Here is a 71,823-nt window from a genome sequence, read left to right on the forward strand (position 1 = left end):
AGGGAGATTCATTAATTTCTCTTTTTGGCTTCTCCAACACATTGCTTTGGATTTAGTGGATCTGAAAGGTTAACAGTGATGTCAGAACAGAGCTGATTAGAGAGGTGGTTTGAGCAGAAGGGCAAAATGCTAGTGCTGGGTAAGATCCACAGGGAGATGGGGGCTGTTTGGGGTCACGATGTCAGAGGAAGGGTTGGTGAACTGGTTTCTGTGGAGGGCACCAGTGCTTGGAGCGTATTCCCAGCAGCCTGGTTTAGGGGGAGTCAGGGGAATAGGTACTGCTTTTGAGGAAATGGTAAGACTCTGAAGGTCCTGAGAGGAGTAACCTCCAACTGTGCCTGCCCCGCTCCTCTGTCAAAGCACTTTAAGGAGCCGACCTTGGCACTGGTTAAGTCCCTCATGCCCATGTGCCCATATGTCCAAGTCTAGGAGTGTGCCTGCTTATCTGAGAGCAAGGCCTGCAGCAGATCCTGATCTGGATACTTAGCAACCCCAGGCTGGCTGCTTCTACATCTCCTGGAGAAGTGATGTAGTCCATGTGACATCAGGGACACCTACAAACATGCAGTGGCCTACACCTCCTGGATGTTTGTCCAGGACTCCCTTCCACCTTGTCAGCTGGATAAGCTAATTGTCTTAGTTGTTGTCTTCTTCCAAACAAATTGAACCAAAATCGCACAGCTAGCTGACCTTTCCACAAGCTCCAGGTCCATCTCTTCTCTGCTGCTCTCGTCTGTCTTATTTCCTTCCTTTTCAGCTTGAACCTTCCTATTCAGACAGTCTTTCCCTATCTGTTTGATATGAATGCCTTGTTGTAGTTTCTTACCTCTACCATTTGGCTTTTGTATATGTTAAAAATAGCTGTGGGTTTTATCAGCAGAAGTTCCCTATAAGCAGTGTGTACCCACAGTGGAGACGTCTGTAGACTGTGAACAGCCAAATACCCACGTGCTCCTGTTCAACAGCCGCCACTGGGCTAGAGCTATTGCTGTCTTGGGAGGAACGAAAACTGCGTATCAAGGTTTCCTGACAAATAGCATCCCTTGGCTTAGCAGTTGGGTAACCCCGTGTTAACGTTTGTGATCCAGCACCCCTAGCACACATCCTCCTCTTATTTTGGCCTCCGTAGTTGTGCGTAAGGAAGGCTGCCTCAGGATGTGCTGCAGAGCAAGTCCCAGCCCGATGTACCTGTGGTGGGTGCTGAGGAATCCCTGATGCGATGTGATGTGATGGTAGAACAGAAAGAGTGATTGCTGGGTAGAGCCCCAGGGTGTGCGATTAGATTACAGCCTGTCTGGCAGGGAGGCAAAACAAGCTGCTATTAATTTCAGAGTGGGGAGTAACCTTTATTAACTATTTGGTAGAAGGCAGTCATGTCTGCAACCACAGGCAGCAGCAGGCATTTGAGAAGTGGTCAAAAAGCCAACTCAGCACCTTATTTCCTCCACTGTCTAGGAGCCACGCACACATACGTATGCAGGGATATAGGTGTACAGGAATTTAGGTGGGTCTTCTGTGAATGGAGATATTTAAAACTTTAATGACTTTCCCAGAAGGAAAAATGGAAATCAGGGAGAAAGATTCACCATGAAAATATACAATCCTTTGAAGGTGAGTCGGTCAGGAGACTGTATACTTGTTCCACTTTGCTGGTGACATTAGCTGGTTAGAGTAGATTGAGTGGCTGTCCCATATTTGAGAGCCATGTGCTTCCCATGCTGCTCTTATCTCAATAGGGCTACTATATTCTCATAGTATAACACTCCTACACTGGGAAACACACCTATCCGCTGGATGCAGCTTGCTCAGTTGGCTGCTAAAAATACAAAGCCCTGACAGACCTACCACAAACGGGAGGATATGCAAGGTGTAAGTGTCACCTTACCACGTATCAAGAGCCATCGCAAAAAATCCTACAGAGTTACTAAAAATGACAAGAAGTTTTCCCCTCTGTCATTACAAGGAAATCGCACCTTAATATTTTAAACCCTGGAACAGCTCTCAGAATATTTAGTTCTGCTCCTTGGTCTTCTGCAGGCTTGGCCCAGGCTCTCTACAGACAGCCCATCGAGGGGTCTGATTTAGGCTATAGGGCTGGTTTTCCATGGCACGGCTCTGGGGCGGTGCTCCTAGTGCCTCTCCTGAATTTAGAGCCTTCCTAATTGTACCAGATAAGCACTTCACCTGCAAAACGGTGATAAGACCCTGTCAATCTCCTTGCTGTTGATGGGGAGGTCTCTGGAGCATGATCTGTCTTTTAGCGTATGTTTGTGCAGCACTTGCACACCTGCACGATCCGGACGGAGCTGTAACCCACTGTAACAGCTTTTATTAAAAAACCCCCACAAACTACCAGTGCAAATACTTTGCAATATTATTTTTAGGCTTATTGGCAGAGATTTACTTTTTATTTTAGGCTGGCCTGTGAGGTGCTCATTTCCTAAAAGGAAAGATGAAACACAGGTAAAAACTTCAGTGAAAATTGTGGCCTGCTTTCTGGGCTGTTGGAAAAGAAACAACATGATTTGATTATTATTTTAAAATTTTTCCTTGGGCCTCCTACTTTAGTAGATCTAATAAATAGAAATAAAATCTGGGACTGTTATAGCCGAAAGGAATTTTTAAAAGTAATTAATTTCTCCTGGGTTTTGATGTTTAGTTTTGCATTTCATTCTGTTTGCAAAGAGACTGTCTCTCTCTTTTCCTCTACTTAGACACTAACCTCTTTCCTTGGAAATACTGTTTAACCACATTTTATCTCCAAGAAGTAAAAGTCAAGGTCTTTTTAATCCATTTATAACATACTCTAACATAGGTCCTCCCAAATTTTAGACCCAGAAAGACTAGACCTTTAAGAAAAAAGGTTTATTCAGTGAGAGTTTCCTGGAGACTTTCCTGATAAATAAAGGGAGGCTGATGCCCCAGGCAGCTGCATGCCCATCCTCTGCTTAATCCTCTGATGACCCTCAGCCTGGAGAGCCCAGCTCCCTCCTTGTGCTGATGCTCTCTCCCAGCGTTGGCTGTACAGCTCCTTGCCTGCTCCCGTGCCCCAGATGGACATGGCCAGGTTTCAGAGCTCTGTCACCAGTGTGCTGGGACATTTGGAAAAAAGATCAGAAACCTGGCCTGAAGTTTCCAAGCAGGGTCTTAGATTTCATTTCCTACTATTTTCTGCCCATAGACCAGGTGGAATTGGGACCAGATAGTTACAGAGGCAGTGCAGGTCATTAGATGAGACTTTTTTTTTTTTCTGTCTGTGTCTCCAAGGCCCTGTGTATGCAGTGACGGCTGAGCATATGCACTACACTCAAGTTCTTAAAAGTTTCAGATGTCGCTTCTAAAACCAGCAAAGGCTGATTCACAGGGAGAATTGTTTTTCCTTTAGAGATAGTCTACACTGTCTTCCCAGACTCCCACATCCTCCTGAAATAGGAGGTTTTGCCCCTGAGACCTCTTAGCTTCTTGCAGTTTGAATTTGGGTTTGTTTGTTTTGTTTAAGAAAAGTTAATTGACCATAATTGTGCCCACTATATCTGAGGCGGATCTTGCATCCTATGGTTTCAAATGAAAGTTCCTAGAAGTTTTCAATGAAAATTCAGACAGGTTGGATGGGGTAAGTTTAGGGCAAGTAAAGTAACTGTGGATAATATACAGAATTTACCACTTAGCCTGAGACCGTGTGGAAAGGGATGCAAATCTTTCTAGTTTGACATATTGCATGCACATAGAGAAAAATTTATTGTAACCCACAGCTTGCTTCACACCAGATCTTTTCAGTATCTGATTTTGACTTCAAGCCCACGTACGTTTCAGAGGAGAACTATATTCTGCATCCCTAAATCACATGAACTGCTGGAAGTTGGCACAGATTTGTCCCCAAACAGAAACCAGAGAGAAGGCTCAGTTCCAGAAAATCTGTTGCCAGATGGTCATTTTGAGCAGAAGGAAAAGAATAAAATGTTAAATACTGCTCTGCTTTGAAGAGTGGTTTCATAAATGCAGCTTAATGCACAGTAATGTTATTGGTGGTTCTTTCCAAAGTAGTGTCAAGAGATGGATGTATATCATTTATCAATGTGTCTGTTCCCTGAAATGAATGGAAAAGACATGTTTAAAGCCCCAGACTCTTAAATTTTTTCTATATTGCATCTCGTTGTATTCTTTTTCTCTGCATAAAACACATTGCCATGTTGTACCACTTGCTACTGACCAGTCTGTAGGTCCTGCTATTCATCTTGGGTTTTTTCAGGTACTTATTTCTCCCAGTATTTTTCCTGCATCACAGTTAGGCAGATAGGTCTATAACTGTCTGGTTCCTCCCGTCCCCTGCTTTTGAAGAGAGATACTACCTTTGCCCTTTGCCCGTCTGCTGGTATCTCACCTGTCCCTCACAAGTTCACTAATGGCTGAGATAACTGGCTGCACAAGTTTCCAAGGATAAAATTCCTCGGGGACAGCCGATTAGGAAATATCACTCTTATCTACATACTTTCCAGCTTGTTCTGTCCCTGCTTAAAATTGAGCTCCCACTCTGTCCCTGCTATTAACTGTGACCACCGTTGATGCTTTTGGTGAAGAGAAGAGCCAAAACAGGCCGTGAGCACTGAGGCATCACCCAGGGATGTGCGTGCACCCCGCGCAGCTGCAGATCGTCTCTTCCCTGCACTTTACAAGACTGTGATCGGAGAGCGGTGAAATCACATTTAGAGGAGCTTAAATAAAAAGTCAGCAGTGTGCAAATGTTGATGAAACAAACCTTTTAAGAACAATTAAGCTGTTTCTCTGCGGCTGGAGCTCAGCCTCTTTCCACCTGCGAGGTGGGGTGTCTGTTGGGTGAAGCAGCTCCGGTGCTCTCCCAGGCCGGTGGATTTTGTGGACGTGTGCGGTGCAAGGTTGCCTTCAAGTGAGAACAGAAAGGTACTGCAGGGAGGGGAGGATGAGGACTAGGGATATCGGGAAAGACTGAAGCAGATTTGGGAGCTGCACGTCCAGCGGGAGCCGGGACAGGCAGAGTTCAGAGCACAAGAGACTCTGCGAATAAAAAGGACACAGGAACAAAAAACCCCTAAAACCCAACAATTTGAGAAAATGTACATAACTTTGGTAATCCTGACCATAATCTGTGGCCTGTACAACCCACTGAGTTTAGAAGCAGTTTATACTCCTTTCCCACTGCTGTGTACAAATCCAAGCCATGGCTTTGTGGGAAAAGTTGGTGTTGCCAAAAGCAGGGGAAGCTTCGCCTTCCAGAGTCAACTCACAACGTGGTGGCTGTTCTCAGCCCTCCTCTGGTTAAGATCTCAGTTTTTTTCTGCAATAGAATTAAGTTTTCATGTGCACTCACACTGACTGACACAAAGGGAAAAATGCACCCTGCAGTGTGCAGGAGGATGAGCTTCGCCCTGTTCGCCAGCTGCATGCCACTCCACTCTTCTTTTACCGCAGAATTAAAAAATCTGATGTCTTGGCAATAAGTAGTTTTGGTCCATTTGGATTATTTTTCTCATTAAAAAATGCAACTAGCTTCAGAAGTAATGTCACAAATGGTCTAAATGTAACTTTCCTGGAAATAGCCTTCTTAAATTTTCATTTATTTTACTAAAAAGGCTCTTGAAATAATCAGTTAAATCTTAGTTAAAGTTAATATCAAGTTTCCACTGTTTCAGAGCCCACTGGCCATTTTTTGGTGGTTCTAAATTAATATTTTTCCTATTTTAAGTACTTGCACCTCCTCTGCTGTTATTCTCAGAGTTATCTGAGAAATCTAGATGCTGACAGGAGAAAGCTGAGTTTGTCTCCAGAAGTGAGGAGACCTAACTAAGAGTGTTATCAAACAAATTGAAAATCTGAAGCAAACACCTCCACACGCTCTGTGTCCTCTCCCATTTTCGTCACGTCTGATATTGCCTAAGCAGTGGGAGGCAAAAGGGTGTAAAGGGTCTTTTTGCTGTTGCTGCTACGGTTTCAGTCACATCTTTTGCTCTCCCCAATGCTCTAAAACTGCGTGGGAGACAGTGTGGAAAATCTGGGACTGGGACACAATATTTTAGAGGTTATGGGGACATATTACACTTTTTAGATTCCTGCTGCCGCCTTTCTGTGGACAAGTCACACTTGTTGCCTTTCTGTCATGGATGTGGCTGTGCCGGTACAGGGGAGGTCGGTGGCTGCTGGAGGACTATGCTGGGAGCAATGCTCATGGGGAGGTTCAAGCAGAGAATTTAGCATATACCTTGGTTTAGGTGGGTGAAAAGCAGCCACCAGCAAGGGAGGTAGGCAGAAAAGGGGCTGTGAGGGCAGAAGAGTTTAACAATAAAATAGTGAATCCTGCAAACTATTCCAAACCCCACTGATGCTGGGGTTTGTCTGGGATGCTAGAGGCCATAACTTTCCATGCCTAATCAAAATCTTTCATCTATTGTCTGGTTTGCTGCTGGTTACAACTGCAGTCCAGACTGCTGGTGTCCTTCAGGTCCACCTCCATGTGCTGTTGTCTGTGAAGGTGCTTTCCTCCCTCTTGCTGCAAGATGGTGCTGCAGAATAGGGAAATGTGGCTCTGCAAGAGCTGCTGGGTCTCAGAGCCAGTGTGGCAGTAGGCATTGCTGCTGGAGGACAGGGTCTTCCCTGCAAAGTCTGTGCTTATGGCTGTGAGCGAGTGCAGGAGCTGCTGGCAGCATGGGGGGGACCTGGTAGGGCAGAGTGAAGGAGGCTGGGGAGCCCCAACAACGCTGGGCTGGGCTGTGGGTTGCATCTAACCTGCACTGATCCTTCCTGCCCAGGGAAAACAGACTGACTGGTAATCCCTCTACGTCCTGCCTGCTCCACAGATAGGGGGCTGTCAGGGCAATACGGGTGGAAATTCCTTATCTGCCTATGCTGTATTGTTGTGCCTTTTTCTGCTTCGTGCACAGGAGAAGGGCGGCTTTGGCTTGAGCATGGTGGGTTGGTATATATCTGAGTGATTAAGATCACTCACATTGTCATGCTTTAAATCAAGGTGTTCACGTCGTGAAGCCCAGTCCTGTCCCAGACAGATGTAGGCTGCAGAACCAGGATTGCAGAGATCCTGGTTCACACTGTTGGGACTGTTTGCAGTTAGACTTTCTGGCTAATCTGCTCTGGTGAATCTAGTGGCAGCAGTTTAAGACACTACTGCCCCCAGTTCCCCATCTTGTGTTCTCGGACAGGATGAACTGCCCTTCCAGTTCTCCAGCCCAATAGCTTGTTTTTTTGGGAGCAAACTGACCTTTGTTGATGGCTTAAACTGATGTAACAAACTCCTTTCTGGAATTCCTGAAATGGAGGTGTGTGTCCCATGATGCCAGTTTTGCTTCAGGAGTGGTGACCATCAACAAGCCACAGCAAAATCCTCTGGGCATCTTAAACTGGTCTGCTGTGGTTGACCAGAGGATGTAGGTCAGAGCCCTAAATACAGCCTTGCACTACATTTGTTCTGGTTTTTGCCATACCTGTACACATTTACTTACACAGTTATACAGCTTATCATACATTTATTCAGATTTTTGGGAGGAGACTTTATTATGTAGGAAAATGATGCATATAATATTTTTGGGGGGTTTTCTTTTTTTTTTTTCTTTTTTTTTGGCCAGACTTGGTTTTCTTTTGTGATTTATGTTAAAATTCATCAGGATTGAAATGGGAATTCAGAAAAGAAATCATGAAAAGGAATTATTATCTAAATGAAACTGTCTAATGTACCAAATACATATGAAAACCCAAATAAGTATATAGAGGCCTGGTCTGCATGTAGCTGATGTATTAAGGTTATTTTTAAGTAGTGAGTTAAATGAGGTATGTTTCTTGGTCAGGGTCTTCAAGGTTTTAGTACTAGCAGAATGCATTCTGAAATACTTTTTCATGACTAGAAGAGGAAAATAAATTTTCCTGCTTTTCAAGTCATTAATTAACATCTGAATGATGAAGTAGCTCAATCAAACTGATTGAATAAGTTGGAATGAACAATTTTGATTGTTTTTTCCATACTTGCAGTAAAAGTTATTTTCATCAAAAGCTTGTTGAGCTCTTTGACACATTCTGGTTGTGGTCTGTGGCTTCCACCATTTCAGCAGTCTGACTTTCCTTTAAAATACTGTCATCATGTATGATTTGTGCAATTTTTCTCTATAGTGCAAAGGATTTCAACAGATTATTGTCTAAGTTTGATTCTATTTCTAGTGTCATTTAAAATGTATGTAGGTGAAATGAAAAAATAAAATTTAATAAGTTAATGTTTATCTACACTGAGAGCACCCGCTGGCTGACTATATATAACCCAGCAGGTTGCTTTTAGACTGACACTGGTTTTGTTGATGGCATTGGGCTTGACTGGGTACAATGTCTTATTTTCTATTCTCATCCTCATGACATTTATTCCTCAAGCACACGGCCCTAAGAGTTGTGAGGGGTTCGGACCTTTTTCGTCAGAGCCCACATGACTTTGCTTCCAAATACCAGCTGGAGGTGTTTCCCCAGCGCAGAGAGTTGAATCCTTGTGTGGAGAGACAGCCTGGCCTGGGGCACCAGGCGCTGCTCTTAGAATAAGCCTGTAGTAAATTTGGCAAACTTAGTTGTCCTATTTGGCCTCCAACTGCTGCTCCAGGAGGTCCTGGGTCATACCTGCCAGCCCTGGGTGGATGTCTTGGATAATTAGCACATCTCTGCTGGCTCCTGACACCTATATTTTGCAACAACCCCCTTCCATCTTGCACTAGACACTGCTGTTGTTCTACTGCATGTTCTTGAGAAAGACTCCTCACTGCTCCTTTCATCCGTTGCTGTGGCTGTTTTGAGTGTCATCTCCTTGGTCCATGGACTCTCGTACCATGTATTTACCTGGATCCGAGGAGGAATAGCAAGAGTAGTAATTATGTGACCCAGACCCACCTGGCAACCTCAGCAGGTCTGACAGGTCCAGCTGGCTGAACATGGGCACAGCAGACTCCCGGTGTGCGCAGGGCATGGCTTGGGGACCATGCGGGGCCAGCTTGCCCAGAACTCATGTTTATTTGAAGCTGAGGCTGTCCAAACTCTGGAAATTGAGTAGGGCACTATAAGGGATGGGCAGGGGGGACCAGAAAATTGGTGTATGGGTGCAGGAATAGCAGGCGATGTGGTGGCAGTGGACACAAAGTTATCATTATTTTGGCTTGTCTCTTCCCTTCCCATCCCTTCCTCCTGGACAAGCACATCCCCTTGCTCTTGGGGCAGAGTTTTGAGGGTCCAGAGCAGCCTCCCTTCTGTTCTATGCTGTATGCACAGGCTAAGCCTCATTAGCAGCTCATTAGTAGTACTCTTCCCTTTTTTATTACATTTTTTTAAACTTCTTGAGCCTTCTACATGCAGCAGGCAGCCAGCAGAGTCAGCGGAGGGGTATTGTCTCCAGTAATTTCTTTAGTCTCTCTTGTCTTCCATGTCTGCCTGGTCTCTCCTTGCAGAAGATGTACCTCCTCAGGGAAGGGACGAGCTGAGTTTTTCTCTTGCCATCCACCCACAGTGAGCAATTTCTGCCATCAGCTCTACTTTCTTGAAACTCCTTTAAGAGGAAATTGTGGAGCAGCTAAGGGTTCCCATTTGCCTTTGCTTTGTTCCATATCTTCTCTGTTCCTTCCCTTTTTTTTTTGACTATTCTTACACTTTCCCTTCTGTTTGTTATTTCCCTCTGTTTCTTTCTTCTTAATTTTTCCTCTCTCCTTTTTCCCCTTTTCTCTTCCTTTCTTGCTGCTCTTTCCTCTCTTGCTGCTGGATATTATGAGCAGTGACAGCAGCCGCTGGGAGCTGGAATCCGGGGCGATAACAGCATTGCCATGAGAATCGGTCTGCTCAGCTACAATTAGCCCTGCTGATATCTTTCACCTGGACAGAGCTGCCTTATCATGCTACTTCTTGGAAAATGAAGGGTCACAGATACTGATCGCAGATAGCATGACTCTGGCATTTCCCTCTGGTTTTCATGTTGTTGGAATCCCTTTTTGGCTCCCTTCTCCGTACGATTAGTTTTGCATCCCTCTTGTTCAGCTGTGCTGCTGTCAGATGGAAAGCAGGCACTGAAGCTTTCCAACGGTTGTATGGCTGAAACAGAGACCCTGGGTAAATTCACCTGGTGTGAGCAACGGCTCACGTCCATGAATCCTGGATGTTTCTGAAGTTCAAAGCCAGAAATAAAATAACGCGTCAGTACCCCAGGGCCTCTTTATGGTAAATCGTTGCCCTGTCTTTGGAAACTATTGAGAAGGGTGCAAGGCAGAGCCAGCTGGGCTTGTTAATGTTGGGCTGATCCACCCACCTTCTCCTGGCTGATTGCGCAGTTCCTGACTAGTGATGTGAAGATGTTGGCAAATGCTCCCACAGCTTTTTTTTTCCCACCATGGATGGGCTTTAGCAACTGTTTCTTGAGTCTTGAGACAGCGGAGTTGTTCTTCCTGGCCTTTGTTTTGGTGGCAGTTCCGCGTATCTGATAAAAACAGACCAAAACAGTTAAAGGCAGCTAATCCAGTCCCCGCTTTGCATCCCCCCCTTTCTGATACCTTTCTTTCTCTTTCTTTCTTTCTTTCTTTCTTTCTTTCTTTCTTTCTTTCTTTCTTTCTTTCTTTCTTTCTTTCTTTCTTTCTTTCTTTCTTTCTTTCTTTCTTTCTTTCTTTCTTTCTTTCTTCTTTCTTTCTTTCTTTTCTTTCTTTCTTTCTTTCTTTCTTTCTTTCTTCTTTCTTTCTTTCTTTCTTTCTTTCTTTCTTTCTTCTTTTCTTTCTTTCTTTCTTTCTTTCTTTCCTTATAAATACAGTTCTGTAACAGGAATAACCCTAATTCCTTATTTTTCTGTAGCTTGAAAGCATCTGAATTGCAGGACAAGCTTAGCAGCAGGGCCACACATAGCACAGATGACCTTCTTACTTGCGTATCTTCTTACTCTCTTGCTTCTCAATACCTTAGAGACATAGTTGCCATTGTTAGGTATCTGTCAGGTTGCACTCAGATATTAGGTATAGAGATACTGAAATTAAACTAATGGCAATTGGTCATAATCAGAAGAAAAAACCTAGACTTGCAGGGAATTGGTGCCTCACTGACCATTTAATAAATCCAGCCTTCAGGGCAGGTGCAGGGATGACTAGTGATGTATTCTCTCTCCTTCTCTGCCTGGTTTTGCTCCAGATTTGCACCATTTGCAGGCAGGACTGAGTTGGAATCAGCATGGTCCTATGGATAACAACTGATGTTTCTATGTCTTTATTTTTCCTTCTCCACCTTTTTCCCTGATCTGGTTGGACTCTAAATCCTTTTTTGCCATTTTCATATGAACTTAGGACAAGGGTATTGTAGCCAGTAGCAGCATTTTAGCTAATTGCACTCTCTGTTACTGTAACCTGTGAGCTGATGCCACAGATATCACAGACCCCGCTGACTCTGTGCACTTGCATAGTAACATACATCCAGCTGAGATGAATCACATCTACATACTTTTATTTTGGTCAGTGGAGGCATACAGTTTGGAGACAGTGATTTTGGTGGGTTGTGAGATTGCAATCAGAATTATTTTTGATTTATCCAATACCAGATACCATATTGGGGTCACCAGCCCTTGTGTCACACGGCTGCAGAGTCACTAAGCCTGGCCCTGCTCTATTTAAGCCAGAGGAGTAAGCTGTGTTTGTGGGGGTGTGTGTTATCGAGCGTATTAGAGCCTGGGTTGCGTAAGCGTTACTACGAGTGTACCATGGTGCAGCTACACCTGTGGCACTGCAGTCGCAGCCAGGGGACAACCTTGGATCCCGCAGCAGCTGGAGAATATGTGGCTTCTGCCGGTCACAGCCCTAAGGACAGCGCGTGCTCACTGCAACAAACGTGCCACATGCGGTCTGCACGCGGGGGATGAGGGCTGGGGGGAGTCTGCTGAATTAAACTAGCGGGTGCCTTTTATGTAGCTGTCCATCCAGCAACACTGTGCCTCACTCTGTTATTGCTGCTTTCAGGCTGCTGGGCCCATGCCCTGCCTGTTGCAGATGAGCCACATATCAGCATATTCCCTCCCTTCCTCCTGATGTTGCTCCAAAGCAACCCCTCAGTGGTAGTACCTGCTTTATAACGGCTTGGCAGGTTTTATGGCTGCTGAAGGATAAGTTCACTCAACTACTCATCCTTGAGAGAATTGCAAAGATGGAAAAATACTCGCATTTTTCTTTCAAAGATAAGGATAGGTGTTGCTTTGGGGACTAGGGTTTCTTTTTCCTATGAATCTTAGGCTTTCCATTTGCAGCCTCTGCCCTCTCTGTCCTGCCTGTGCCTTGTAGAGAACACGATCCTCCTGTTAGCTGCCCACCATCCACTCAAACCCTTAATCCTGACAGAAGAAAACATAGGTGAATCGGCAGAGGAATGTGAATCCAATAAGTTGCAACATTTGTATGTTTATCTGACCTTCAGTGTTTACAAATTTGGCTGGCAGTCTCATGAGAGAGGGTTTGACCAACTTATTTGTCAGTTGGACCTTAATGCTCTTCTTGTTTCTAGTCAGTCTGGCAATACTGTAAGAACAGCTTGTTCCAAGCAAGGTCCTAAATGAGTTTATGTGCTTAAATGGCATCATCACACATTCTCAGTAGTATCTCCTGGTCCTTTTAACTCCACCCTTTCAAGTTTTTGACTTCTATGCTATTGCTCAGAATAATTGCTGTATTTTCCCAAAGAAATGGTATCATCCTGCTACCATCTTCATTGTGAGGGTATAGCTGGTCTTTTCTCCTTTAAAGAGGGGGCCTGACCACTTTTTCCAGGCTGTACTAAAGCTGACCAACAGAAGGAAAGGGAGAGGCCATTATGTGTAGGATGGCCAGAATTCAAGCAATATGATAGATAATGTCATAAAGCCTAGTAAAATTTATTTCAGGTTTTTAAAAGCAGCATTCAAGTCTTATCTTTGTCGTATTTAAAGTGTCGTACCATTCTGGATGCTGTTGAAAGACATTATGGGTTGCCTGCTCTTCCACAGTTTGCAAATGGTCTATGCTTAGGGAGTGCTGCAAAAAAACCCTGTGCCTCAGATCCAGCCATTTCTGAATGTGGGATGTTTGAGAACAGATTATTTTCAGCCTCATCTATTTTCTGATTTTGTTAAGACTATTCCTGATAAGCCTATGTAGTCAGGAAAGCTTCAGTGATTCCCAGCTCCAGCAGGAGCCTAATCCTAATGTCCTACTATTATCAATAAGATGTTTTACCAGAGGCTTTGGTGAACCCAAGATTGGGCCTTTAATTATTATGCAAGACTCATTCCCCGGTCCTGGATTGTCAGCTGTGGCCAGCTTTCACCAGTCCATGTAATGCAGATAGCCACAAAATACATCTCCTCTTCCAGGAATCTGCAGAGTCAGCCGGCTGCTGTCATGGGCTGCCCAGACCCTCAGGAGCCCTTCCTTGCTGCAGAGCAGTTTCAGCTTCCCTGGGCATCCTCTGCCCCCTCCAAGGCAGCCTGGCTGCTTTAACTCCCTCTTTTTGTACAGGTCAAAATGCTTTTAATGGGCTTCTGCAGACTCATCATCAATTAGTGTTAGCTTTCGGACCAGCAAGTGTAGGTGGTAGATCTGAGAGAAAAACACGTAATTCCTGCGATTCCTGTTCAGAAGGATCTTGTACAGTAAGTTAATGCTGAGTGCCCAGGTAGACACTACTTTGTTTCCTGCATGCGGAGGCGAAGAACAGTGTTTCCATCATCATCAGTAGTTGCAGAAATTTTCCATCACTTTTTGGCCAGGACTCTCTCCTGTGATATATGGATCAGTAGCCCCAAGGTTGGGACTTGCTGACAGCCAGGAGCTACCACAATTATAAATAATAATAATATTTTCAAGAAGGAAGGCTTCAAGCATGTGCACCGCACCCCTCTGCAAACTGATTTCGTAGTGGCTTGATTTCATGTCAGTTTAACAAAATGCTGAATGTGCATAGTTCCTCTTCATTTTATCTTAAAATAGGACATCTAAATAAGGCGCTCTGTAGGCCTTTCCCAGTCTCTCCTGGCTGTCAGCTTTCACTGAGCTTCCCCACACCTCCCACTGCATTTTTCTCCAGGGTAGGAAGAGACTCTGCAATGTAAGTAGGATTATTCATGGGTGACAAATGTAGCCCGGTGTGATTGTGGGATAGAGAAAAGCAGATACAAACTGCAGAAAATTTGAGAAATGGAAGCAGGGCTTATGGAGGGGATTACGTGCCATAATGTCTTAGATAGCGGAGGGCTGATCCTGTGCTGTGTTAAAATGCAGTCTGGTTTTAGCCTTTCCATAAGCTGCTGTTTCCAATGACACTGGGGAAGCTGATGCTGTCTGTGCCATGGGGGCATTTTCTTCTTGCACCATGTAAGCTGATCCAGGCTTGATTTCAACCCTGTTGAGGTTCCTCTTGCAGAACCATGTGTCAGAGCTGACCTCTGTGGTGTCACCAGAGCCACTGAGGTGCATGGCAGCATATCCAGCACACTTGCTGCAGTGGCACTGCCCTAGGGCACTACTTTCCACCAGTGGAGGAATACTCTTAAAAAAAGCTATACCCCCATCTACGTGGAGAACCTCACAGACTCTCCAAAGATGATGACTTCTTATTTTAAAAGAATTTCTAAATAAACTCCAAGCCACATTTTTATAAGGGAGGATGGTATTTGCAGAAAAGGTCAAGGCTATAACAGTCGGCATCCTCGGAGATAGGAATTCTTAGCCCCTGCAGCTTCCCATAATTTGTCATGTTTTTAAACCCTCAAGTCCCCATTTTACATTCCCAATCAAGAAAGACATGAGGTTTTGATTTCAAAATTAAATGCTCCACTGGCTGGGATGTTTTTCCCTAAAGAAAATGTACAGAAAGAAAAATTGTTAGGATTTCACTAATTATATGGTTATGTTTAGCCCCCACCCTGTGCCAGGACCTGTTAGTGCTGGGACCGCAAGAACAGACCTGTGAGGGACCTTGTGAGGCATCAGTGGAGCTCCTGCCTCCGGGAAGGTCCAGCTGCACCCCCTTGCATCCCCTCTCCGTGATTCAATTTTGGTTGGTCACAGGGCAGGTGTCCGTGATGAGTCTGGGTGATGCAGGCTGCCCTGGCATTGCCCAAGGCTTGAGATCTGCTGTATTTGTCGCTGGGAAAGCATGCAGCAATTTCTGACTTTAGCAGGTGTGAGAGAAGCCTTTCCTGCGAGAGTCTGCGAGGAGAGCATGGAAACATGAACATAACTAGCAGCGAAAACTGAGTGGGATTTGTGTTTCTGGTGAGGTGTCAGGAAATAGCTTTAAAAATGCACTGCTGAGAGGCTTCCCAGCAAGCTTTAACTATTCCCTCACCTGGGAAGATCGCTCCGATGAATTCATCAGGCGTGACGCAGCAGAGAGCTGCCTCGGCTCTCCTGGCATCTCCAGGCGTGGGCTCAGGGGAGAGCGAAGGGCAGTACCTAGGAACCAGTAAAGACGAACGCAGAAGCACTGGCAGTAGGTTTGACTCAGCTCACTATGTGGGCTGACATATGTAAATTGCCATATACATTTGTAAATGTTTTGGTATGCCTGAGCAAGCCAATATCTGGAATTAATTTTGTTCTTTTGGGAGGCTAGACAGGGAGCCTGTAGAAGAATAAATCCAAATGGACCACATGTATGAATCTTGGTGGGATTTGTTCAGTTGGATGAGACCTGTGTATGGACGTGCATTTGCAATTTGAATTGCCTTGATTTGGTTTTCCTTACCTCACTTGTAAAGTGACTCAGACCAAATCGAACTAAGATTACTCCAGTCTTGAAGCAGACTTGTATGCTGGTATTAAACATATTTTAAGTTATACATTTCTCAGGGTTGTGCAATGCAGAGTCCCTGCTCTGCAGTCTCTTTTAGGGCTTCTTTTTCTCTCTGTGCTTCTGTACTTTTTAATGTCAGCACTCTTGTTACTTACTGTGCTATTTTGTGAGACGTGATGCCCTAAGGGAAGGTAAGGGTCACTTCTCCATCACTAACATCTAGCCACTTTTTGGAGCAGAATGCAGTCTCACCACTTTACGCATCAGGAGATGAAAAATAACTTTTCTAGTTGAAATTGCAAGGAGGATGGTAGAGGGCAGAATGCAGTTACCTTAGCTGCATCACAGCCACAGTGTGGACCAGCTCCTGCAAAAAAATGGAATGGGATCTTTAATGCCAAGGAGTGGTCCAACACCAGCACAAGCTATTCCTTGGCTGATCACATCCCACCAAACTCTGCCACACCTCTGCTGGCAAGATGTACTTTCCCGTTGGTGTTTGACGACAGTCCATGGCAGGATTATAAAGAGCTGTTGCACCTAAAGGCAGAGAAATGCTACAGGTCCTAGATTGCTGCAAATCACATTTAGGCTTGTGAAGCCCATCTCATCCAAAGGCTTCAACTGGATTAGTTATTTTTAAACCCCACAGAAGGAGTGTTAAAAATGTGCTTTTTCATGCAAGCAGCCTTAAAAAAAATCCGTGCTTTATGTTCTGAGGTGCTTTCTCATCATTTCCCCATCCCCTTGCTGCCTACACCCCGACGCTGTATGAAAATGACTTTGGAGACAACACAAAGTGCTGTTTCTGCAGCTTGCTTTTTGTAAATCTTAGGATTTTGCTTTTCTCCTTTGCTGAAACTCCAGTAAGCATTTAAGATTTTGGTATCTGATCATTGCTGGGATGGTGATGAAGTGATCTGAGAGAGAATTACAGCTACTGTACGTGCCTGTTACATCCCTGTACAGAGCCACTGGCTGGTACTTATTGATATATTATTAATAGCTGACAGTGGAAAGCCAAATGGATGCTCTCCATTTTTAATTAAAATCTTGAAGGGGTAACTCTTACTATTACATGAACTGGCTGGGTCTTTTATAATTGCAGTACAAATCTTATCAGCTATTACAGCTTTTAGAAAACGTTGCTGTTGTGTTTCTTAGTGGGTCTGGCTGAAATCAAGTGCTTAGGGCTTTGGCTCCATGCTGGGGGCTGCCAACACCTTGCCCGTGGGCAGGTGCTGTGGTCAGCCAAGATCCCCTGCCCAGCCCTTATGAGATGCTGAGTTGCACCTATAGCCAACTCGGCTGAGCACAGCATGGTGCCACTGCCAACCTCCCAAGGGGATTTTGTACTCCAAGATCATCAGGGCAGTGAGAAGAAACCCATGAGCACCTGCATACCCCTATTCCCTCCCTAACCTGAATACAGACTAAATTAAAGCAGATGTGGTGGCTCTGATATGCTGCAGTGAACCCGATCCATGGCTCCTGCTACAGCAAAAACCTCCCAAAACAAGGAGGGGCTTTGTCCAAGCCCGAGAAGGGCACAAGTTTCTGCTCCCTGTGTTTTTCATTCTCTAGTTTGTTCAGCATCTCGCTTTCTGCCCTCAAACCAGGTCCCGGCTAATCAGCCAGCGAGGTCTCCCTCCCCCGAGGGAATGACACACCGGTGACGAGGTCCCTGCCCCTGTGCCAGCTCTCCCCGGCATACAGAGAGGAAGGGCTGGCTCTGTCCCCACGTCCTGCCCCAGGCAGGGCACTTCTGCTGCTGCCTGGCTGGCACCGGGGCCAGGCTCTGGGGGGACGAGCAGACAGATTACCTCTGCCCCCCTCAGCTGAAGCCGCTGGCCCAACTTCAGAGGGCTTTTCTTACCCCTTATTGCAGCAGCTGAAATTCCAGCTAAACAAAACCCAGCCACAAACTTATTCAAAACATTTATTAGTGTTTAAGGAAAATAATAGTGTGAAAGGTACAGAGCTTTGTCTAAAGCCATATGCATTTTCTTTTTTTACAAGCTTATTTGGCTGCAAATTCTACATGAGATAAAACTAGTATGTTTTTCTCCCAGAGATTTGGAATTAAGGACAGTTTGTATTTTTTTTTCTTTTAGTTCAGTACTTTAAGTTAGGACAGCATTTTCCAGGGTTTACTGCTATCTTTTTCCAGTAGGCATTTTGCTTCTCCCAGTATTTTCATTCCAGAACAAGGCTCATTCCAGATGCAAAGCATAAAGAAAACATTCATACCTTGGCTTTTAAGCTAAACCTCCTTCATGAACAGCAAGTTCAGAAGGAACGTTAATTAAAGCATCATACAGTATTTAAATGGACAATTTTTTTCTTTTTTTATAAAGAATTAAGGCTATGTAGATGTCACAATAAAATAATCTCAGGTAAAACGCACCCTATTTGTTAGATATGAAAGAAGGTTTAACAATAAATAAATGATTTATGCTGTCAATAACATTATGGAACTGTATAAAACTATATTTATGCAGCTTTAAACATAAAAAAACATACTAGTGGCATGAATATATACAACACAGGTCATGACGTACGTTTAAATTATCATAGCCAGCAGTGTTCTTTTTTAAATGGAGACATTATAATAAATAGAAATGTTAAATATTTACAATAATAGCATATGTGGAATCAGTAGATGAACACATAAAATCTTCACACACAGAGGAAAAAAAAGTTATGCCTTATACAAAAATTCTTCCCACCCACAGCTTGCCCCCCGCCCCCCCCCCCCCCAATTGTCATTGACTAAACAAGGGGAATATACAATTTCCCCCACAGAACAAATGAATACAAATAAAACTGTATGCATGCTGAGGTGATATGTTGACTGAGACATTCAAGGATGTAGATCTATACGTTTGATTCCCATTGATGAATCAGACCTCTAATGAGAGAGGGATCCTATTTTCATTCAATGCAAGAACATTACATTGTTGTTTCTGTTTTGCTTTTTTTTTTGGTGCTTTTTTTGTGTTTTTGGTTTTTTTTGTGTGTTTTTTTTTTTTTTTTTTTTTTTTTTTGTTAAAACACTTGGATTGTCTTTTTGGTTTGAGCTTGTTCTTCATGGTGACTATATGCCACCAAGGGGGAGAGGACGCTCACAGGAAACCCATGGAGGCACACTAGAAACCTTATGGTACCACCAGCAGCCACTTAGGTTTTTGGAGCAGAGGAGTTGGCCATCAGAGGCAGGCCTGGACCAACCTTGGCGAGCTCCTCTGTGGGACAGCCTGGGTGCCCCATCTGTGGGACAGCTGTACTACAACCCAACGGGGCAGCTGGTGCTCCCACTGCCAGGAGCTCTGCTGCTCAGGTCAGCATGGTCTTTGCCACTACAGTACCTGGCCCGATCCCACCTCTTTCCAGTTAAGTTGAATGAAAATTTTGTCACAGAACTTAACTAAAATCAGGCAGGATCAAGGTCATGTCTTTAAACAAAAACCTAGTGATCACATAGAGACACACCTTTTCAACTTAACGGTCCTCTCTTGCTTCCTACGTGGCTTCTATTAAAAGCAATGCCTATAACTTCTGCGGGTGGATACATGCATTAAACCCTGAATATAGCTATTAGGAGCTGTGTTCACTTAGCAGTAACTAAAATCTGAGCTGGAAATTGTAGCCAAATTCCAACACCCTCTACTGTTTATACAGCTCCTTCCCACCAGGCGACAAGACGTACGTTAGTTCACTGGGTACGTTCTGTCTCTACTGAACTGCCTTCCTGCCCCCACAGCTTTCCTCCCAAACTTTCTAAATGAGAAGACTCAAATCCCTGGTGCAATTCCCAATTTCTAAGAAAACTCACTTTTTCTATAGAGGAAGCTGAAGAGTTCACCCTTCTGTCCCTGTGGATGCTGTAACCTCCATTTCCAGTACAATATCTGGGGATATAGGATTGCAGATCTGCAACCTGAGAATTACAATTGCATAGGGGGTAGGAGAGATGTGTCCAAACACCTCATTCACACTTAAAACTGCTTAGAGACAATAAGCTCTTGACACTCTTCATCTTTAGTAACTCATTCTGCAGAGATTGGTAGTCATTATCTGCATGGCAATTAAAAAAATACCAAGTCAACCCCCTCTCCTTATCTTTGGCATTTGGATAAACCACAGCTGATAGGCAGGTTAGAGTGGGGCTCCACATCCCAGCAAACCACACCATGCTCCTGCTGAGGAGAGACAGATTTCTGCTGGGCCTTCAACGCAGCCCTACAGAAGAACTAAGTATTGGGGTCCTTCGCTGTCTGAGCCTACGCCCATCTTTTAACCTTGGGCTGTCCATAGGGGTGGAGGACCTGTATCACTGAGTGGGCAGGTGTAAGCGAAGAATATGCACAGAGTTTTTAGAGGTCCACAAGCGCACTCTTGGGGGTCCTCCATACTGTGCAAGTCTTAACAGTCACATTGCCTTGTCTGGAAGCTGACTACTTGCCTTCGATATGCTGGAGTGACTGGATTAGCAAGTGTCAAGTTATGCAGTGGTTAAAAAACAAACAGGGGGGCACTTAAATCAGGCAGCATCACCCGGATGGGAACAATGGCTCAGAAGTTAGTTAAGAGAAAGCGGTGGAGCTCCAGACCGCATGGTCCCTGTGCAAGAGACGGGGTAACTATTTCATTAGAGAGTGTCACATAGAGAGCCTTGAGCTCTTGCATTCTCAGCCACAGGCAGAAACCAAATCCCTCTGGAATTCAGCCATCTGCTGTAAGGCTGCGCCCTAAACCTTCGGAGGTGCTAAGCCACAAGCAGCCACATGCAATCTGGCAGAGCCCTCTTGGAACCTGCTCCCCAGCCAAGGGGACCAAGAAAAAAAACCAAACAACAAACAAAACAAACCCCCAGAACAACCCAACAACCCCCAAACAAGATCCTAAATTTCAGCTCACATCCATTTCAAAGAAAAGGGGAAAAGAATTTAGTCGGAGACATTTTGCCACATTTGGTGGCTGCTCAAGTGTCGAGTTTGCTGGATTGATAACCTATTGCCACTGCTCTCCCTTTGCTACTATATACACTGTTGCTGAGGTCCATATATAACTTGCAATGCCCTGTGCTTGACCTCTGAATGGGAAATGCTTTGGAATGTCCATAGACAGGAAGATGGGACTCAACGGAGGAGGTTTCCAGTGGAGGGGAAGGATAGGGGGGATGGGGAGTTGGTGCCTTTTTTCACCTCTGGATGTCAGAGAAGTCGGACAGTTCATCTGCCCGGTCCACGATCCCATGTGCCCCTTTGGGACCGTGGCCCCCAGCTTTCACCCGGGCATGGGCGTTCAAGTGGCCCTTAGTACCTCTCTCTCCCTTAGATGCTCGTGAGCTCTCCCTGTGGTCGGAGTCGGGGTGGGCCAGCATGTCCCCGCGGCCAGCAGCGGCTTTACTGGCTTCACTCGGCTTCTTCTCGGGACCCAGGATGGCGTCGCCGTGCACAGCCGAGGTGCAGAAGCTCAGGATGGAGCAGAGACTTCCCCAGTTCTGTTCGCACTGGGCCTGGACGCTTCTTGTTATTGCCTTTTTCACCTCCTCGCCACAGGTGAGCAGGATATTCACTAGGTCAACATACGGCCTGGAGGTAAAGGAAACAGTGAGAAGAGAGTCAAAAAATATAAGGATTATTTATCAGTAAACAAGTGTAATGGCCTCTCTGCCTTACCCTCCCTTGTTCACAGCACAGTTCAGCAGTGTTAGCCCACTGCTACACACTGACTCGGCAGCCTCGTAGAGCAATTGTGAACTATATGGACTCGATGATCTTAAAGGTCTTTTCCAACCTAAACAATTCTATGATTCTATATGTTTATTACGCAATATATTGTATTCTAATTGGCCATATCACTGTTAGAAATGCAGACGATGGCATCCTGTCAAATGAAGCTTCACTCAAGTGCTGGATCTGCCTTTGATTGCTCCCCCACCAAAGATGCTCTGGGAGAACTGTAATGTCCACCAGAAGAATATATGGCATCTGCACTCTTGGCAAAGGGGGCTGTCAAATGCAAGAACTGCTGTCTCACACCTTCTGCCTCTATCTCTCTCCATGCCCCTTCATCTTTATTAGTCAGGATACATGACAAAGGAAACCTGCTCACGTCCAGAGCCATCAACTTCATCAAACAGCTTGCTATTTCCAGGTGAACAGCTGGTACAGACCATACACCAATCACCAGTCTGCAAGAGGAGGCATTTCTTCACCTCCACAAAGAGCAAAAGATACTCAACTAGAGGTTCTCTGGCTTTTCTCATCATATTTAGCTTTTCTTGAAGCACCAGGTGTTGATCTCCACCACAAGCAAGATCCTGTCTGGACTCAGGATCTGACTGCACAGAGCTCAGACACATGGAAATCCACTTTGGTGGCACTGTTTCTTCCCACACACAGGTTTTTTTTCTGCATTTCCTGACAGAGTTGAGTACAGCTTTCAGTACATACCTTTTCCCAGCCAAACAAGGACTCCAAATGAGCCATGGTGAAATACCGTTTCTGCTTCCCACCCGTCCCTCTGTGCCCCCACGGCACAAGGCAGCCCGAGCGCAGGCATTTTGGCTTCCTCAACCACAGGTCACCGAGTGCAGCAATTTTAAAATAGTTGCGGTCACAAGTTTTGTGGGTCAATATTGATGTTGTCTATTGACACAACCGCTCAGCTGCTAGCAGGCCCAGAAGGACGTGCTTAAAAGTCTTCCACAGTAGGAACCATCCACAGTGCAAGTGGAGAACTGCCTGGGGTCAGCAGTTGTGGTTGTATGGGGGGGTGCACCTTCTGGGCACACCCTCCACCAGCTCTGGTGGCTGTGGACAAGACTAAATCTCTTCCCATGAACTAAGTCAGAAGAGATGAAGAAAACCAACAGATTATGATCAGTGTCTGATACTATCCTGATCTTACTTTGCCCAACTGCTTAAACTCATTTTAAATGACTAATCTGGGAGAGCCATCTATTCCCCTATCTCAAAATATTTCCCATGTTTGGATTGTTTCTGCCGTTAAAAAAAGTTACTTGGAATGCAGCAGCGACCGATCTGCCAGGGCCTGTCACCACTTCCACCATAGCAAATCGGCCTGACCCCCACCCCACCGCAGCTGACTCAGGAGGAGACTTCACCGCCCCAATCGCGTTCCTCAACACTCATCGGGAGAAAACAGTCAGAATAAATAGTCAGAGAACAAGTCTGAGAGCTGCCACTTGCTTCTCTGCTCCTAGTTTTTAACATAAAATAGAAGACGAGAGACAACTGAGCACATCGCATATAAAGTGATCCAGCAGAAGGAAAAAATAAAGAGAGCAATCAGTTGTTGAAATTGGGCATAACCTTTACAAAAATCTTTGGAAGAAAACGGTTGCTGGTATGACTAAAAAGTGGCTCAGCTGCCAAATATTTCAGGTATTCAGAGTCTGCCAGAGCCCTGCGGATTAATACTGGCCCATTTCTCCTTCACTGTTTTACTTTCTGCATTTCAGCTGGCCTGACCATAGTACCTGAACTGAGCACAAGGCTGCAAGTCAGCAGATGTGATTTTATTTCCAGCTCTGCCACACTTGCCTACTGATCTTGAACAAGTTCCTTAGTTCAAAAGCTTCAGAGATGGCCTCTAAATTTAGGGGAGGGGAGACTTTGGCTGACTTCTATTTGGGGAGTCCTCCATAGGAAAGCTAAGCTCCAACTCTGAGATGCTGAGAATGAAGTGTAGGAAGCACTAAATGAGATCATGCAAATTATAGGTGTTCAGCGGAGTGATCCATCTCTTCTCAAACCAGCAACCCCCCAGTTAAGCTCCCCAGAAATAAGCAGCTGCATTTGAGCATTCCTGCTTTAGCCTGTTTGTAAAACAAGGATGACTTAATTCTCCTTGGACAGGCCTTTGACTTTCATAGTTCTTCTCATCTCCAAATGATGGGGGGGGTTAACTAGTACCAAGTACCCAATTTATAGCCTACTAACACATCTGAGCAGCGCCCACAGAGAGGTGCTGCTGTGCAGGACGAGGCGCCTCTCCCGCAGGCAGCGGGATGCTGCCCTTCCTCCTGGGCACAGCCACCAGCTATGCCTTTGATCTCAGCCTCAGGAATGTCCATGGAAAGGGCCTTGCTTTCAGGCCACCATGTTCAGCTCGTGCATACCACAGCTAACGACTCTGCATTTGAGAGTAAACTGGCAAAGTGTCTCTCTGCAACTACAGCTTAAGTATTAGGGGGTGGTTTTCAACAGAAAGTAAGAGAATCGGGGCACAGCTCCTTTGGAGACCAATGAAAACACAAGGCTAAAAGTCCAGAAGAAATGATTCTGTGAAAAAAAAAAAAAAAAAAAGTATCTGTCATGACTGCTGGGATTTGGGGTTTCTGTACTATTATCCACTAGGGATAAGAAGGCATAGAGGCATGGTAGGAAGATGCTCTAAGGTTAATTCTGCTGCCAGGCTGTTGCTCAGCCTTCTTGTTTGGGAGGCGAGATGCTCACCTGCAAGAAAAACAGGCTCCGATTTTTGCATCTGTGCACAAAGAGTTGGTACAAACAGCTTGTGCCTGGTTTGTTGCTGTCATGGGGCAGCTTTGATCAATTCCAAATAGGATTTGTGCCTGCCATTCCTTGGAGGGCAGCTGTGTTCCCAGTCAGAGGTATGAACTCCTCAAAATCTGACTTGTGCCTTCATTTTGTACACCTCCATGTTTTATTAAAAAGCATCTGAGATTAATAAGGAATAAGATGAATGGGAGATTACCTGGGGGACTGCAGCTCTTTCAGGGACAATTAACTACAAGACAATTGAAAGTATGTATTTAAAGAAGAAATTATCATCTTACTGACAACTTTGCATAGACCTTCTTCCCCCTTCTACTCTAGCTGTCATCTTTAACAAGATACTGAGGTCAGGAATGGTGCCTTTGAGCTCAGAAAGCATAGAGACATTGTGAGATGCCTCTGGAAACAACAGAGACCAACACTGTATTTGCTAAACGACCAAAGAGACAGCCAGATCCAACTTCAACCCATTTCATCTCCTTCCACAGTCACGTCTAACCCTTTGTAAACAAACTAGTCTTCAAGGGCCCCTGTGAAGAAGGTATTACCTTGGTCTGGTAGATGGGAAAACAAGACATGCTTAAGGCCAGGAGGAGGTGAAACAGCTCTTGGGCAGATGCACAGCCCATTGGCACCATCGCGCTCCTGGAAGGAGCTCCCACACCCCTGACTGCACTAGTGCGGAGGCACTTACTCATGCTGCAGCAGGTCTTTGAAGTGAATCATCTCCACAATGACCTGGACGTTCTCCTTGGCAGCGGAGCAGAGGTCATGCTTCAGGTAGCACTCCCGCTGTAACTGGAACACCATCTCTTTAATGGCAGGGCACTTACGGCTGATGCAGCTGAATTTATGCCTCAAGGCATGAGCCTTACACTTCAGAGCGTCTTTAATGAAGGATTTTCCCTGAGAAGAAAAGAAACGGAGTAGGTCTGTATTTTTGTCCATTAAGCACAGCAGCTGATTTATGCCCAGCTAGCTGCTCCTCTGTAGGAGAATGTCAAGGGTTGTTAGATTAAGGGTATCACTTAATGGCTTTTCCCCCCTCTTCTCTTTGTTTCTCTGCCCTTAAGGACCATGCCAAGTTACCCAGCTTTGCTATCCCAGTGGAGCTGAACATACAGGGCTTCCTCACTGGTATTCTGAGGCTTTCTCTGCTGCAACAGCTGAATGCCCAACAAGGGAAAGGGCAAAAGTAAGCACCTTGAAGTAATTCAACGTTCAAGTTACTGACTTTGTTTGCTTCTGGGGTGGCAGCACAGCAGGTTCACAAGAAGGAGAGGGCGTCCTGCCATGGCTGAGGTCCCCAGGACCACAAGCAGACACCCATTCAGTAACTGCAAATTAGGTTTTTTTAATTTTAAAATTAGTTTGCAAACTCACAGACACATATGCACCATCTGATAAGCACCTGCCCCATTCCCCAGCTGTCAGTCTTTACTACCACTTCTTGGAAAAGGGACTCAAATCAGCACTAATAATAATCCTACAGGGTCTTGACATCTGTTTGCTCCAAGAAATTGTGAGATTAAAAAAAAAAATCAAGAAACTAAAAAAATAAGTTGCAGGGAAGCTGCTTTAGCAGCATCTCTTTAACCACTGTTTGCGATTCCTTCATTCAGTTGCTTACTGGGTATCAAAGCCATCCCTTCCTTGTCTCTTTACTGTCTGATACTAATAGTTGCCATACATGGTGCATGTGTCGCAGTCTGACAGCTCTGCTCAGACTCCCTTTAATTGCTGAGCAATAGGTGTGTGGAAGTCTCCTGCACTCTCTTCATTAGCTTCAGACTATTTTACACAAATCCTTCATGAAGACCAAATTCTTGTTATCCTTGATCCAAAGAGTACACTGGCACAGTTCCACTGGCATTAACTAAGATTCACCCAGACCTGCAAGCAGATGTTGTCCTCAAATTGTTTCAAGTCAGAAATGTTTCTTGCTGATCAAAGAACTGCTTTAGTCATCATCCATTTCTATTCCCCATACCAAAGGCGCTTACTTGCCCTTCCCTTCAGTAACAAACACACACAGCACAGTAGGCAAATAAGGATAAAAAAGAAAATTCTTATATAAACCAAACCTGACAGCAATTCTCAGGTTTCAGAGAGAGGGAAGGAGCGCATAGAGCAGAAAGTGGCCAATGTTAGTCTTGTCATTTAATGCAGCCTGAAATAACTGTAGATAATAGAGATGAGCCATGAAAAGCCATGTCGTAATAGAGGCTAAAGTCACCTCCATATTAAATAAAGCTCCAGGGGTTTAATACTTCTGCACTGCAATGGAGACAGCTTGGACATGAAACAGGCTATATTTGATTAGCAGTATCTGGGGATCCTGGCAAATAGGCATCAATGGCTACACTCAACCTTTGCAGGCATGTTCCCCCCCCTTCCCAACAGGGCTTACTTCTTTGGTCAATTTTGTTCACTGACAGAATATTGTGCAAAAATAAATGAGCGTTTTCTGGAAGCCACTTGGAAATTAAGCTGAAGGTTTTCAGATACCCACAGAAGAAATAATTCCCATTTTAATGGCTAGCCAGACCCTTTGCACATCCTTGAGAATTTGAGCCTGAAACTCCAGCACTTCAAAAGCATTTCCTACTGGGTGGTCCCACCATCCCTCATGGAACATGCTGAGTCCTGAAGGCAGCTCTACTTTATACCATGCTTTTAACAGTGCCATGTAGCTGGTGCTTTTAGTAAAGTTATGCTGTAAACTGCATGGTCCAGCCAAATGCCACTGGCCCGTCGTAATGTTCTCTTCCCTCCACATTGAAATGGGAGAGTAGGTTTACAAGACATAATAACAGGATGTCTCAATGATGCATAAATGGTCTGGGGAGAAAATGAAGGAGACAAACTTAATACTGCATACCGTCTAAGTAATGTATTTTAACGTCAGTGATTGAACCAAAGACTTATTTGAATACAGCAGCTTTAGGAGGTTGCCTGTACTGGTTGTGTGCAAGTTTTGAGGACGAACTTTAATAACTACACATTGGGAAATACTTCGATATGTCTAAATGAACTGGGTGCCCAAGGTGCATTTTAGAATCAGCTCTGAACAAACACGGTGTAGCAGCTTAAGCCGCTTAGTGTTTCTGAAAACCATGCTCAGCTACATTAGTGTTCGGATTTAGTTATCCTGGGTACAGGAGGAGGACGTGATCACAGGGAGCTGTAGCTAGAGACAGCCTGTCTCCTGGGACAGGTTGCACACTGCTGCTCGATTATTGTTTTGGGGTCCTGATTCTGGACCCTTCAACAGAAAAATTCTTAGTGAAGCCGGTCATGTGCAAAAGTAGATTTGGTCTGTAATGGTAACTTTTTGCAAAGATGTGTTAAGGAACTAAAACACGTGTCAAGTGTCTATTAGAAGCAAGCAGATATGTAGGACATTTCACCGTGTTACCTGGGCATCAAATTTTCCAGCGTTGTGCAGGAATGTCATGCAGATCTCGTGTAAGCCTCGGATCTCGCAAGAATTGTTTTCAAAGCATTCAAACACTCCACATCCCACATCGCCAGCATTAACCAGGCAGTGCTGGATTTCAGCTAAAATGAGCATTGATTACAGTTAATTTGAAGAACTGTTCATAGAATCTGGTGGTGGGTTGGGGGGGGAGGGAAAGAGTTATTTTGCTAACATCATCAGTTCGAAAGAAAAAAACACGTGACGACGGTTATTGTACCCACAGCATGCCCACTTTTTGCAGAAATTAGGCCAAAGCTTGGGTGTATTATGTTATGAAAGTGATATCCAAGAAGTAAATGCCAAATCCACTATGCTTACGTCAAGCTATTTCACTTGAGAACTGTCTAACGCTTTTGCATTCCTCAGGAGCAAAGGACAGGCATGATTTTTGCTGTCCGACTTCTACAAAGCTCCCCATCAAATTGAAGTGCCAAAATGAGAAGCGCAGGACCCCGGCAGCTAAAATTTCTCATTTCTGGTACTTTGAGCTAGTTTCTGGCTATTAGCACAATGTTTTTTACAGACCGCTGGGTTTCCTCTGTCATGATGCCTACAAAGTTGATGGCAAAGCTCCTACTGATAGAGTCCTTTGCACTGAGTGTTGCATAAAGCTGCAACTATGTCCTCACCTATGCAGAAATCAACTGAATATATATGTATTTATAGATGTAGTATATAAAATAGATCTACTGGAGCTAGCCATTACATATATGTTTATTCTGCCCTTTCAGATGTTATGTAATACTGTGAAAAAATGCTGTCTAATACTCACTTACCAAAAAACCCCCAAAAATCTAATTCTTAACAAGACAGCTTCTGGTCCTTTAAAAAAAAAAATGGATGTAGTAATACTGCCAGAGGGAAGGTGGTTGCTGAGAAAGCCTCGGGATAAAGTTAAACAGGGGCAGCTTTTAGACCAGAACTGAGGATGCTAAGAATTCCTGTACTCTGTGCCCTAGTGGTACCTTTAATTAAAGCTCGCCCTTGGGAGCCAGCCTAATCCCCCTCTGAACCGCAGCATGTTTCAGACATCCCCAGCCTCCCCCTTTGCCATGCGGTCCATTTGCAAGTCTTTACAGCAACTTTCGGTCTAATTTCAACCCGCTGCAAGGCAATGCGAGGAGCCGCGGATACGGAGTTCACATGCACCCCCCCCCAGCTCAAAACCAAATCACTGCCGCCTCTTTTTTTTTCTTTTTTCCCTTCCCCCCCACCCCTTCTACCTGCCCCGAAGTGCATCTGGGGGTGGGACACGGGAGCCCCGGGGCCGGCTCCTGGGATTGTCTCAGCCACACGCGAAAAGCTGCGCAAACACTCACGCACCGGGGGGGGTGGGGTGGGTGTGGGGTGTGGAAAAATGGAGCTCTTTGTGGAGCGCTGCAGAGCGCGGAGCTGGGCTTTTTTGGGGCCGGGAGCTCAGCTGTAGTGCTTGTGTTGGCATCCGGATGCAAACCCTTTGCCGGATCACATGTCCTGGCTCCAGCGTGCTGAGAACTGCACAGTGCCGTGATTCACATGTGGCAGTCCCTAATGGGCATTCGTGCATTCCTGCTCGTGTGTGTTTAAACACGTCTCGCAGCACTGAGAGTGTTAAAAAAAAAAAGGGGGGGGGAAGGAGAAAGGGGGGGGGTGTAGAAGGGGGGGGGGGGGGGAAGGGAAGCGTCTGGATCCCGCGCTCTCTCTTTGCACGGCTGGGAAGCGATCCAGCGAAGTGCACGCCTCAGCTCTCTCTTTCTAGGCAGATAATACCCGGGGGAGGGAGCGCAGGGGGCGGGAGAGGAGGAGAGAAACCCCCGGTCCGTTGCATCATTGCACGACTCCCTACGGAGGAGGCAAAGCACCAGTCATTTCCAGCCGCTTCCCCTTCCCTCCCGCGTCCGTCCGTCCGTCCCCCCCCCACACCTCGACCCGGTTTCAAACGCTGCGCCGAGAAACTTTCTCCTCCCGAGCCCAGCATCTCCGCCGGGCTCTCCCCGGCCCCGCTCCGCACCGGCCCCGTGCTTCGCCCGGAGCGCTGCCGCGGCTGTTGCAAGGGCAACACGTGCTTGGCAAAGCCGGGCTTTAAAGGTAATTAGGAGCGAGCTCTTATTTCCTCTGGTGATTTATGCCTGACAGTCGGACACCGAAATAAAACGCCTGTCAGAACTCAGCGCGGCTATTTCGCCGGCGCTCCAGAAACAGCGAGGGGAGCACCGCACCCCCCCCACTTTCGCACCCCCCCCCCCGCCGTACCTGTGTTTTGCAGGGACAGGCGCCCCTTCTGCTGCGGGGTCCTGTCCGGTGGCCCCTCCGGCGGGTGGGTGGCCTCAGTGCCCGCCGCCGCCCGGGCGCTGGCGAGCAGCAGGGCCAGGGCCAGCAGCTTGCCGCGGAGCTCCGCGCACATGGTCGCGCCTTCCTCCCCCCGCCGCCGCCGCCGCCGCGTCCTCCCCCGCGGGGTGCCGCACCCGGGCCCAGCGCGCTCCTCGCCGCGGCCCCGCGAACCGCATGTGCCCGGCGCGGCGGCGAGCGCGGAGTGGCGGCGGCGGCGCCGGAGGGTGCCTCAAATATCCCCGCCGAGCCCCGGTGTCACTCGCATGAGGGAGCCGAGCAGGTGTCGCTCCGCGCCGCGGCCAATGGCAGCCGCCGCCCCGCTCCGACCGCCCGCCGGGGGCCGGCCCTGCCCCGCCGGCAGGTTGCAGCCTCCCGCCTCCCCCGGCCCCCCCCCTCCCCGTGCCGCGGGGGATGGGCATGTGGGGGGGCAGCGGGTAGCGACTGCACCCCCCCCACCCCCCATCCCCTTCCCCCGGAGGCGAGGGGGGGTGTGAAGGTGCCCCCCCCCCCCCCCCCGGCGGCGGTATGGGCGGGGGAGCAAAAAAAAAAAAAAAAAGGTGAAAAAGCGGGATTTTGACAAGCGCGCTGCTTTGGAGGGAGGGAGGCAGCACCGAGCGGCCGGTTCCCCCCGCAGCCGCGGCGCCGGGGCCAGGAAGGCAACTTCAGGCCGCTCCTCCAGCCGCCGCTGCCCTTGCGCGGGGGAGCAGCGGGGGTGCCCGTGCCCGGAGCCGGCTGCCCGCGCCGGCCGTCCTGCGGCATGACGCCTCGTTGCGAGACTTGACTGGAAAAAAAAAAAAAATCCCTCTCCGAAGCAGCTATCGCACTGACTTTCTTGGAAATTCTCCACTCCCTTTTTTGTATTCTGTGGGATTTTGTACCCTGCGAGCTCCGAGGGGATTTGGGCTAAATCCATCATCACCTAGGCGGGGGTGGGAGGGGGGACGTGGTACCTTCGTGTGGACCCGGCCGGGTGAGCGAGGCCGGGCGCTGCCTTCCCTGACACCCCCGCCCCCCCTCTTCCGACACCGGGTGGGGGGAAAGGGGGAGAGCATCACCCTTGCAAGCTGCCGCCGCCCGCACCCCCCACCCCCCCGGAACACCCCATAGCCAGCTCTGGCTGCTCCCTTTTGTCCGGTAGCTGGAGCGGAGCGGGGGGCGGGGGGCGCAGGAAAATCTGTAGCAGGTGATGAGAAGTGCGGCGCTGGCCGGGGAGGGGGCGGGCGTGCCTCCCCTTGCCCTGCCGTAATGCACATCAGATGTTTCATCAGACCCCGCAGGCCCCACGCGGCTCCTGCCTCCCCCAGCAGCCCCCCAGCCCCCGGCGGTGCCGGGGCGCGCTGCGCTGTGCCGGGGGCGGGGGTCCCGCCGGGGGGGGGGCGCAGCCAGGAATGTCTCCAGCTGCTGCTGCCGCCCGCTTCCTCACAGCTGTCAAAATGCACTTGAGGAAATCCACTCACACCTCCCCGAGCAAGGGTCTCCTCGGCGGGACGTGACACCGCGCCGCAGAACCATGGCTCCACGGCTATGCACCACCAGGCACGTTTTGACACCCCCCTCGCAGCCCCCGCGACGTCCGTCCCCCGCCCCCCCCCCCCCCCCCCCCGGCTCCGCTCGCCTGGGCCTTCCTTCCCTGGTTTTGTCCCAGGCCGGGAGATTTGTTTGTTGGGTCTGGGCGGTGCGGTTTGTTTATCGTTCTTTAGGGTTTGACTTCGAAACATCTTTCTGAGATTGAAATTCTTAGCGGCGGTGCCAAGCTCATGTGGAAATTCCCTTTTATCAATACGCTGCTGCCTTGTAAACTGCAACTTGCAGCTTTCCTCCAAGGAACTCGCTGTGCCAGTGCGGATGTCTGCAAAGCCCCTGTGCCCCTGGGATGGGCTCTGCCCTTTTTGACAACGGGGCTATTAAAGGAATTGGTTTTCCTTCTTCATTTTTACCTCACCCTGAGTGCCTGGTGGCCCTTCTTTTGTCCTTGTTCTCTTACTATTTATACTGCTGAAGAGTTTTGCTATTTAATTGCCTTTGCTAGGTCTAGCTGGCTTGACTTTAACAATTCTCATCTCCAGCGTTCAAAAAAGACCAGGGGCTGAATGAACTCTGGAGCAGCACAGAGGGAGTACAGGCAGGAGAATTTAAGGGGCAGCAGTTTTTCTCTGAACGAGGAGGTTACAACCAGTGTACTGCTCCTAATCAGCAAGTTTGTGTTATACATATAACAGATTTATTTTTTTTTTCTTGTGCTTCACAAATTGTGCTTCCTCCTAAAGCCTTTTCCCTGCTGCTGTAGGTCTGGTGCCCTCCTGCAGCTATTCCTCATCAATCTTTCTGCCTCTTTTTACAGTTAGAATTTTCGGATGGGTTTTGCCCTTTTGACTTAAAGGAATTCCGTGCATCCTCCACACGCCAGACCCTCTGGTTGACTTCTCTAGTCAGGTCTCATCATTTCTCAGAGCATGTCATTTGAACCACGCAGCCCTGGCTGCTCTAGTGCGGCTCATCCTCCCCTTCAGCCCATCTTGCACTAATTGCTCCATCCAAGGTTATTTTCACAGCTTTTCCTTACCAAAACCGTGCCTAAAATAGCACCCCCTCGTGTCACTATTTGGTGAAGAAATCTGCCGGCTGTCAGCACGTTGAGCATTTCCCTTCTCTTCCTGCTCAGCAGACATTGCTGGGCGGCGGGTGGCACTCAGAGCTGGAGGATTTTTCCCTGCTTTTCTCTCTCGAGGTCACTCCTCAGGGTGCTCCTGGGATTAGAGGATCTGGCCCCGCTCAGCCCGCCCTTAGCAAGGCAAGAAGCTGTGCCTGCATTTTAAAGGTGAGCGCTGTCAGGAAAACTGCGCATGATACACAAGTCATGCTCTAGCAAATTTGGCATCTTTTGGAGTGCAGTGTAACTTGCTCCCTGGCAGCACGATCGACTGCCAGTTTGAATGCCAGGTAATTTTATAGAATAGTTACCAATTCCAGTGATTTAGAGGCTGGTTTCCAGGAGACTTGGGATGCCTGAATCCCGAGGCACTGAGGCACGGAGCCTGCAGCATTGCTCCAGCGGCAGGGAGCTTGCGTGGACGCGGGTGCCTGCTCGCAGGATGGTGTCCGGTTGCGAGGCGTTTGATGACGTGTTTGAGGAGTAACACTTTGGAGAGGATCACAACTACTTCCAGCAGCTTTGAACGACTGTTGGCTTTTAGGAATACGCTTTTGACTTCCCTTTAGCTAACACACATAGGTTTTACTTTTTAAGAGTGCTTCATAATTTGATTAAAACTTTATATGATCAAGCAGTAGCACGAGCATATTGCAACTACCTTTAAATGGGAAGCATTTAATTGTTTGGGGTTTTATAGGGAGATGATTAACAGGGCTGTGTCCTTGCAAGGCCATTGCAGGCAGGTGAAGGCTGAGGAATGCTGTGCAGGAGGCTCCAGCACACAGGGAGAGAGCAAGCACACCCAGTTATGAAGGATGGAAAGGCCGATGACTTCAAAACGGAAGAGGATGCTGTGGGGAAGGTGTGCCGAGGTCTGGATTCTGGGTTTTTTATCTGTGACTAAACACATTTCACAGTAGAGTTAGAGTAAGCTGTGCTGTGCAGCCCCAGCAGCGTGATGGGATTTCATCAGACTTGAGAAAATAAGCAAGACAGGGGAATTTATTGTTGCCTCTTCTCCTGGGTAATTTCCCCACCTCGGGGCTTAGTGCAAGGTGCTGACTTGCAAATGACACATCATTACGAAGCCAGCCCAGAGCTGCAAAGCATTGCTGGGAAAGTGGTTGGGAGAGCAGAGGAAGCTGCCTCTTGGACTTGGTTCCACCTGGTGTGGGACCTGCTCTGGGAACGTGTTGATTTAATTCCCACAAGTTGGTTCTCGGATGGTGCGAATAAAGCTGCTGACAGTGACTGAAATGGGATTTGACACTGGAGAACCTGTTAGGCTCAGTAAATGTAGGTCTGTTGGGAAGCTTCAAAGGGTTGTATTTTAAGCCACTTTTCCCCCATCATCATCGATTTAGTATTTTTGAATCTCTGGTAACTGTAGTTTTCATGATGAATGAGCATAAGTTGATGATAAAGCCACAGAGAATGAAATGCAAGAAAAGTCAGAGCTAATTATATTAAAAATTATACGGCCATTTTTTTCCTGATTGCATGTATAAAAGTCAGGTATTTGAGAAATGGTCTCAATGAGTTATGCATCAGGTTTAAAGATGGTCTGGCTTTGATAAAATATGAACTATTTGAAAGATTTATAAGCGTCACAAATCCTGCTGAACGTTTTAGTATTTAGAGCAGCAGGAAACCACTCTGTGATATTTTTAAAACAGGTATTTACTCAAGTAATTGGTTACTTTTTATGTGGAATAAGAAAACCTGGTGCAGCTATATTGGACTTGACATAAAAGAGAGGTATGTAATTTGTGAGCAAAACAGGGTGGAATGTACACATTGTACCTGGGGAGGTATTTCGAGAAAGACAACTCCTTGAGACAAAAAGCCAAAACAACAGACACGCTAGGTTGCATGCCAGAATTGTTTATTCCTCAGTTAATCAGCTGTGTAATGAGTGTCCAGAAACGATCCCTTCTGCCCAGGTAGTTTAAGTTTCAAACTTCGTAAGCTTTGCGGCCTTCATAAAATGGATTACATGGAAGTTGGACGAAAAACACATGTTTCTGAGAACATTTTGGTTCAAAAAAAAAAAAAAAGTGGCAACGTCGGTGCCAACAATTTACTACAGAATATCTGAACCAGATGCCGTTAAACTATAATTCCAAACAATTTGCCAGAATTATGTATTTACTTTATTCTTTAAGTCAAACTAAAGATATGCATGGTTTTTATTATTTGTGGATATAAACAAAAATGTGATGTGATTACAACTAATATAAGGCAGATAATACCAAACAGTCATGATTTCTGTGACTACTGCACTAGCTAAAGAAAAATGGAAGCTCTGTTGGTAATTATGTGCAAAAGGGTCGTCAAAATGTGGGCGTTCAGATTGAGACATATCAGACTGCAGTCTGCTTAGTCACCAGATAAGAGCATTGGCCAAAACCATCTATTTCTCCCCTTTTCTCACAGTGGTACTTTTTTTTTTTTTTTTCCCCTTGAGAGAATGGGGAAGAGATCTGCAAGACATGCTGAGCTACATTCAAACTAAAATAATACATGGAAGGGACTCTTGTTAGGAGGTACTTGTAGGCAGTCTTCAACTTGCTGGTTCTTATCCAAATGAGTTATCTGATGGTTGAAAAGACAGACATTGACGTCAAAATTGCCATCTCGAAAGGACAGAGTGAGTTTTAGCAGGAGTTTTTATGACATTACATGTCATTCAGGTTATAAAGGATTCTAGCTGGCACTCCCACAAGCTGAAACAATCTTTACCTACTGTCAAGAGGCTCTTAGAAAACCTCAAATAATTTCCTTGAGTGAAGTGGCTACCTCAGTCAGCTGTGGCTTGACGCAGAGAAGTGTTGAACATCCTGTAAAACCCATATTCCCAGGTCGGACTCCAAATCAGCAGGGAGAAAAATACATCAGAAACTGGAGAAAAGAGTTTCGAGAAGAAGCTTTGATTCAGAGAATTGTTCAGCGAAGTCACCAAAACCGAATCCCCCTGTGTGTTATAAAGAAAAGAAGAATCTGCAAAAGATTTGCAGTGGAGTCTCTGGTTTCATCCAGACAACGGCCTGCTGGGGCACAGTGAGCTCCATCTCCTGACCGAGGGCTGCAGTGTCAGATCCTGCTTGGAGGAGAATGGAAACTCATCACAGTTCTTCTGCAGAAATCCTATTTGATTTTGGGAAAAACACGCTTTCATATAAAGCAAAAAAGATTATCTGGGTCCCTCATCAGAAGATGACCTGGTATATAAAGTGTCCTCTTTGTTTTATGTGATTCAAGGTTAACACATGCTTTGTTATAGGCAGGATCAAAACAGAGAGGAACTGGGTTCCACCTGCAACACAAGATGTTTTTGTGTTTTTGAACCCACCAAATCCTGAGCAATAGCTGTAGGAGAGATGAGAATTACCACTACTATATTAATGCCAAAGCCCAATGCAAATAATTTAATTGTCACGGTTGACATATTTATTGGACACACCCAGCTTATGTGTATTTATGATGCAGTTATATGAGGCAGAAGTTAAAGATGGGTGAGATGGGTGAGTCCCAGGCTGTCCTCCTTTGCAGTGCCAGATTCTCTAGATGTTCTGGTTCCTTGGTTCCTCCTCTGCCTCACCTCCTGATGGAGCCACAAGTGGTAGTTGCAGTCAAAGTGGACATTGCCAACATTTTTTTTTGCTCTGGAAGAAACCATCTTGGCATTCCTGGCCTTCCAATTCATACTAACCCTACCAGCTTGTTTCCAGGCCAAAAATAAAATGCTATTGCCTCTTGTGCTAGGACTATCAGAAACCCAGGTCAGGTAACGGGACTGTAATTCCATGGGGCTCGCCAAGAAGGAAACATGCCAATGTAATTATAGTGGTAATTATAGCACCGTAGTCACCGCCCACAAAGTACGACTCGCTGCAGAGTACAATGATTTCAGAATCAGAGTCCAAACAATATAATGCTCATAAATTTCCCTACCTGCTGGTGCTGGCTCTCAGTTGGATTGACCTCAGATTGAAAGTGAATCTGCCTCTCCTGTGAATGGCCAGCAAACACAAATCGAATGGATGGGTTGCCTCCCTCTCCTATGCTTTTTTTCCACTCATTCAGTTCAGCCAACAGCTGATGCTGAAATTAAGGGTCAGTTTTTCTTTTCACGTTGGACCCAACAAATTTGATGCAATTCTGCAAAGTGGGCAAGAGTAATGAAACAGAAAAGCCCAAGATGGTCCCGTCTTGGGCTCTCATTGACTTTTCATAACCACATTTCACTTTGTACCTGTAGATGGTCTTCCCAGTTCTTTGGGACTTCTCAGTGCAGATCAGACAAGAACTAATCCACAGGTCTAATGGTTCCCATGGCCTAACTACAGTTGCTTGGTGGGACCTCTCGTTTCACTCCTACGGGATCTAGGCAGATGCTCTGACACACAGCACAACCTATAAACCACGTTGGCTTAGAGATACTTGCATTTGTGACCTACATGACACAGTTTATGGGTTTGTATTATTCCTGTGGAATGACGAGTACTGTGAATTGAAATTCACATTTAAAAAAAGGAATAGTTAATTGTCAAGCCCAGACAGTTGAGACTAAAAAGATTCCCCAAATCTTATCAGTTATGAGCAGGACTTGCAGAGAGTGTGTAACAAAACCAAGGCTCAATGTAGTGAGTGGAGTTAGAGAGCCTTGGTCCTGCTGCTTTGCACGTGTTAAATGAGCCGTCACCAACGCTGGAACAGACAACTTTTAAAATACAGATTAAAGTCCTGCTGCTGTCACGGAGTCTACTGATTCCACTGGGACCACTTGGATGCAGGAACCTGCCTGAGCCCCTCTTTTTGCAGGGCTGATGCTAACATCTGTTTTCAAATTAACTTTATGAATACCTTTAATTATTATTTATCACTAACTTGCGGTTTGCCACTATGATGTGCATGTTGCCTGAATTACTCGTGTCTGTATTTCTTCTGAGCATCATTTAATGTGTTTTTATTATGATTAATTGAGATTAGATTTTTATTTGCTGTGGAAGCCTTTTATTTTGCAGTGCTGTGGTGGCAGGAGCTCTGTCCTGTTGTTTATACATTGCCATGTGCTTGCTCCGGGGACGTTGTGCACAGCGTATCCACAAGCATGCACCCCTGCTTTCAGTGGGATCTGACGCCAATGAAAATACATTCTTTGAAGAGATAGGTAATTACTTAAGACTTTGTCTAATGTTACAGCAGGACCAATAGATTATTTGAACCAGTTTTGTATTCATAATAATACATGGTTCGGAGCTGAATAAAAGGCTATAATTCTTTTGAGGGGTTCCACTGACATAATAAACCACGAGAGCTCAGCTAGTCAGCAGAAAGCAAAGACTGGATTATAGCTGGGCTCATCAACGTGGGACTCTACATGGTAGTTTCTCATGTCTGCAAAGGGATTATTTCAGAAGTTTTTTTTTCTCCTTATTCTAAATTACTTTAAATCTATAACCCAAAATGGAAGAATTGTTGGAGCCTGTTTTCTGTGAGAAAAAACCCTCAGAGATAATATTTGCTGTCTTCTCTGTTCTAGTGTAATCAGATTTTATTCTGGAAACGTGTCCATGAATGGAATGGACACTCTCACCTGTCCAACTACAAATAAGCTGTGGTGCTGCAGTACCACAACTATATCTGCATGTCTGGCTGGTGCACGGATGTTCCCCCTGTGCTGTCGCTCAGGTGGCTCCTCTCCCACCTGCTGAAGAGTTTTGCCCATCTATGGGCCAAGACTGGACCCTATATTTATTTAAATGCATTCTGTATAGGGTTGGGTGGGTCCTTTGCTGGGGCTATTTCAGCTACATGCGTTTTCATAGCCAGTAGTGAGTCCCATGTGCCAAATATGCTTTGATTTTTGGTTGATGTCATATTGCATTTATAAGTAGTTAGGGACCATTTCAAAATAGAGATGTGTTTATATAAATATTTATATATATTTTTTTAATAGCCTCAGGAAGCCAAGTCAGTGACTGAGGAAATAAATAGGCATGGAAAAAAATCATAATGGTATTGTTTATGAGTAGATTATAGTCAGATGATAATAACAAGCAGAATGAATAAATTGGAGAGACAGAATTGACATGACAGATACTAGCTTCAATATTATGTACTGAACTTTCAGTACATCTTGTTTTAGGATTCATATTTCTTGAAAATCCACAGGAATAAATTGGACTCTGGGTAAGCGGTTCAGACAGAGCTGACTGGAGGGTGGAATGTGCAGAATGAGACCACAGACAGGGCGTCCATGGTCTTCTGCTGCCTCGCGGGATCCTCTCCTCTCTGCCTTTTCCAATCTCTGTGTTTAGTCAAGTTTCTATTCTGATGATTGATGGCACATTGGCTGAGGTAAATGCTGCCTCTGCTGTTGTGGCTTCTTTCACCAGCGGCCTTGCTGGGTGCTCTGAGAGCGTCTGCTGAGATTCATCTGTGTGTATGTTCCCAGGAGGAAGGTTGGGGTTGGTTCTCCCCGGTCTCCTGTGACACACGAGGTGTTTCATCCCAAGTGGAAAAGAGGCTGTCTCTGGCTTGGACGTGTAGCAGCCATGGAACAGACCCTGCTCTGGGGGTGCAGAGCCCTGTGTGGCTGGTAACACGGCTCTGTGTCAACCTGTCTCACCCTTGGATTGGGAAATATGATGGAGAATGGACGCAGCAGCCTTAACACTGACTGTCTAGCTGCCAGAGTCTTTTTGGGAAACTGTTTGCAGGGCAACAGACTTGAGACTGGTATGAATTACACTGAGGCCAACCTCGGCTTGGATGGCACTAGGATTGGATTGCCAGAAGGTTTTTCAATAATAACAGCAACCGTCCTAACTAGTGACATAGTAATACTCATTTATATGATTTATGGGAACACTGTATGTAATGATTCCAGCATATACAAGCAGGACTGAACTTCTTTTTAGCCTCCTGAATAGAGGCAGCCGTGTAATACACACAGGAGCTTAGCCCTCGTAGGAATATCCAGCACTGCCTGTGGCCGGAGGAGCTGTTTACATCCATCTTTTCAACTGGCTCCATCGGGAGTTTTTGAAAGCAACAAAGAAATTTCACTGGTATTGAAACTAGGAGACCAGGTAGCCTGCTATCTACATTACATTTCCATGTTCATTTGCCCACTTGAGTAGTGTAGTCAGGCATGGGGATGCAAATGTCTGTATTTGGGTCTAGATTATCAGTGAGTATAGAGCTTGTATTGTCTTGGCCGGGCCCATCATTGTGGGCAGACTGTCTGACTACAGTGGGTTGAGTCCTGAGATCATACCAGCAATTCTTCTTCCATAGCCAGTCTCCCATTATAGGCTGCTGGAAAACACTGGGGTATTTCCAAATTCTTTTCTGCATCTGTGTGGCAGGGTTACGGAGTTCCCTCATCATTTGCCTTTCTTTCAATGAATGTGTGTGGCAGCCTTGATGTACTAAGCAGGCCAAAATCTTTGGGTTTGCATTTGCAAAAAATAGGCTGTTCAGTTCCTTCATTGTTAAGTAAAATTTGTTAGGTACGGAAACCACAGTGTACCCTCACCACAGCACTCCTTACACAGTCCAATCCAGGGCACCCTTGGAGATGTATGGGTATACATGTCCATATGTACTGTGTGTGTATACATTCCTCACCATGTGCCTGAAAAGCAGTGTTCAGTGCAGATGTCCTCAGCTGGCTAAAGAGCAGTGAGAATAGATTCAAACTGGTCTTGTGACAGTGTTACGCAAGAACAAGTCAGGGAGCCTGAGTCGTATTTTGTGCATCAACAGACCTAACAAAAGAGAGCCAAGACTCGGGAGGCTCAATGCAGCTGAGTTTGTGCGTGTTATCCACCCTCCAAAAAACTGGGGGAGTAGAAGGAATATAGCACATCCAAGGGAACTCCAAACTTACTCCTGGTCTTCACATGTAACATCTTGCAGTTTAATAGTGGAATACTGATTTTGCTCTCAAAACCTTCATAGATTCCTCAGGTGATACAATCACTGCCTATCAGTCATCTCAACTGGTTCAAATGCAGATCAACAGCATCTTGAGGGTATTTTGGGGGAGATGAGATGGATTGGTGATTTGAAATCAGCTTGGTTTTTATGCCCTTTGAATTCAGATAAATGAGAAGAGATTGATTTTAGGCAATTTTAACTCTCTAAAATCACTGAGTATTCCTTTTTCCAGTCAAAAATCTCTATTAACTGGCTGACATAATAGTTCTGTGCTTGTACTGTGAAATTTTGAGCAAACCTGTACAACTTCCTGGAGCCTACAAACAGCTCCATCACCTTAGTGTGCCAAAGCATGTCTTCTGAAATAATCAGCTGATTAAATGTCCCACCAGGAGGATGTGATTTCTCTCAAATTGATGTCTAGTCCTTGCAAATTTAAACTTTATCTCATTAAAATGATTTGGAGTCTGTTATTCTCCTACCAAAATTTCCCTCTGTGTTTTAAGGACACAAACTACATAATCTAAACAAAGATGTTTTCACTTCTAAAATCTCGGGTTGGATTTCGTGTCATTCTCTGATGTCTCTCTTGAACATTTATGGGTTTGAATGACATTCAGTAGACTAGGGTTCACTGTTTTGCCTTGATATTTGGGTACTGTTTTAGTCTGATGGCACCATAACTAAACTACGAACATATTTCACTCTTGGTGTTTTATCCTGGGTGTCTGCTACATGGGGATAACAGTAGATTTGTTTGTAAATGAAGGTTTCAGTAGTCAATGCATATGTCTGAGTATCTCTTGGCATTTCTTACTGCTGCAGTTGGGTCTGCTGATGGCAATTTAGGTAGTTGCTTCTGGCTGTGTTCCAGGATGTGATTTTGTTTCTCTTTCATTGCCATCTGACCAGTTCGATGACGACAGAGCTTCTGGAGAGCTCTCTCTGGTTTAACCGCAGTCTGATTTTGGATGAGGGCTAGGTCCTAAATTCTTCATTTCTGGAAAAAGAGACTAGCGTTTCATGAGAGCTGCTCTTCTCATTACGTCCTTTCTCTTCTGCTGTCATGTCTGCCAGCCTTTAACTCAGAGCTATTTCAGAGCCAATCTCTTCTCTTGTGATACCAGGTACACTGAACTCTGTCCCTGTGACGTGACTTTCCACCAGATGCATCTGCTACTTGGTCATGTCATTCTCCTGCAGAATATGGTCTTTGGTCCAGCATGAACTGGTCCAGCAGTGAGCAGCTGATTCCCACCAGTCAGTAGAAACGGCATCAGCACATTTGTGTCATGAATGGGTTTCATGAGGAGGCTTCAGCACAATTTTACTCAGAGTCCACATGGGGAGCAGTTCATCTCTGTTACCCTGGAGGAATGGTGGGGAAACCATGAGCTGCTTGTAGAGTCAGCACTTGCTCTTATTCCCATCCACCAGAAATGTCTGAAAATGTCCAGAAGAAAATCTATTAGCACAGTTAACAGACAGATGAACTCACTCCAAAACAGCACCCTACTTAGTTAATTTAGCTACAGTTCACAATGGTAAAACAACAGGTGGCTGAGTGGAGGTCACTCAAAACCCCACAGCACTAGAGACAGTGGTCATTTTATTAAAAGTCTACCCCTTATATAGACATAACTTCCCTAAAAGCTGGATTTCTCCTGATGTCGCTGATAATTATAGTTTATTTACTTCTTGCAGTTCTCACGTACTTCAGGCATGTACATTTTCCATGGGTCCGAGTTATTTCTGATTAGCAATGTGGCTTTCAGGCTGTCAGTGTCATACCTTCAATGGCAGTTGAGTGGTGACTGTTTTGCCTGCACCTTGGGAAGAGTTGCTGATGGTGACTGTGCTGCTTCAGCAACTTCTAGTTTTCCCTGATGTGGTTTCCCTACACTTAGGCAATTCTGTCACTGGCGACCTTTGCCTCTATACTGCCTAGAAATGTCATCTGGCCTCAAACCCATGTGGGAAACAGATGGACTCCTCCAAGCTGTGGGACACCTACCACAAGCTTGTACTTGGGCCTCCTGCAGTTTTTAACCAGTTCACTAACGATCCTTTTTGGAAGGACTTTATTCTACACAGATGATAGGAATGGAAATTACATACAGATGGGAATTAACAGCTGATGCTTTAACAAGACCCCTATTTCTGCTTCCCTGGGGGAATCTGTCTAACTTAGGTTCATTCCCTACCTTCTTTTTCTTCACCAATGTAGATTCTGAAGTTCCTTCATTCAGTTGTTTATGGCCTGAATTTTCACAAAAGCTTTTTAATGGAGCTCTTGTAAGAACAGGCATCTTTTCCTATTATGAGTTTTGCGTTCAGCTCAGTACAAAGCTGCTTCTCAAATCCATCACTGGGCTGAAGTGCTCCATCAGGACCTACCAAACCAGTCCCCTTATTGCATGTTATGTGCCAGGTCCATCTCCTCCCTCCATCTGGCATTTCAAAAGGTTTTTATCACACCTGCCTGCAAAACTAGAGTCCATGCAGGGAACAGAGAAAAAAATATTTTACTAAAAGCTATTGCTAAAGCATTTTGGTATAAGGACCTAAAATCCATCATGAATACTGCAGTGGCTTCTCAGCAGCCCTCCAGTCCGCACAGCCCCCCATCTGATACGCTTTTGCAGACTTCAGTTCATCTGCACTCTCCTGCACATCTTCACCAGTAGAATAGCTTTTTCCTAGCTGAAAGCCTTTGCCAGCTGTGCTAATACTTGCTTATAAGCTTGCTTACAGAGATTTCACAATTCCAGCAGGCAGGACTTTACTCTTAGCCCTGCTTAAAGTGCAGGCTGAAATCCTGAACTTGGCCCTTTCTGAGGAGTAATTTCTTTCCCTCTGCAGGCACACTGCAGTAAATGTTGATTCCCCATTTCTCCATGTAAACCAGGCAGTCTTCTGTGAATTTCAGCTAAAAAAAAATGTTGTGTTCTTTGCAGTGAAATAAAAAGAAGTCCCTCACATCACATTTCCACCTTATTAAAAGAGATTATTTCTGTAGTTAATTTTGGGTATTTTGTTGGGCAAAGTTTGATAAGTGCTGGTATTATGTGGCTGATCCTGATGGATCATCACCAACTAAGTAGCCATTTACCTGCTTATCATCTTTTTCAACCATTTTCCTTTGAAGGCTCTGAGACAGGAGACTGAAAGCCTCCTTTAGTTAGCGCTTCCACAGGCTGTATTCTCCGGGCAACTTAATCAAGTGCTGTTGAAGTACTGCATTAAGCTAAGGTCTCCCTCAGAAACAGATGCAACACAGCAAGCATCTGCTGAGAAAAGTACTGGAGAGAGGAAGCATGGTCCTGCTTACTACACCTGCTGCTAGGACGGTTCCCTCAGGTCCAACCAGTGGAAAGAGGACGTGCCACAGCCTTGCTGGGAGCGGAGCTGATTCTGGTGCAGCATCTGCGAGACCAGCACAGCAGTGGGAAACACAAACTAAGCTGCCAACCTGCTGCTCCACCTGCACAGCTCCTGCCTCTGCCCAGCTCTCGGGTGGGGGGATGGAGAGCGGGAAGCTCCCTGCTGGGGTGCCCATGTAGCAGCCTTGTCCCTGCAGCAGGGGTTGCTGCAGATGTGCTGAAATATGAAATCATGTATAGCAGCATATTTGGATGGGGTTAGGGATGGGGAAGAATAGAGAGGAAGGGAGGGAGAGGCTTCGTTCAGACCTTATTGGCACCCATTATCTGTTCTGTCTTTGCCTCTTCAGCCTTGGGCTATTGAAGCCCTGATTTTACAAAAAGGGAAAATTATTTTGGATTTAGACTCCTACTTATGTCTCTGTGAGCATATTTCCAGGATCAGGTTCTCTTGCCCAGTCATTCATTTGGATCTTCAACCCATCAGGAATCAGTGATGTAATGATTAATATACAGTCTTTCTCTCTCTTTAATTATTTTTTAGCTTTTTATTTTAAACGGGGAGTTCCGGTATTTCTGTGCAGCATTTGTACAAGGATTTTGTTGTTTTAAGCTTGATTTGTCAGTTGAGATAGTGTTTATTGCTGTGTTAGTATTGTGACTGTAATGGAACAGTATGTTTTCATCCGTGATGTTCCTTTCCTGAGCAGATCAATCCCAATGAACTCTTACTCAGCAAATGATGTGAGTTTTACTAAACATTTGCTCAGAAAATACATTCCGTGGTTAGATATACTGGCATGTTTACTGATATGACCACACAGTCGGAGCTGGCCTGTGATTTATGATAGTGGGGTTGATTGTAAAGCAAGGGTTTGTTGCTTCTTTATTTGAAAAAGCATTGGGTAAAGCATAAGGGTAAAAATCAAATCACACTTTAAAAAGTATATGATATTTAAGAAGAAAAGACAAAAATTATTTAATTTCAGTTCTGTGAACCTTGACAATATCCTTTTGAGTGCCCTATGCCAAAAAAACAAACTCCAGTGATTCTCAGGCTGTTTAAAAGAAGCAGGAGAAAGAGAGCCAGTCCTTCATGAGGCTCTGCCAAAGCCCCAAGTAGAGGCAGACACTGATGTCAGAAGAGAGCTGCTGTGGATTGTCTTGTTTCCTACGTGATTGACAATATGTGTGACACCATCCCTGTGCCCAGTAAAACTCTGTTGGAGTTTTTCCATTGGCTTTGGTGAGAATTGGCTCAAATCCTACATTTGTCTAACGTGTTAATGTGTTAACTGTGTCAAAAACTTTGCGACACCATTGACTATTGTACAGCTGATGATCTATTGGATGATAACTGTATCTGAATAGGACAGACGACCACAGGAATTTCCCTCAGTGTCTGTTGCATTATTAAAGACAGAACTATCGTATGGCTCTGACAGTGCAATTTCATTATAATAACAGTAGATTTTCCAGGAAGTTAACTTTTGGGTTGCCACTCAATCACCAAACCAATGAAGTGTTGTTAGACTGAACTGAAAACAGTTTGCCTTTGACTGGAATAGTTATTATTTTTAAGCATCACATCATTTGCTGTTATATTTTTGGTCAGGAATTAAAAACAAGTCTCTGATTTGTGTCCAAGCTTTAGATAAAGAATATCATAGCAGAAACTATGGGAGGAAAGCCCTACATGCCCTCCCTCACATTCCTGTCATCAAGGGGTTTATTGTTAAGGGTTGCATGTGTATAACTGAATGGCTGAAGCACTTAATTTGCAGTTGTAGTATTTAATGGGTGTTAAATAATGAATCTGTACAGCAGTTACATCAACAGGTCAGGTCTGTCTTATTCTAGGATGTTATTAGGACAAACAGTCCCCCTAAGTTCAAAATGAAACAATGCTCCATCCTTCGGCTTTGTTGATCAAGCCTGAGACCTGTGCAAAGCAAAGCATGTGCTTTTTGATGAACCTGCTGACGGGTTTTATTCTGTAAAGTTAGAGCTTTTGTGTTTTCAACAGCTACAGTCTCTTAAAGCCCTTATAGCGACCATGACTGAACAATGAGGTCCTTTCTTAGGCTTGACTCTGCCTCTTGATCACACTGAGCTTCAGTTGATTTAAATGGCAGTTGTGCTCGAGGAAGAGAGTGAAACTTGGGATTTGGTGCAGTATGTTCTGTGAAAGGACATTCACCCATAACCTATATTGCCTTGACTTGGCAGTATTGTTTTATCTTGTATATCTGACACTCTCCCTTTAACTGCTTACGTAAGAAAATCGTTTGTACTGTCAACAGCTCTGTTTAACCTTTAATAATAAAATTAGTAACTAAAACCAAGAGGCCCAAGTCCTGAGGCCCATATTTGGGTAAAGTTTCCATTGAAACCAATGGTAGTTTTGCCAGGAACAGGTCTGGAAAAGCCCTGAATTTTGAACTCAGAATTTACCCCAGCAAGCTTTTTCAGTAGCCTCTGTTTCTGTTTTAGAAAGAGCAACTAGGACTACAGTGGCAGGGAGAGGAAACATTAGAAGAACCTTTCTGTACTTTCCATTTAATGACTTTATTGGACGAGACGTCTGATGATACCAGGTTTTTCTAATTCTCATTTTTATAAGCTATCTAATGTGCAGAAACGTCAGTTCTGGGCATATGTTCCTGTCCCTGGAGTCTTGTTCAGACATTAGAGAAACATTTTCTAACTCAAAAGATAAACACTTCTGCTAGAGTTCAGGGACGGAAATTGTTTTCATCGCAGCAGGTGTTGCCCATTAGTTCTACTAGAACTAAAACCCTAAGCTGGGCTTTAAGCGAGATGCATAATCAAGCTCTTACATCATTGTGAGATGTACCGTACTTGAACCTTTTGCTTGCTGAGACTGTATTTCCTCCAAGAAACATCCTGTTTTGCAATCCCCCAAATTCCCCATGTGCCATACAGCATTAGGGATTTCATCACCTCCTGGGCACGGAGGCTATGCTTTCTGCAGAAGACCCGTAGGGAGGGAGAGACAGAGCGCCAGACAAGTCAGAGGTTTCCGTATTTCCTGATGGGACCATGTGATCTATGAAAGATAGCTTTATTTTTATCCCCTCCCCCCCTCCTTCACTTCACACTGTTTTCATTCTAGACCTGAGTCTGCCTAGCAGGCTGCTGGACACTGCTGATTGCATCATGTTGAGGAAGGGATCATACTCTCTTCAGTCCTGTTCAATTGTTTCAGGTCTCATTTTGCTTTTAATGGCCTTTGCTGCTTTATTTCTGTCTTTCACCTTGCAGTCATGCATGCAGTGGACAAAATAATCAGGCTAGTAAAAGGCATCACTGTTTGTAAATTCTTTATCTCCAGCTTTCATCGAGGTTTATGTTAAAGACAGTGGATTTATTTGCAAAGTCCATCTTCATATTTGAGAACAGAATTTATTTCTTAGTAGTTTTTCACTTTGCATCTTTGTTGTAAATCTTTACTTATTTCTTTTGGACCTAATTTGACTCACCTACTTTCACTGGGGAATGTTAGTCTGGGTTTATAAAGAGGTTTGCCAGACCTCAGAGGGTGTCAGCAGGCTTTGCCTGCCCTGAGCAGCTAGCTTTACCCATGCACCCCGTGCCTACTGGTCCTGTGCTGCATTTAGGCTCAGCTCCTGGTATTGTGGGGCTGTTGTGCTTAACCTTGTGCCTTGACCTTCTGGCTTGGTTTGGACTTGCCTGGGACTCTGGATGTGGCTGACCCTGGTTGTGGCCACTGGACCCGCTCAGCTCTTGCCCAGGTACTGGGGGGCTATATTTCTAGCTGGTGGTGCTGCCCTGTTCTCATCCTTGGTCCTGCTTGCCTGTCCCTTGCAAAGTATCCTGCTCTGTGTCCTCCCTGGCTGTGGGAAGCACGACCTGGCCTTCAGTTGCTGCAAACACTTTCAAGAGTGGTTTGCCTTAAGGACTGCTCACTTGTTATATTTTGTACAGCTGACCTAGGTCAGGGTTTGAAACCTGTGTACAGCTCTGCTGCTTTTTCACAGATTGTACTACAACTGCAGTGGTCATTGTTTAGCAACAATGTTCCACTGTTCTAGTTTTTACAGTCAAGTGTTTTGGTCTATCTAATACATAGAGGAAAATGGGCTGGATTTATTTATTTTTTCCTAAGCATTTTTGTGTGTTTGTTTTTTCTGTATAGCAACAGGAGGGTATAATGATAGTTACAGCCACTAATTCACTGAACTAATCACTGCTTCGTCACCTATAGAACTGTAGTTAAAATGGCACCAACTCTGAAGAGTGCAAGGCAAAGCTGGAAAGAAAAGATTGCCCTTAAAGCTTCTTGGTAAAACTCATCAGGGCTGTAATGATCTTTCAGAGCTACATGCCTTATTAATTGTATCTAGCAGATGTGTGGAGGTAGAGAGAAGCAAAGAAAGAAAAACCTTAGCATGCTTATTTTATATGAATGTTCTTTCAGTATTACAGCAAACTGCCCTGGGCTGCAGGATAAAGCACATATAGGAGAGAATTGCAGCCCGTGAGAGTGGGGCTGTAAAAGCAGCCCGGAGCAGCACTTTTTCCTCATCCCACTAGAGGGTGGGTGCAGTTTGGACAAAGCGAGGCTTTGGCAGGCTGAGCTCTGCCTGGCTTGGCAAGGCACACAATGGGAGTGCAAGCATTAATTTATCACCTAACAAGGGTGGCAGGGCTGCCAGAATTGGCAGTTGGTACTTCAGAAAATATTTACCTTGGGGATGGATGCAAGTGTTTTCCCTCTACAATTCAGGCTTCGTAATCAGAAGATGCTATAAGTATTAATAATATATAAATTAAGTGAGCCAAATGTTTTTATTTTTAGTAGCTTAAAGCAAAAGTGCCTATACTTTTTTTTTTTTTTTAATTGATTTAGAAGTTCTACATGTTGCCATGCTCTACCAAGCTTACAGGCACAGCCTTTTAAAAGTACTTGTTTCAGAGATGGAAAAACGGTATTTTCTTTTGATTTAGTATTTGCAAGATCATTCATTTTGTGACAAAAAGACACACAAATAAAGCAATCCCCTGATCACGATCTCCACTTTGGAAGTGAAGCACAGTTTGTGCTTAAAATAAATATCAGCAGTTTAGAAAGAATATGATTCATTGTATAGCCATCAGTATCATCGCAGCCAACTTCCCTAAGCTCTATTTCAGATACAACAGGCCAGAAGATATTGTTTCAGTTTTTTTATTTTTTATTTTTCACCTGATCTATTGGTTTGCGTTGTAGGAACTGAAAATGCAATCTTTGTTTAGGGTAGAGCTAAATATTTTTGTAGCTGAACTATATAAAGCTTGTCCAAGACAAGGTGGACAAAGGTAGAAAAGAATAAAAGTTTATAAAGTTTGGAGTGAGAGAATCTAAAAAGAGATTGAATAGACCAACATTAATTTGGTGTTAAATAAGGCAAGGAAAGGGATTAGAACTCTGTGAAACAGGGACAGTTTCAAGAAAATCTTATTAAACTACTCCTTCAGTAAGAGAAGACATTAACATAAGTAAGAATAATAATATAGCTTTTTGACACAAAGTTGAATTAATTTGTAAGGTACAGTCTATTGAGAAGTCAACAATTTGGTCTTAAGAAGAGGATTTGCAGTTATATTAATCAAGCTAAAATAAAGAGAGAAGAAGAAATCCTCTTTGACATATATTTCTTTATGACAGCACCTGACAGTCTTTCATATCTGGCATGACATAGTATAATATTGCACAGTTGTATATAAGAGTAGTGGAGTTTTGCCCTGGGTGAAGGGCAAAATATTGCACAACTGACCCAGGTGCCTTGCAGGCTTTGTGTATCCATTTTTAATCTTCTGTTGAATCATCAATGTTGGCCTCTGCTGGAGACAGGAGACGAGGAGAAGATGGATCACTGAGTCTGTTCTGGCGTGATAGTTCCTATGTTTTGTTCCATAGAAAGGGTTGTGATCAACAAAAACATTGCCAACCTAGGTCACTTGCCAGTTTATGAGCAATGGGATTGCTTTGCTGGTTTATGCAGCCCTGGTTGTTTTTGCTGTTATTGAAATGTGACATTGGCTGACAGCTCTGTGGGATCTCGCATATGGAGACTTTGCTTCACAGGGATGGGAGAAACTGGACAAATTGTAGCGGGTTTTCACATATGGGGCCAATTCATGCCTGATGAACCCCTGTGGAAGCTGTTGGCGCTGCACCAGCCAAGAGGCTGACCCGTCATATCCACTGACTCATTGTGGTGCCGTTTGTCATGATTAAAGCGCTTGAAATTTTCCCCCTAATGGGGTACCATGCTGAGTTTCAGCGTGTACTGCTCTGCTGCCCGCCTGTTTCTGTTGTTACTAGATCTTCTGGAGTTGTTTGTGTTTGTTTAAAAGGAGAACAGTGAACTAAGCTGGTGGTTGAAGCAGCAAATGTGGTTCAGTTGGATTATAAAAACATTTGACATTCTTTGTCACCTTCTTAAATGTGTGACGTGAATGGGTATGAGAACAGGCAATGTGGATAAAGAGGAATCAGATGATAGAAATGAGACCAGACTGGTGGAAAGCAAAAGAGATGGGAACACTACGGTGATTTGTTCAAGGATGGTCTCACTCCATCCTGCATCCAAGTGGCTTGGAAGAAGACAGCACTGCTGCCGCAGTGATACACATGTCTGCAGAAAATGGTGCCCTAAGAAGATGACCCAGGATGGAGGGGAAAGGACCACACTGGGATTTGTGGAACTGGGGAAAGAATTCTCAGATCTTTCAATGTGAGCAAGGGTGGGGGGAACTTCACCCATAGTCTGTAGTGCTAGACCTCTGTGTTGTGAATGATTGAATGTGGCCTGGTGGATTTTATATTTGCAGTATATTAGAGAAGTTGATGAGGGCATAGACATGAAGATAAAACTGTTGTGCTGTTTTCCCAACAATTTATGGCCATGGTTTAGAAAGCAAAGATGTGAAGATGTCAGTATGAATGATTTAGTAAAACCGAGCTCAAGTCTATTGTTATAAATGGTCTGTCAGAGCTTAATATGGGGCTTGCTTCCACTGCTTGCAGTGTGTTGTGGAGGAGGGGACTAGAAGAGAAAAAGTAAAAATCCAAGAAAAATATAACTGAGACTTGAAAAGAGTAGCAGGGCTGGAGGCTCAAGAAGAGAACCAAAGAGGCATCTCATCTAAATCATTTAAGCTGCTTCAGAATGGGCTGAAAGGGTGAATGAATAATGATCTGGCAACTGAAGAAGAGTTGTGTGGGGTTTTGGTGGTGTTTTTTTTGTTGTGTGTTGGGTTTTTTTTGAGAGCTGACAGTAACGCAGCCAACTAGAAATGGCAGTGGAGGCAGACTAAGAAGTAGGCAGTAGAAGGACAGGATGTCTCAGGGTGGTCCAGAGAACTGGAAGCACCTTCCTTTGTAGGCAGTGGGGGCATGCGAAATAATGACTCCCTCCCTCATTTCACCGTATTTCTGAGCACTTGTTCTGTTTTTACGTGCTGCTACCTTCAGGCAGTGGAAGCAACAAATTACAAAAAAGAGGGAGGGAGGAAGTAAGTGTGGCCCCTGGGTTGTGACTGTGTCCCTAAGCCACCATCATCTAGTGCTTGGCTTAAAGCAGTCTCCTCCTAGTGTTTATTAACTGGACAGGGACAAACATGAAGATATGTTAGGCAGATCACATAATCTGCACAGTAAGACACCATGGCCATAAGAGCATTCTTTCTTTTGTGCAAAAGTGCCTAAATTTTAGCAAACTGTAGTCAATAGCAGTCGGTTGCTCTCTCAATACACTTAAGCTCACACGTAAGTTCTGCTTTAGGGCAAGTTGTTAGCACTGATATTGTGGATAAATGGGCTCAGCAGGCCATAGAGAAAAGCAGTTGTGATCATGCAGAGCCCTGAAGTTCCAGAACAAAACCTGGTTTTCATATGCTTTCTGAAAACAAGTAAGACTTGTGAGTACTGTATGTGAAAGCAACAAAAGCGCTGTCTAATATCAAAGATTTCTGCTTTAGTGAAACTTTATTCTGCATATTTTGGAGCAGGAACTTTGACAGATGATTGCTCTTCCTCCATAGTTTGTTTGAGATAGTGGCTGGTGAGATTTTAGTTTGGAATCAGAAGGAGACATGAGGGTGAGCCAGGGATGACATACAAGTGGTGTTGGTCATGTTTGTAGATGGACTATGAGAAAAGTGAAGAGCCGGGAAGGAGAGGGTGGAATACGGAGGACACAGCTGTGAGATGCAGGTAAAAGGAGGATGCAGAGATGAAAATAGGCTAAAATTGAGGGTAAGTGAAATTCAGAGTCAAAGGGCGTAGGTCACTTTTAGAGACAGTCAGGAGGTTGAAGATGGGAGGTGAAGCTGATGGATATTGAACAGTTAAGTATTCACACCCTTCTTTCTTGAGTTCTGCTAACTCTATTATGTCTCATTTTGTCCTCATTTTGTGGTCTGGAGTCTTGGACCCCCTTCCACTGAGCACAGACTTTCCCAGGCACGCAGGGATGGGGATACTGCTTGGGCTGGAGCACTCCAGCCCCCAAACAAGCAAAAAGTGCAGGCCCCCACCAGCTCTGCCAGTACTACTCCAAAGGCCAAAGTCATTGCTGTAAAGCTGCTGATGTTACACCTAGGGATGGATTTTGCCACTGTGCTTGAGTGTGTGTGCATTCAATGTGCAAACTGGGCATCTTAAAAACTAGTAATAAAATAAATTAAAAAAAGACTTCCACATCTTGCTTGTATAATCTGCCTGCAGAATCTCTAGGCACTCTTCTCCCAATCTGGAGGTAGTTTTGGTTTCATATATATGGTTTTCGAAGGGCTACCTCCGTCATCCACAATGCGTTAGAGCTGTAAAAATAAGAAAAATAATAATTTTACTCCCTGGAAGCCAAATCAAACCACAGTACAGATCTGACAGCTGTCCAAGCAACTGAAAACAATCAGTCATAAAATGCCTTTAAATTAACAAATAGAGAACCAAAGAAATATCAAGTGAGATTAATCACTATCAATTGTTCCAAGATTTTATAACAAAGGGGCAGGAGGAGGAATTAGTCTTGCAGACTTTACACACTTTTTTTTTTTAAAGGGCAGCAGTTATCCAAGTCAGTAAAAATGAGGTAATTATATTGCAAAATTCTTTGGATGAGAATGAGACTTAGTTCTAAAATCTGAAGCTACGTTTACCCACAGCAGAAAATTGCTGGAAATCAGGAGAATAGCAGCTTGCATGTTTATTTTTCCTAGAAGAAAACAATTGACTCTTCAGAACTCATTTTGGAGTGACTGAAAACAGATGGCGGTGGAGATGCTTTGCAACCCAGAAGCATCAGGGTGGTTATGGATTCCTGGGGGCTTGTGTCGTGTTTGTCTGCCTCAGGCTTAAACAAATACAAACTGGACTGGGAAGCAAAAGAGGCTTTTTGGGAGGCAGGAGTTCTCAATCACTGATCTCTCATACTGAGAGAATGGGAATGAAGCTATGTTCTTTCTTCTGCTGTGATTATTGATTAATTTGTTGTGTGCTAGGGGCTGGGCAGAGCTGACCTTGCCTTCCCTAAATCCTGCAAAATGTGTATTTAAATTCTGTAGCAGGAGGAAAAATGTGTGCAAATTTCTAGACAGAAGCTTGAAAAAGAGGGGTCCCCACAGTTTTGTTCATGGGATTGTTAAGTGGCAGCAGATCTTTCTGGTAACTGTATAACAAAGGTAATTTGTATTACAGTAACTCTAGATATATGTGATTATAATGCAGTACTACACCAATAATGAAAAAAAAAATCTCTGTAGGCTGTATGCAGAAGCTCTGAGTGGATCTCACAGTTGTTTTGGGGATGCCCTGCTCTAGAGCGAAGCAGTAAGAAAGACAGACTTATGGTGTGGAAATCAGTTTTCTTTATCAGAACAAACTGGTTGTTCGGTGTTCGAATAAAGCACCTTTTTCTTTGATGCTTTTTCAGTGTTAATACACCAAGAATTTGAATTCTCTCTCCAAGCCAACAAGTAAATGCATTAAATGGCAATCATGCTATGTTTATACTTGCCAGAACACCCAAACCAGGATTACTGTTTTTCTATTAGCCACTGAGGACAGAGATATAAATGACTTTTTCTGTGTGCTATATATACACTATATAAGACATGGACCTTCAATTTATTTTATGTATTAGTCTTCATAGTTTCTACATTTGTGTTATTTGCTGCATGGTTTTCACTATTCTGTCAATAGCATTGACAGAATCCGGTATTGCTTCAATTAATTGTGCAGCTAGAGGACACCCATGACAGTACTTTTCCTGATCCAGGAAAGTATTTAAGTAAATGCTTAATAATTTCATATTTTGGATAGTCACACTTGGTTAACAGAGGCTCTTGTATTTAAAGGCTAGCTCGTTCTGTGCTTTGGTGGGTCAGGGAGCAGGTGCACATTTTCACAATACTGTTTCTTACAAAGTTAAAATGATGCTGTGGGGAGATTCCAGAGCAAACTCCCATTTCCAGGTCAGACCTGTAGCATAGCAAACTGCCTGGGATCTGAAGGTGGAAGTGTCCCTTTTTTGTCACTTTCTTCATCCTTAGTTTAAAAGATGAAGATGGGCCAGACTTGACTGCCCATTCCACAGTCATTGGGGCGGTTGCAGACTTTCAGGGTTTGCTGACGAAGGTTAATTAGTGTAAAGTTTGACCCCATGCCCCCCACTTTCTCTCTCTGGAATCACGACTAAGTCCTTGTGCCTTTTTATTTACCTCGCATCTTATCTCTCTTTGTTCTCCTCTCCCCAGGAGTCCAGTTCTCTCTTCATGGCTTCAGTCTCTCTCCTTTCTCTTGTCTCTTGTTGTCATGCTGAGCCTCTGGAGTTCTTTTTACTGAGGAAAGGCTAGAGTGAAAAGTCCCTGCAGCCCAGCTCTCACATAGTCTGACCTGAGCTTAATCCAGTTTGTTTTGGCAGGGAATTTTATAGCTGGGATGGGCAGCCTCAGAAGAGCAAACCTGGGCTGGCTGTAGTGTATCACACTCCTGTCTTGTTGCATCACAACTGGCTTGGTCCTGGCTGAAAAGGTGGTGTAGGTTAAGGTCTTTAAATGAACTAAAAATGGATGTATAGCCTGTAGAGAAAGGGTCTTGCATCAGTCTTCAGCAGGGGAAGAAGGTAGGACTGGGCAATTGGAAGCAGAGCAACATGTGCGCAAGGGTACTGAAGTAGTGGGTGGTTCCTGTGCAAGTCATGGTCCTTGCAGGTTTCTTCCTAGCTCCACTCTTGCTGGTGCTGTCTCTAAGAGGGCTTCTTCTGGCTCCTGAATAAGCTGGCTGCTTCTCTCTGCACTGAGAGGGTGGAGGAATATGACTGTTGGTGGCATCAATTGGAAGTATTGATGGGTTGCTTGGATGGATTTATAGGAGAGCCTTTCTAGGGAGTGTTTTAATAAATCATCTGCTGAACTAGTTCTTGGTTCTTGCCAGTGTACATTTCTTCCTCTCACAAACAGGGTGACAAGGATGCAGCAGAGCAGTGAGTTGATGCGGCAGAATCTTTGTGGTGGATGGGACGGGTCTGTCCCTGTAGTCATTAGTAATGCTGAAGTTGGTAAGTTACTTCAAGGAGTGCCAACACTCCTTTGCCTTCCCTAGGAAGACTCTGAAGGATATGCTCCTCTTCACTCTGCTTGCTTCAGGCTTTTGGGCATTTTGGTGGGAATGGAGGCTGAAGAAATAGAGGAGGTGATATAAAACTGCACATTGACTGCATCGTGATAGCACCAGAAACCACAGCTTCTTCTAAGTCTTTTGACCCACAAACTACTCTCTAAACAGCCCAGACTTGTGGTGGTGATGGAAGTGTGCATCCATAATGCAGTTGGGGCCCATCTCTCAACAAACAGTTCTTCAGGTGCTTGCTAACTTAGAAACGTGGCTAGAGTGCTTTGGATGGGAGAAGTACTCTAGCCATGTTTACAAAGCCTTGCAAAGGCATGAAATAGTGTTCCTTGTGTTAATGTTCCATTTAATAATAGCTGTCAGGCCTTCTAGGCAGTCCATTTCAAGGCATTAATTGAACTTCTTGGGTGCTCAAGGTCATTAACCTTTGGCTGTAGCCCGCACTAGAAGCACACTAATCACTCAAATGTTCTCCCCAGCGTGCCTTAGTGCTTAAGCACACTGCAGGAATGTAGTATACCACTGGATAAATCATTCACCATGATATCATCAGAACTGCTGGTTTGCCATTTAATTCTAGTGGGGTACAAAATGTTTCAAACCATGGCAATTAGCATTTGCATGGACTGGAAAACCTGGTTGAATGATATACATGCATTTTCAAAAAAAGGGAGGAGGGAGAACAACAGAAGCAGTGAGCTGCGTGTTGGCAGGTAACTGCATCCCTCCCCCAGGCAGGTACCTGCATCCCTCCCCCAGGCAGGTACCTTAGCTATGTGGTAGTTCACTCTTATCTCGGCTGATCTGGACCATCTGCCAGGTCTTTGCCTTTACTGTGCTGGAGGCATGGGGTTTGCTTGTGACATAATGATGCGTTATAACAGAGAGTACTGGGATGTAGCTGTGCACATATCCAGAAAATCCCAAAGTATCCAGAAAAAACAATGGAGACAGTTTAGAGATCTGTATTAGAAAGTTTATTTTCCTCTATGTTTCCCCTGCTGTCTGGGGAAGTTCTCTGGGGGACGTTAGTTTTGAATATTTTTAGAAGTGACTTTAAGCTGAAAATGTTAGTCAGTTTGCTAGCTTGGACCAAAGCTGACAGTCCTTCCTGGGATAAAACTCACCCTGACTCTTACAAGAGTTGTCCAAGATGAGTATTCAAGATTTCCTTGCTGGTACCTTCTGGACTGCTGTAATGAGCTATGGTTGGTGAAAGCACCAAGAAAATGAATCAAAAAAACCCCAAAACATTGACAACTCATTCTTGCCACATAGTTAAACCAAAAAAAGAGACCCTCCTAAACCGTGCTCTCCCATTCCTTTTGGTCCCCTAATTCCTGTTCTAAGAGGGGGGTTTCCTCTCCTCCCCACCTGGCTCCTCTGGGCACCCCCTTGTCCTTATCTCTCCTGTTGGCTGAGCACTGAGCTATCTGCTCATCTGTCCCAGCAGTGGCTATTTGGAGGTTCTCAGAACACTGCATCCCAACACAATTTTAGGTCTTTCAGGGCTGAAATGCATGCGGAGACTATTCTGGGAAGGAAAGGGCTCTGTCTGTCCAAAGCCAGAGGCAGAGACAAGTCCTCATCGTTGACGCCTGCTGATTCCAAGAAGTAGCTTTCGACTATTCTTGTGCAAAAAGCTGTCTCTGCTGCCCTGGGGCTGATTGGGATCTGCAAGGGACTTTGGTACCAAAGACAATAAGATCATAATATTCTGCTTCTGTCTGTGTCAATGTGACCTTAGAGCAGTAGGACCAGAGGGTGGAGTTTCCAGATTGTGTGGCCAGTGGCTACAGTCCTGAAGGAATCCAAAAACCTCCAGTGTACCTATGAGCAAAATGAGGAGGAATGTGTAGCTACTGGCTTCATTCTAGGACACTGCAGTCCCTAAGTCTAGTCTAAACTCATTGCCAGAGCAATGAAAGAGCAGAGATGAGTTTGAGGGAGCGCAAAAGAACATGAGCTCACCCTGGAGGTCTTAAGCTGCCAAGGTTTTCCTGAAAAGGGAGCCGATTTCATGCAGACAGAATACAAGGACTCGAATGTCCCCAATAGGAAAGTTTCTATTAAAAAAACCAAACCCAGACATGCACTTTTATATTAATGTGAAAATTCGTCTGTTGTTTATGAAATCAACTCTTTAAGGGGGGTGATGGGGGAGAAAAAGAAAAGAAGCTGTTTGTTAGCAAAATGAAATCCAGACAAATATTTATAGCTACTTTCAAGTGGCTTGTTCTAACATGAGTCGACTATCCTTAATACCTTCCCTTTAGCACCATTAAGCATCTCACTGGCACTCAGAACAAATTTATGAATGTCTTATAAAAGTCAACAAGCCGCAGGAAAAAAAAAAATAAAAAAGAGTCTTATGCAAACAGTGCTTCATCACAAGAACTCAAACAAAGAAGGTCATATTCATCATTTGCTCACAGAGAGGGAAAGCCAAGAAGACTGGTGAAAGATGACACAAGACCTGGCTGACTTTAAATCTCCACCTAATAGGAGTTTCTGTAGGTGCTGTCACGGTGGCCACACTCTTTGCAAGCTGCTCCCCTACCTTGTGGCACATCTCGTGTGTTCTGGTAATTACTGTTCTCTGTCAGAGCACTGGCTTTTGCCTGGATGCAGAGATGGGGGTGAACCATAGGAGTCTGACCTACAAAGTCACTTGAGGAGATAAACCCCTGTCCAATGGAGTGTGCTGATCAGTGGGTTTAATAGAACTAGATGGAGGTAATATATTGTTTTATATACAATTATATATGTTGGAACCTGACTATGAAACAGATGGATAGGTATCAGCGCAGGGGATTTGACAGTAAATCAGGTGGCCAAATGTGACTCTACTTGAGATAGGAGGTGAGTGTGACCTAAGGTAATATAACTTTCACCTTTTTAAGGTAGTGTAACTTTTCTCAGCAGCTTTTCAAGACTTGATACAAAGGGGTTTTGGTAGTTGTAGTTGCTGGTTCCCTGTTATATTTAAGTACTGTGATATACAAAACAGGAATTCATTAGGAGCTTGATGCAGTCAATGAGTCTTTTTATCAATTCTAGAAAGCTCCAAAGCCAGAGAGGTAATTTCACCATGAAAATGCCATTCTTTCAGTGACAACTACATGGTGAAAGAGGGAGGACATCTGCATGGTGGATCTCTAGAGGTTAAAGCTGGTCCAATCAGGGGCTATAGTAGGAGGAAGGATCTCATCCAAGGCTGTGAGGCTCAGCATTAGTGGGAGCCAAGTCATCCACTGTACTGGGGAGACATTTGGGACTAGATTCAGGTATGGAGCATAGGGTTAAGTCTGGCTTTAGGGAAATGTTAAAACCAGTGGAGAGATGGGGACTGTGGAAGGGATATGCCTTGGAGGATGGGGAGAAGGTTAAATGGCACCATGGTGGGTTGATAAGCCTGGGTTAAACCTAGGACTGGAGAGTTTTTCTAGTACATATCTGGGTTTTTGGGAAAACATTCCAACTGGAGAAAACACCTTTCTTGTGGCACCTGTGTCATTTCTGATGAATCACTGACTTGTTCTGTCAGCTCTCAAACCTGCACCCTATTTTCCTTTTCCCCAGCTTTTGGAAATCTGATCAGAATTGAAACAGAGGGATTTTGTATTCTTTTCTTCCAATGACAGAGAAGCATGTGTGCACACAGGTCACACCACACAGACTGCCAGTGCAATGCAAGCACAGTGCTGCATTTTACTGAAATGAGAGTCATTTTCCCCACATAGCTGCAGAAGCAAGTGTCCCACAGGGTGACCCCTGTTACAGAAGAGAGCTGATCTCTTTAGCCTTCAGAGCTGTAAAATACTTTGAAACTGGATAAATGCAGATCTTCGTTACTGTTTGTGATGTTCCATTGAAGTTACCTGGCAAAAGGACTGCTACCATCATGCACCTTGCCTGAAGACTGTGCAGCTGATGTCAAGGAGAGAAGATGCCTCTAAGGTCCTTCCTACCAGGACCTTGGTGTCCGAGCTGCAGGGATGATGGAGCTGTGGCAATCAGAGCTCTGGTTGCTTTATGTTATGACCATGGCGTATCAAGCTATCAACACCCTGCAGCCCCACAGTGCTTATGCAGAGAGTGTGTTAGCCTGTTTCCCTCCTCCAGGACAATGTACGCTTAATTACCCTTGCTATTGCTATGCCTGTCGTTTTCATACAAGGGATACAGAGAAGATCTGTCACCAAATACGAGTTAGAAACAGTCAGTGTTTCTTGTTAGGGTTTAATGCTGCCTTCAAGTGCAGGTCACTTAAACCTCAGTGGGAGTGGGGACAACTTACATGTGTCTATTCTAGCTCATGGAGTGTAATAACCCTGTGGAAAGGAAGCTGTTACAGAACATTTGCCATTTTTACCTGTTAACTCATTTTCAAGCAAAACTGGAAGATCTATGCCCATGAGAGAGCCTGCAAAGTTCAAGTGAAGGGGAGTGGAAAAAGCAAGCCTCAAACTTTTCATAATTCACACAGAAAAGAACTAGGGAAAAAAAACCCTCAAGTGAGGGATGATGAAAGAGCCTCTTGGTTTTGAACAGTTTTTTCTAGGGTTAATGTCTGCCTGCTGCAGAGTTAGACTTTCTCCTCCTCTGAAACCATGTAAAAGTTAAATAGTTCAAGAGTATTTGCTACTGTAAATTGTTATCCAGAATCCCAGTGCTTTTGACTGCCTATGGTTTATCTCTCATGCATGTCTTTTCCTTCAATATTTAAGGTCATTTTCTGCTTTATGGCATGACGTATACTGATAACAAACCCCTCAATAGTTACTTTAACCACTTATTTTCTTTCAAACATTTTGTCTTGCCGAATTATTGAGTCAGCTGTAATGACCTTGATGTAAACATGTACTTTTGAACTTACGTGAGGATCAAAGACAAAGCAATGTTAAATGGAGGCTGGAATCTGGAAATGATCCATGTGAAGTTGGCATCATCCTTCCATCTTTTTTCATTCATTTTTGCGATGTGGAGCCCAGAGTAAATTTGCGCAGTTCAGAAGTGAAGAAAAGTAATTTTTATAAACTCCATTGCTGCAACCATTTGTGGTGTCTGAAAGTCAGTCTGCCTTGTTTCTTGCTTTAGCATGATCATCATCAATATAAATCATGCACAAATGGCACAGAAAAAAACGCCTGTGTTATCTTCTGATGGCTCTTATGCTTGGATTCTCTGACTGGAGTAAAATGCTAGCCAGGAAAAGTAGTAGATAGCACTCAACTGCATGTTGAGGTATTTGAGAGAGAATGTGTTATTTGTCTGTGGTAATTCTCTCTGATTTCTGTAAGAAATGAAGAAAGTGTGAGTTCAACATCACTAGGCTGTGTTTATGATTTATTTTTTTTGTACTATTATTGACTTTGAGACAAATGGATTAGCTGTTTATCATTTCTAAAGAAAGCAGCCAAAACTGTTTTTAATAGTAAAGTTAGAAATTTGCTGCACTGATCTGAAGAAATGAGGGATGAGTTGTGCTGGCAATAGCCGTTTTGCTTCACAGTTTTTCTGACTGCTGGCACTGGAATTGAGAGGAGGTTTTGTAATTATTAAAACTGACATTTAGCTTTGCTTAAGGTGACTTAAAATTCTAAAAACAAATGCTCTGGAAATCTTTTATGCTGCTGTGTGAACCTGCAGAGGAATAGAAGTCCTTTTCAGAAGTGGCCTCTGATTTCGTGGACCTCCCCTCTTAAATGCTTGACCTGAATGAAGTACTTCAGCTGAGATTGAGAGCATCTGCAGCTTCCCTTGGTTTTAGCTGGAAAAGAAAGGTGGCTGTCTGGGAAAACCAGGCCTGCTTTGTCCCTTAGGTTGGACATTCAGAACGAGGAGACACGTTTAAGCACCCTGTCTGACATGCTTGCTCATGTTATGAGGGCAGTCAGAGCTGAAAGAACTGCAATAACCCAGTTTCCTGGGTCTCCTATACATTATTTCGTAGCCTGCTCTTCCCTGTTGGTAGCTGATAGGAACAGAAGGCTATCTAAGGTCAAGGACAAGAGTGGTTTTCTCTTTAAAAAGAGAACAAGTTGTTCCCTTCAGCCTGCCTCACATTCCCCTTGATGTTGAAATTAATAAAATCCCCACTGTAGCTATCACATCTCCTTTATAGGTTTGTTGGGTTTGCAGTGAGTATGTATCTATAAATGTTAAATATTTAAGAAGTTAATTTTCCAGGCTTTTAATGGCATTAAACAGTAGATAGGTTTTTATGGAAACCTGATTCTCCAGCAGCTGTAAATCCCTAACAGTAACAAAAAAAAATTACTTTTTTTTCCAGCCACACAGTCTTTAAAATATTAACAGGGTTTTTAAGATTTTATTTGTACCAGTAGTCATTTTTCCAGCTGTTGAGCTGATCAACACTTTCATTTTTCTTCACTCCCAGTCCATCAGACTTTTTTACATTTTTATTTTAGTTTTTAACAAGGAGGAAGCTGCGTTGACTTCTTGGTCTTATTCCTAAAAATATATTTCTGAGTGCAATTAAAGGAGGCTTGTCACTGGTGCCTGGATTGCACAGAAGTCCTCTCTGATCCTGTGGAGCAACATTTTGCAGGCATAAATATGGAAAAGAGGCTGCTGCCATTGTGACATAGCAACAAAATACTTCGTATTTATTTGTACATGTCAGCCCAGTTCTGACATCAGTGGCACCAGTGTAGAGTCAGATCTAAATCTTCTTGGGACATTGCAGTCCTGTGCTGTGGTGTAATGCTGGGACAGAAAAGGCTCCCAGGAACTTTCCGCTTGCCTCATGGAGACCCTCTGCTCACAAAACCCACTCTTCCCTGAAGAAGTTCTCCCGTCTTCTTTTTTTTTTTTTTTAATTTTTTCTTTTTTTTTCCCCCCCTTTTGTCAGGAAAGGCAATGTGTCAGTGGGCTGGATGTAGGTCAGAGCAATGGAAAAGGACATTCCGAGGACCTTCACCCAAGGCGTTAGACGCACTGCAAGGGATAGCTTCACTCTACATACTTCTCCTGGGGGAGAAAACTGCCTGCTGCTGAAGGTGGGTGGGTGGGAAAAACCTTGGGACTGGCGAGGATCCTGAGAGCTTATGGTGCAGGGCAACTGAGCGCTGCCTATGCTTCAAGAACACCAAATCCTTTCAAACTGAGTCTTTGCATTGACATGCCATTTAGAATGGCCACTGAGACCTCTGCACCCATTGGTAGTACCAGAGGGATTAGAGGGGAGGTGAAGAAGTGGAGAAAGATTCGAGGTGGTGGTTAAGTTCAGACGTTGTCTAGTATTCTCTAGTGCTTGGCTGCAGCTGGCTCTGCAGCACTAACAGTCCTGTCATCTGCTTGTGAACATTTTACAGATCTATCTTGATTTGGTTGTATAAAAACAATTAGGAAAGAGCATCAATTAAATCAGTCATAAGAGCTCGACATCAATAACAACTGAAGAGATCACAGGGGGCAGATGAGGAAACCGATGTCTGTACTTTCGGTAGTAATTTTGGTCCTTTCTAGTTTATAAAAGGAGGTGTATAAGGGAAGTTGCACAATCTGGAACTTAAATGGAAAATCAATAGAATTCACAGAAACAGATAATTCTCTTAAGGGAAAAATAAACTCCTAAGGAAGTGAATGGCTCAGTATTTTGAGCACACAGGTTACCAGCAAATGAGGATTTAACAGACCTGGCTGTGCATGACCCTTTTCTCTGTTGTGCTGCTCGGGGTTTAGAACATCTGTCAGTCATGGCCAGTGGGGTTTTTGTGGAGTGGAACAATATGCCTTTATCCCTTCAGTAGAAAGTGGTTGAGTTTAGGTTGGATTTGGTGGGTTGTACTGATTATGCCTGACTTGATCTCAGCCTTTTTGCTGACGAAGTATCTTCTAGCTTGTCTGAGGGAATGAAACAATGCACTAAGGCAGTCACAGCCAAGTGACACAAGCCCCAGTGCCACCCATTCCTGCTTGGTGTGTTTCAGCTTTCAATTATTGTAGAGCAGGTTTAAAAATAAGTTGAAATTCATGGGTCTGTATCTGGGTTACCTTTCTCCTTCCATCTCCTTTAAGCTGGCAGTGGGTTCCTGGGCAGCACTCCCAAATTTCTTGGAGGAGGCCATTCTTCACACACTCTGATGTTGAATGCTTTGGGACCACAGTTCTGCATATTCTCACTGTCCTCTAAAGACTGATGTGGGACAAGATCCTGTTCTCCTTTGTTTAGTTGTTCTAAAGATCGGGCCTTTTGCTTGGACTGTTGCCCAAGTATTTTTACAAGTCCAGACTTTCACTCTGCCCTTGAGAGCTGCTAGGATTTTTTCTCAGGATTTTGTTTATGTATGTCTCTCCCTAGCCTGGCTTTTGTGGGAGGGAGAAATGCACAAGAAGAGCTAAAGGTTCTTGATACATAGGATAATTTGTCATTATTTGTGAATGAAAAAATCAGATGCTCACCTTGGCCTAACATCCAAGGTATGTTTAACCAAAGGAAAGATCAGCTGACAATAAAAGTTCTTGTACAATAAAGAGGGAACATCAATCACTGTTCATTCATGATTATTTTTTTTTTTCCCCTGCCCCAATAGAACTGTGTTGGCATGAAATCTAATTTGCCCATCAAAGCCAATCCTATCACAAGGCCACTCCTTCATCACTGCTGTGAGGCAGGGTTACATCAGACAAGGTGAAATTGCTGAAGTCTATCCACCACTACCCAGAGGTCATGTTCCAGATGGGCATGTGGTTTGATTTGCCTCCCTGCCCTCCCTTCCCTGTGGCAGCATCCTCTGCTCTCAAGCCAGGGAGCAGATTTGCAGGCTTTGCCCCTACTAGCAGAAAATGGGATGGCTCGGTTATGTTGTGAACCCAGTCAGGAGGCAGTTTGCCTCCTGCCTTTTTAATGTGGTCAGTCAAAGGTACCTACTGTCATGCTCTGCCAGTTTCCATTAGACCCAGGCAGTAGCTGCTTTAGGTTTCTCGGCCCCTTGGAGCTCTCTCCAGAAGTCATGTGATATCCCATGGGCTGCTGTGATTTAGCTGTTGTATATGCAATGGCCATGGACATGATACAGGGTAGAGCAGAGACAGTTTAGAAAAAACTATTAAATTTCAGATTTCCAGGTCTGTCAACTTCCAAATTCCCTTTCAGGAGGGAATGTGTTGCTATTTTCTTTCTAAGATTTTTGTTGTCTTCAAAATGGCACAAGTAAAATGTGTGATGTTACACAGTTGGAAAGAGAATTTGCTGTGTCCACAGTCCTCCTGAAGAGAGACATACCTAGACGCATAGAAGTGTCTATAGAATTACACTGTACACAGGACAAATACAGTTTTACAAGTTGACATCATTATTACTACTACACCATATTTGTATTTCATGTATTATTTGCAAAATGCGGCCTATTCCTATTTGAAATAGGTTTCAGTTGATATGTGTTCTGCGTAGTGTACTGAAACTGGAGTGTCCTTTGACTAAGCTTGAGGCACGCAGCTGAAGGAGACTAAACACAGGAGTAAATTGTAACCTGTTTTTTGTAGACTTATTCCAGCATTATTTGTACATCTGATTCTGTGTCAAGTTTTGTGATTGTATACTCTGTGAGCACTTGCATATCTTACTGGTGATTTTTCCCTGCCATAATCACAATTCCATGGTCCCCTCCAAGAATGATGCCTGTTCACTCTTGTAAATGTATGTCTGAAAATATAAGCATAAGGATTCAAGGAGAGATTCATGGTAGTTAAACTTCTGACAAGTAGCTCTTGAAGGCTACCAGACATTCAGGATTCACTTTTGCTGCTGAAGTTGGACAGTAGTTTCAGAAATGAGGAAGAAGTCTGAATGTGAACTTGAAGACTGTGATGAACCCAAATGGAAGCTTCATAGGAAGATAGTAAGAAGCAACACAAGCTTTCTCTGATGATTTTTTTTTTCTTTTTAATGTTTAGGGCCCATTCAAGGCACAAACAGTGGGTGAATTCCAATCCATACAGAAGCTAAGGTAACTTATATTTCCATAACTAAAAAGATTTATAGTGAAATTCCCAATGTCATAAATGAAAGGACACATGCAAAGGAGTCGCATTATTTCTGCCTTAAAGAATAGGACAAATAAATCAACTTTCCTTACCTCTGCCTATTTCTGTTTTGTTGTGCTGGTTCTGTTGGCAATGGAGTGATTCCAGCCATGTGCCCATCACTTTTCCCTCTAACTCTGCCTACCTAAGGTCCTGATGCTGGGGATGTGCTTTGACTACTGTGGAGTATCAGTTCAGTGGATTTCTGCAGCTTTGTAAAAATGGGGACATTGTGCAGAGTATCAGGCTAACTGGACAGAACTGGACTGGATGGTCTTTGGAGAATGGAGTTTCTTTAATTTCTCTGAGAATTTGCTTTGGTTTGTCTGTGTGAAGTTTTCTAAACCTTCACAATGACAGTGTGACCATAGATTAGAGAATTTAAGAAGTATTTTTGCAATGACTTGCAATCTTTAGTACTTGAGTCTGTGGGAAGGAACAGAGAAAGAGCTGTACTGTGTCATCCCAGGTAGTCCTCTAGCTTGCATCTGATTTGGATCATAGCAGCTGTGTAAGGAGAAATCTCTAACAGCAAGAATACAATGATACTTCCCTTGATTAGACCTTCCTAGCCTGCAGTAGTCTGCAACTGAGAAACTTTTTGAACTGAGATTTGTTCTTCCCCTCTCTGAGATCAGTGGCAGCTGTGGGCACTCAGTAATCTCTGAAGCCCAGACTACTATTTTTAAGTGTCTAAATATAGACATAGAGTCCTATGAGCCCATGGTACCATTGAAGTGGACTGGAAATTTCCCATTTGCCTTTTTGGGGATTGGATCAGGCCCTATTTCAGGTAACCAGCTTGAAAAAAATAAAATTGGATTAAGTGGCTTGTGCAAGATGGTTGAACAAATGGGACAAATGGCTGGCAAGGCTCAGGAGCTCTGGATGCCATTCCTGTCTTCCGACTGCTGAATTGAATTCGTTCTCGTATAGAAAGAGCTCATGCTGGTAAGCACGCAGTAGAGGTGCAAAGGCATTTTAATTGCGTCTTCTCAGAGTACAGTGCTGCAGTGGTATTTCTTGCTTGCTGTTCTTTACAGCAGCATCTAGAGAGAGCAGGAGCTCACAGGGTGCTTTAGATGACTTCTGCTTGGTTAGCAATATGATTGAGACAGAACCTCCATCTGTTGGTCCAGAAAGGATTCATGATTTTCAGTCCTTCTGTTCATCTTGAAGTGTATATGTGTACCTAGTTACATAATTTAGTACCTCTATTTCAAAGAAAGGCATTTAAAGAGGGGGAAGGCATAGAATAATCAGAATTAGCTGTAGCAGGAAGTAGTTATAATTTGGGGATTTATCCTGTACAGGCTACAGCTACTAAACTCATTGCAGGGAGGTGAGCCAGCCTAGCAGTGAGCTGTGCTGCAAGTATGTGCTGAGGCCCAGATCCCTTTCCCTTTGAAGGCAGGGAGAGTTAAACCATTGACTTCACTGCAGCTGGGTTAAGCCTGTAAATAGTTCATAACACTTGCATATTATTAGTTACTCTCATGGCCAGATCTAAGCATACTTGATCTCTGGAGGAATTTGACTTTGCATACAGTCAGACATTCCTCATTTTTCATTTCTCATTAGTTAGGTAAACACATGCGCAGAGAAGTTGTGTTTGTCGTCTTAACCCAGTTGCTTCTTCCTGAGAGGGTGATGAATGCTCTTGCAGAAACTGGGTGAAATACAGCATTTCTGAAAAGAAATCTATAGTTTGTCTCACAGTGAACTATGGCTGTGACAGCTGAGCAGGGAAGGCTCAGGCCCTGCATAGGTTGAAGTCTTTTATGATGTGGGACCATTGGCATCTGCTCTGCATGTCACAGAACATAAGGACAGCAAGTGGGTGGTTCAACAGCTGGGATGGGAATCGAAGGGAATGGCAGTGAGCTGTCTGTGATCTGATGGCTAAGGGAATGAGAGGCTTTGGAATACTGTCTGTAATTTAGTATGCTTTGCTTTGTAGTATATTGAGCTTATGTAAACTCACTTTTTGTTCATCTTCTATTCCCCAGTACAACTGCATGCTTTTCCCTTCACAATCGTACACAAAGAGAGACTTCCCGATGGATTTATCATCAGGAAAATCAATCAGCAGGTGCACCTGGCACATCACACACAAATGAGTGGGCTGCAACGCTAGTGCTGGAGTAGCAGCCAAAAGGTGGGAAGCTGGATGCACACAAAAGGAGTATGTCAAGGTCTGAGGTACTTGTGCACTCCCTTCCTCAGTTGTCACGGGGAATGATCACAAGACTCAGCAGTGGCTGGTCCAGCATGGTCCTGAAGTGGGAGATGGCTTAATGCACTGGAACAGTCATCCTGCCATGACATGACAGGAGCATGGCTTGGATAAGCAGAATCAAGACCTTCTTAGTATTGCTGTTAATGCTTGCAGTTGGATTTTATCACTCATTAAGTTGTTAGTCGGTTTTGATCTTCATTTCAACAAGGTCAAGTTGCTGTATCTTAATCATATGCAATGCACTTATAGTTCATGTTCCTCTTCTAAGAACTGAATGAGTTGCATCAGTCTGGTTGATATCCCTGCACAAATCTCATGCAGAAGGCATTGGGTAGCCACACCCAGGGCCAGAATTTTCTCAAAAACACCAGGGGTTGATTTTTTCCAATGCTGTACATGCAAATACAAAACACAAAGCTAGCCATTTTTATTTGCACTTTCCAAGTACAAAGGCTTGGACCTGGATACGTGGGTAGGAAATCAGTCTAAAATTAGACTTACCTAACCTGACCTTGCAATTAAGCTCGATATCTGAGCATCCGTGGGAATAATCCCCAGGTCTGAAGTTATTGCCTGTTGTGAGCTGGGCTGTTTCCCTGTCTGAGGGTAGTACTGTATTGTTCTCTTAAAGGCTGTGTGAGTCACATCTTATATGAGTTGTTTTATCACTCCTATTAGTCTACATGTTGAGGGGAAAAAAAGAAGGGTGTACAAAAGGACAAAGGCAAAACATATTAGGAGTCTCTGTAAACTTGTGAGGCTCTCCATACGATTTTCCAGTTGAGAAATACAACACTTCTAACTTCTTTCATCTAGACTACAACAGTGAAATGTCTCTTCCATATGTCAGTGGTATAATCTACATAATGAACAAAACTTCACAGATGGACTGGCTGATGCAACGGACATTCTTTTCATAAATTGCCTCTCACTTTTATAATTTTCTTTGGTTTCCCACAAGATGGGCTGAATATTGACAATTACTGAGCTATTACTTCCTATGTTGCATAACTTATAAAAGTGCTATAATTCAGTGAGGTGAGATTTTTGTTCCAGAATAATCAGTGGCACAAAATAGCTAGAGGAAAAGAAGTAAGACATTAAAAAGAGAGGACCTCCCCCTCAAAAAAAACCCCCAAACCGCTTTAGAATGTGTGTGCCCTTTTAAAAACAAATAAACAAACAAGCCCCACTCTGATTTCATACTTTACTTTCTGACCAATGTCATTAAGTTAATGGGTTTTTTTCTTCCCACAATTTATGCAATGATACAGCTCTTCTGACTGTCTTGGAACTTGTTTGTGCCCTTGGCTTCTGAAGTTTTTAAAACTTGTTTTAGGTTTTATTACAAATGCTTTTTTTAAACTAAAGGCCTTTTAGGAATGCAGGAAAATATTTGTTTTGAAGTCCTGCTTTCACCTTCGTTGCTTTCCTTGGCCAAAGCTCACCACTTATTCAAATTCACAAAGTTCTAGGACTTCAGATTTTATTTCTGTAACCCTGCTTGGTAGGTTAGAGATCAAATCCTTTCTGGATCCTCAGTCTTTCTCCAAAGATGGTTGATGGTGACGTGGTTTTAAACTCTGGTACAGAGAGGTAAAGTCAGAGAGGTTGAATCTACTATGACCATGTGTCCAGGACTTGGAAAAGCTTTGTGGAAAACAAAAGTCTACTTTGTATGAAAGAAGGCATTTTCTTTTGCTGCGTTATTGGGATGCATCATCCCAGCCAAGAACCTGGAAGACATTAAGGTAGATGTGATTGTCACAAACATTGAGGTTTTTAATTTTTTTAATGGACCAGCTGCACTTTTAGAGAGTATGAGGTGGAACTGCAACCCACAAGTAGGTATGAAGGTGACATTTTGGTTATCCAGGAACAACAGTAATGTGCAAGAGTTCTCAGTTCTCATTAGGTGTGTATGGGGAGAATATAAAATTTTATGTGCTGATGGTTTCCAATAAAAGGAAAGATATCTCACTTTTGGAGTGAAACTCAGACATTCACCAGTCCAAAGAGTTTGCCTAAGACCTCCCCAAACTCACACTCTCCCTTTTTGTCTTTCACAGTTGCCTGATCACTGGGTCTCCAGCATTTATTCTGTCTTGCAGAGTATGTCTGCCATCCAACTGAAGGTGTGATTGCTCCACCTCATGTACCCATACCAATAGTGGTGTAACGGCACTGGCAGATGCTTAGTTGCCAAATATATTTGCGAAGTCTCAGGCAAGCATACTGAGCCTGAGTTGAAACTCCCACTGCTGTCAGCCATATTTCTATGCTAACTAGATCAGGTATCAATAGCACTACCTTGGGGATGTCTAAAAGACCAATGCTAGTACTTTGAATTGTACTGTAAATGCATCTTCAGAAGTTGCTGCAGCTAGGATTAAAGCCATACTGCTTCGAGTAACAGGCAAGTATGGAGAATGTGTGGTCCCTTCCCCAAAGATTGTACTTGTCCTCCCAGAGAGGTATTTTTTGTTGATTCAGATGAAAGGCCACTGCCTCAGCTTTAAGCTGAAGCCTTTCATAGGGGTTTCCCTTCCATCTTAAGACTCTTTTCAGGTGTTGCGCTAGATCATATCTCCCCTCCCGTCCACTTGCCTGGGACCATGACCTCTGAATGCCTTACTCTCTATTTTCGGTTATTCTGTTTATCTATTATGATACTTTTTGGCACAGAGCTTTCAGCCTCTGCTTTACAGGGTGAACCAAAAAACAGGCTGGCTGAAACAATTTGCTCAGGCAGCTGGGGGTTGAGCTAGGATTGAGTCCATGTTTCTTGAATGCCAATGAAGTGGTCTGCCCACTGTTGTTTCCTTCCCACTTCTAGAGGAAGGTAGAGGACTTCATGATCTTCCAGAAGAACAACATTCTGCTGAAACCTGGGTGCCAGAAGTGAGATGCATCCATTTATATTTTGTCATATTAAGGAGTGCCACTTTCAGAAGTGATGTCTGTCCGCAGCTTCCAGAGTTGCGCCTACCCACTCCCTCTGCAAACCATGCGCTCTATTTTGAAGCCCATTAGACACACTGTGCCTATACAGCTCATGGGGATTTGTAAATTTGAAGCCAAACTGTGGTCTCTGATACCTTCTTGAACTTGGAAAAAATGTCATCAATGTCAAATGTAATCACATGCTTCAGGCAGCATTTATGCTTTGATCAATTTGAGATTTCCTTGGGGAAGGGAAGAAAAATGGAGCCCATCCATTCCTGGTCCCATCTCAGATAATCTGTAGCAGAGGGAGGGAAGTGGGGTCCTGATTTATTATTGCCTGTGTGTAACATGATGCAACTGCTACACAATGGAAAATGAGGTTGCATTTTTAGACTGAATGATTCCTGGTTGAATATCCATTCAGTTTTGTCCTTTTCTGCTCATTCATCACCAGTACACAGATCATAATTTCCTCTAGCATATTTTAATTCCAGGTTAGCAACTGATTTGTTAAGAGCTGTTAATCTTTGGGATTTTATTCACCTTTCTGGGCTCACTGAATACATAATAAAAATTCAATATCCAGATTACATCAGTTAACTGAAATCTGTTAGAGAATACACATAATATTGTTATTGTCTCCTTGACTGGATGCGTATGTAAGCTTTTCCAAAGTAAATGCAAATGTGCTTTCCATGAGCATTTCTGCCAGTAAAATCTGATCTTTCCAAAGCTCATGGCAAGCTAGCACAAAAGATGCGCGAGCATGGAAGGAGCAAATCTATATAAATAATCAAATAAATAC

At 44.3% G+C, this 71,823-nt stretch overlaps 1 protein-coding gene across 1 annotated transcript; it reads right to left on the reverse strand.

The window, feature by feature from the left end:
- Nucleotides 1-18,561: 18,561 nt before the first annotated feature.
- STC2 (stanniocalcin 2) lies at nt 18,562-30,394 on the reverse strand. The gene is made up of 4 exons (XM_074883517.1): nt 30,055-30,394; nt 27,760-27,902; nt 25,036-25,247; nt 18,562-21,386 (listed from the first exon to the last, which is right to left on the reverse strand). Exons 1-4 carry the CDS (start codon nt 30,203-30,205, stop codon nt 20,993-20,995), a joined length of 900 nt encoding a protein of 299 aa, XP_074739618.1. The 5' UTR covers nt 30,206-30,394; the 3' UTR covers nt 18,562-20,992.
- Between the last annotated feature and the right edge of the window lie 41,429 nt (nt 30,395-71,823).

The sequence above is a fragment of the Strix uralensis genome, chromosome 14 (genome assembly GCF_047716275.1).
Source record: "Strix uralensis isolate ZFMK-TIS-50842 chromosome 14, bStrUra1, whole genome shotgun sequence".
Classification (NCBI taxonomy): domain Eukaryota; kingdom Metazoa; phylum Chordata; class Aves; order Strigiformes; family Strigidae; genus Strix; species Strix uralensis.

What these genes read in the sequence shown, in the direction of transcription:
- STC2 (XM_074883517.1), bottom strand. Translation starts at nt 30,205, where the DNA reads ATGTGCGCGGAGCTCCGCGGCAAGCTGCTGGCCCTGGCCCTGCTGCTC. An exon ending in CTGGAAAATTTGATGCCCAG is followed by an intron (nt 25,248 to 27,759) that starts GTAACACGGTGA and finishes TTTTCTTCTCAG; the next exon opens with GGAAAATCCTTCATTAAAGA. An exon ending in AAAGACCTGCTGCAGCATGA is followed by an intron (nt 21,387 to 25,035) that starts GTAAGTGCCTCC and finishes CTTTACCTCCAG; the next exon opens with GCCGTATGTTGACCTAGTGA.